Here is a 72,089-nt window from a genome sequence, read left to right on the forward strand (position 1 = left end):
TGCGTTGCAGTTGGTATGCTTATACTTGTCAGAGTTGCAGAGCCACAGTTGCAGTTGTTGTGCTTATACTTGTCCCTTATGATGAAGAACGCACGCACGTTTCACGAACCCGTGTGCGTGTGTGGAAGAGGCTCGTGACAGTTCTTGAACAAGGTGATCACCGTGATCAGTGAGCACCAACAGCTGGTAATGACTTTTTATCGGATTCGGTCGTGATAGCGGTGTCGAGGGGTCCATGTGTAGTGAAGTATGAGGTATAGTACAGCAGTTGGAAATTATGAATGTCTCGGTCAATTCGTCGACAAAATGTCTGTCGATATAGGCCGCCGAGGTTGGTAGCCCTGGATAGTGCTACGTAGAACATCAGTGGATGGCGGTTGTCGTCTTCGTAAACCACCTGGGCGTATGTGGCCTACGTTGCCTAGTCTAGAGCACTGCACGGGCCCGGGCCCGGCCCGGCCCACGGGCTGGGACATCCGAAGCGTTTTCCGGCAGGCCCGGGCTGGGCTCGGGCTTGAAAGTGCGGGCCCGGGCCGGGCCTGGGCTTGAAGCCGCGGGCCTGGGCCGGGCCAGAGCTTGAGGCTGCGGGCTGGGCCGGACTCGGACGCGCTCATTAAAAGCGTATGTCGGGCCTTCGCGCACACGCGAACGTTATGCATTGCACGGTCTAAGCTGTGCCAAGCTGAAGTGACACGTGCAAAGAGCTCGCTCTTAGCAAAGCTTAGCAATAGAAATAGAAAAACAGTTGACGTGCTATTTTTTTCACCAGTATAGATATAGATTGGCACTGTATATTTTCACTAACGTTTCGTCTGCTGGACCAGACTTTCTCAAAGTAACAAGTACATCGTGGTGGGTTTCCTTATAACACGCCAGATCACGTATATATATTAACAGCACTAACAATGGGCCAGATCACGGTTGTTCCCATGGAAGAATAAGGATTTCGGTCTTTTATTCGAGGGTGACACATACGGTACATTTCATTTATATTCCTTGGTATTACGTGTCAAAACCACGATATGATTACGAGGCACTCCGTAGTGGCGACGGATCAATTTCGGCCACCTCGAGTTCTCTAACGTGCACCTAAAGATAAGTATATACACGGATGTTCTTGCATTTCGCCCTCGTCAAAGTGCGGCTGCCGAGGCCGCGGGAATCGCACCCGCGTCCTAGGACTTAACAGCGAAACAGCTTAACCGCTGAGCTACCACCGCGGGCAAAGCAACATTTCTATGCATGTACACACTAGATTTTCCGTGTGATCACCCGCTACAAAGCGCAATCATCATCAACAACTAATATCCCCTAGTGGGCCCGGGTCGGGCCTGGTCATGAACAAGCGCGCCCTGGATTAGTTTAGTAATGAATGCCCAGGCCCGGGCCGGGCTCGGGTTGGGTACGGTCAAGTACGCCCGGACCCGGGCCAGGTTCGGGCTGGGTACGGTCATGTACGGCGGGGCCCGGGCCGGGCCCGCGCTTGGAACCACAGGCCCGGGCTGGGCTCGGGCTTCATAAAGCGGGCCCAGGCCGGGCGCGGGCCGTAAAATCCGGCCCGTGCAGTGCTCTAGCCTAGTTTACTAATTGGTTGTCAATCAATCTGGCATCATCGTCGGTCAGCATGAGGCCATCGCCCAGCCTCGTAAGAAATGAAGAGGACACTGCGTCGTTCTTGCGGAGTAAGTGCACTTTACGGTGCGATGATGCGAATATCATACGTAACTCTCGGTAATGTATTCATCCGGAGTCGAGCAATGTTTCAATATAGCTTGCTGAATCATAGGAATACAAATGCAATGTTTATTATACTGCTATAAAAGCGGAGCCAGCACTGGAACCATCGAAGGTAATCTGATATGACACCTGTATCGTAGGAGTACACATCGTAGGAGTATCATGTAGTGTTTACTGCTCTCTTGCAAAATTAGATAGCCAGCACCACAACCGCAATTGACGTTGCACCGCCATTACGACTGCATAGGCTGTTTTTCCAAACCAGTTTATAGAGCTCGCGTGGCTCTATGGTAGAACACCTGAATGCCACGCGGAATGCTTGGGTTCGATTCTTGCTGGGATCGTAATTTTGATTTTTTTTCCATTCGTCGGGCCAACGCTGCCGATGCCGCTTTTCTTAACGCTCTCGCATTTAGGTTACCATTGTCTGTTCTCGCCGTTCCTGGGTAGATATAAACTGGCAATCAACTGTGCCGCATAATACCCGTACACCGCGGCCCGTGGTAAACGGGTATGTACCACACGTGTCCGGAGGAAAGGCTTTGACGACGCTTTCGGCAGGGTTTTCACGTTATTGATGTCACGACCAGTCGCATTCGTCAAATCTTCTTACTCTCCAATGCCAATTTTGGTCTACACCAAGCTAAGGAGACGACCAGGAGAGCGCCCAGATGTAGGAGGCTAGATAGATAGATAGATAGATAGATAGATAGATAGATAGATAGATAGATAGATAGATAGATAGATAGATAGATAGATAGATAGATAGATAGATAGATAGATAGATAGATAGATAGATAGATAGATAGATAGATAGATAGATAGATAGATAGATAGATAGATATGCTCAAAGTCGCAGAATTTAGCTAAGAAATGCTTCGCATTCAATATCGTCAGATGGCTTCGGTTAACTGCGAAAAATTCACCCACGATTCAGATAGCGCCTAATGCGAATTCTGAGCGCAGCTTCGTGTTGGGGCAAGGCCGACTGTGTTTGAAGTTTTGGCTTTCTTCAAGGTATTCACTACGCCATAAATCATCATTTTTGTGCAGTAGGACGGCACCAACTACGGCATTATTCGCCTTTCTGCGGATATGCGAGGTGCCAGCTACACATCTCTAAGGTATAATGTGCACATTGTTGGGGCTGCATGTGGCTGATGATGAAATATTATTGCTGAGCACTGTGCAGTGGATGAGCAGCATTGAACTACACAATCGTTGCGCAATTAGCATTGTGCGATGACTCGTTGTTATTTTACTCTTCTGCCATGACATATCACATATGTTAACGAGATTCCTTGCCGGACATCACGTCTCTATAGGATCTTTTTGCAAATTACTTTCAAGTACCAGTGGGGCTCTGTGGTAGAATACTCGACTTGCACGCAGAGGATCCGCTTTCAAGGCCCATTCGATCTGGGGTATTTTTGTGATTTTATTTTCAAGTATATCGTATACTTGTTCATGTCTATCGGTTACGCCATCGACGGCGACGGCGACGCCGCTCAGCCCAGGAACGGGCGGCTAAGAGCTGCGCTCTCTAAAAAAAATCACAGCATATCCACGGGGTGAATGATGATGAGTGGGGCGAAGCTACGGAGGGAATCATCTGTAAACCGTGAAACTCTTCCGTGAAATGCGCCAGTACATAATATAAAGAGCGTGAAACATCGTGTATATATTAACATCAAACTTTTATTGTACTGCTGGTTTACGTGGTCCCTTCATTATCACTTGTGATCGGTGAAATGCAAGGAAGAAGTCCGCTCCCGAGCGAAAGAGCGCCAAGAGCGACCGCATTCCCCGCTCGCCCTGTGCGAATTAAAGGCAAGGCTAGAGGGAAGACAGGACGCGCGTTCCACGACGCGAGGTCGGTAGCATGCCCAACGAAAGCCAACGGAACGCGATCGTGCAAGTGCTCCGGCTTCGCATCGCCTCATGGTTCCATTTAGCGTCCCAAAACCAAACATATTGCTCAAGGTGTGCCTTGCGTTTTTCGTAGAAATAATTTCTTTATTATGTACATTAAGACGAAAAGTTGAAAGCTCACTAGAGTGTATCGCCCGCAAAGTATGTCTTTTAGTGTGATTTAACTCTCGTACGGCAGGGCCTTCGCGCCGTTGCCGGTCCACCTCGCCCGTTGACGATCGGGCGAGGTGGCTAATACAACTACTACTACTACACTTTAAGAAAAACATCTGGCGTTCTTTCGTTCTGCTTTTACAAACATCTGGCGTCTTTCGTTGGTTTATTTCATCAATCAACGGCGTTTTGAACAAAATTTTTATTGTTTAATCACGCACAGGAGAAATCTCACCAGGCACTACCTTGGAGGTAAACAATGGCTGCTAATGGCAATGAGAGACAGAAGAAGTCGGCTTTTAGCTAACACTTACACTTCTACTTCTACTAACGTTTCCTACTGGAACATGCCAATGGCTGCTAATGGGGAATGAGAGACAGAAGAATTCGGCTTTTAGTTAACGCGCACGCTGCGAATTTTTTATTGTTCAACAACGCACAGGAGAAATCTCCCACCGGCACCATCTTGGAGGTCAAAGCGTAAGACTTGTTACTCACAACTACGACCACGACGACTACGAGGGACGAACGGGTGCCGCCTTAAGGAGCTTCGCCCCTAAAAAAACTTGGACCATCTTCCCGAAGGGAACCCTGAAGGGATGCGAAGCAGCAGCGGTGCGCACGGCGTTGACCCGGTTGTAACGGATGTCGACGCGGGTGCTGGAAGAACGGTTTTGACCTAAGGACCAACTGAATAGGGGGGGAAAGTCGCCTTTTAAGAAAAGGCGACAACTCCGCCAGTTATTTTTATCTCAAATAAAAAAATCGCATTTTTACTTATCATAAAGGAGTCAAGACTGGAGAGATATAAGTCTCGGAAACACTCCTAGACATCACCAGCGCTATTGTCACAGTTTCTTCCTCCGGTTGATTGTCATCGATGGCAGGGCGATGGGAGGAGTGTGTGTGTGCATGTAGTGCAATAAGACCGGACATAAAGCTTAATAAAGGTTTCTCCATAGGCCGAAGCTACATCGGGATAAAAGCTACACCCACATGCACTCCGACGGCGTTGATATGGGTCCAGGTTGTTATCTTCACGGATGGTCCCGGGCCTCACTTGCTCGCTTAGTGCGGCCCAAGCGTCGTCTTTTAAATGCGAATGCATTTCTTAGTCGGGCTATGTCAGGCGTCCGGCGTTTTCCGCGCGCCTCTCCGCTCTCACTCCTTCTCCCATAGCAACAGCTGCGGGCGCGCGCGCTTATCCTTGCCCCTAGCAAAAGAGCAGGTGGTGCGGGCGGAGTAGCGGAGAGTGAGTGGAGAAGAAGAGCGCGCTCTGGCGTGTGAGGGCGCTCGCATCGCGGGAGCTCGGCGGAGCTCCCGCGTGTGTGGAGAGTGTAGGAGAGAGTAGGTGCAGTGCTTCGCCGCTCCTTCTCTCGCCGTTCGCTCTCTCTCCTCCCTGCGCCACCAACTGAATGCAGCGCGTTTGAAGCGCGTTTGTAGCGTTTGTGCTGCCTCGGCACAGCCTGAAAACAGCGCGTTCTAAACGCGTTTGTGCTGCATTGAAGGCGGTGGCAACATCCATGAGGTGATTACGAACGCACGTAGGAAGCGTTCGTTGAAAGAGGCGCCCGAAAGGGAGACACTTGAGCGCGTCGATGTGTCCAGCTTCGCGCCATTAAAATTACTATGCCGTGTACTCTCGGCGCAAGAAACGCATTCGCATTTCCTCACGATTCCCTTCGGGGAGGTGGGGGCATTTTTTTCATTGCCCATTGTCTTGGGCACTCTCGGAAGAGCTGAAACGTTCGCGTGCACTGTGCATTACGTTAGCATTAAGGACTGGCAGTTACACAAAATAAATTTGTTGTCAAATTGAACATGAATATGATTTAGCGGCTGAAATCTTCTCCGAAGGCAGCCAGAGAGAGACTCGGTAAACAATACGAATGTATAAAATGCTCTGTGTAGCAAAAGAAGGCCAGTGTACCTAAAATACTGTATCAATGGAAATCAGCGTTATCACAACTACGACACTTGCACGCGCAGCACATCTAGATCTCGGTGCAGCTAGATCTCGTATTAAGGAGGAAGTAATAAGCACTGTAGTATGCGTTACCAAAAAAAGTAAATAAGTACGTTACTCGTTACGTTAAAGAAAAAGGAACGCGTTACCGCCCTGCGTTACCCATAAAAAAGCTAACGTGTTACCATTACCGCTACCAAAAAAAGTAACGGATGTTACTTCTGCCGTTACCCCGTAGTGACAAATCTTATTCAGTGCGCCCTCGCCTCAATAACCTACAATAGCAGCTTTATAAAACTCATATTTATATGTCACGTTAAAGTTGTTGCCCAAGCGAAAACTTACTAGAAATACTGATCAAACGAGAACCATTTGCACAAATCTGCCATATCTTCGGAGTATTATAGCGGCCTAAAGTTGGCTGTATAGCTGTTACATGTGATGGCTTCTAACTCTGTGGCGCATGCGGAAGCTATTTTTCGGAATGGGTCATTGAACACGAAGTGATCGATTTTATCGTGAATGCTCTGCGCAATGAAAACATCTCTGAACAAACTTGCAGTAATTATGACGGCGTGCTTCTTCTACCAAAATAAATGCGCAAATTTTGTAGTAACAAAGGAGTGTTTAAATGACATATATCTGGGCAAAATTATTTGCCCACATAAACAAGTTTCTTTTTTCTCAATTTGACCTGTATAACTCCCGCAAATATGGCGACTGCGTATATGAAAGTGTTCAAGGTCAGCGTCGCTTGCTGAGGAGCTCAATAACCACAAACGTAGGTGCAGTTGCAAATAGCAAAAAGCAAAACTAATGTTGAATACGAAGTTTATAAACAGTGCTAGAGCAGTGCAAGAATAGTTACCTAATGTAACTACAAACCGCTGAATATAAGCAAGAGCTGCGTTTCAAAGCTTTAATCGGACAGCTTGATTCCTTGTAAGCGAATGCGCCCATACCTACGCTAAAAAAATCACAGCATATCCACGGAGTGAATGATGATGAGTGGGCGATACTGCGGAGGTTCATCGGTAAACCGTGAATCTTCCGTGAATTCTGCCCAGTACATCATCACCGACGTGAGATCGGGCGCGTTTATACTGAAGGTTCGATTGGAGTTATGGCGACTTGCAGCTCACTTTAATTTTTGCATGTACGCTGTGAATTTTCATTGTTTAGAAAACCATTGCTTTAGAAAACATGTGGCATCTTTCGTTAAGCAGCGGACGTCTTTTCGTTTTGCTTTAGAAACATCTGACGTCTTTTCGTTTAGCTTTTAGAAAACATCTGGCGTCTTTCATTGGTTTATTTCATCAATCAACGGCGTTTTGAACAAAATTTTATTGTTTAATCACGCACAGGAGAAATCTCACCATGCACTACCTTGGAGGTAAACAATGGCTGCTAATGGGAATGAGAGACAGAAGAAGTCGGCTTTTAGTTAACGCGCACGCTGCGAATTTTTTATTGTTCAACAACGCACAGGAGAAATCTCCCACCGGCACCACCTTGGAGGTCAAGATCTGGTACTAGCGTTAAGACTGGTTACGCACTACGACGGGGACGAACGGGTGCCGCTTTAAGGAGCTTCGCCCCTAAAAGGAGCTCGACGGACGCAGTATATGGTGCTCCTGTATCCACTTTAAGGAAGAGTTGGTAAACGTGCGGAAAGTATTCCTTGAGCCCGCCCATGGCGAAGCCATGTGTCATCAAAATGTACCGATACAGTCGCTCGTGTTCAGTTGGCGATTACGTCCAGAAGGCATCTCCGAAGAAGTTATCCTCCTTTGCGCTGGAGCTCACACCGAGTCTTGATGTGCACAGGCCGAGCTGACCTCGACAGCTCGCTTTTGACGGTTGCGAAGCCCGCAATACATTTTGCTATATCGACAACCAAAGACAACTTGAACCTAAATGCAAGATAGCCTTACCTGTAGCAGATAGACTATATAAATTTCGGAACTTTGCTCCCCATTGCAATTTCCCGCGCCCAAAAAAGAACCCCGTGCGTGGTCGCTTTGTCAATGCTTGGTGGACCGACAGTGGCCTGCCGCGGCGACAAAATAACGTCCGGGCAAGCTCTGAGAAAGGCGCTCCTACAAGACGGATGAGTTTTGTGTGAAACTGCGAGGATATTTGGAACAAAAATTAACGAGTAACGTGAGACCTCACGTTACCGAAAAATGGCAACGAAAGTACGTTACCCGTTCGAGTTCCGAAATAGTAACGAGTACGTTACTAAGTTACTGCAAAAAGTAACGCGTTACCGCCAACACTGGCAATAAGTAATACCTATGGAGCCTAACATCATCTTCTGTTTCCGCATATATAATAGTTATACAGAGAAAGCAAATACTGTCTTGAATGGACAGAAAAGATGCGCTCCCTGATGCGCTCCCTGCAGAGTCTTCTGCGTATGTTACGTCTGTTCTCTATAATAATGTTATCATATTTTGAGATAATCCATTGCCACAATGCTTGTATGAAGCAAAACTTACGGTGTTCCGAGAGTTCTGTTTTCGCAAAGCTGTCACAGGAAGGGTCCTTCAAGATAATCAGTGAACATTATATACGTGAAACACAGCTTGGGTATTTGTACAGCACGGCGACACCAAACGTTTCCCACGTGCGAGCGTAGCTGTTATTTTACTGCATGTGCCCGATCAGCAGGAGTGAATGGGCGACTGGCTATTGCCGCACTTGTGTAGTACCGTGCCAAACAGCTGGTGTTACAGGTTTGAGAGATAAAATAAGTTCCACCTCACTGCGATGCCACGCATACGATAGCAACAACTTGTAATGTTATATGAAATAAAGCTGGCAGCTAACTCCTTTAGATCCGGTCTCGCGTAACTCTACAAAAGCCTGGTGCAAGGGAATACGGGCGCTCCAGGCAGAGGAGCGGTTTTCGCACAATCTCTTCGCGTTGAGAGGGCAGCACGTAGAAGGGTATATAAGCTCTCCGTTGATGCGTTCAAAGATAGCGTGCTCGTCACTGAGCGCGACCGCGCCCTTAGAATCAAACTCCACAGTTGCTGCACGAAAGGCTCACTCAGACTCACAGTGATTAAATTTTTTTCTCAACCGGACTCACTCCGACTCACTCTCAACAGAATGTTACTCACACGGACTCACTCAAACGTAGACAGACTTCCCGATCTGAGTGAGTGAGTCTGAGTGAGTCGACTCATGAGTGAGTTGGCCGGCCTATGCTTCCAAGACGGGCGGAGCGTTTTCTCCCTGCTTGAGCAGCATCCGACGGCAGGCTTCGCACGCGCTGTGATGCTATCGCATGCGCCCTCCGAGCAACGGAGATGAGCCGGCTCGTTTGCTATCTGATTATGCCGCGTTCTTTGTCCGCTCTTACCCGCGGCTACAATATTCGATGCGTCAGGGGATGTTATCGATACGGAACATGGCGGCGACGGCAAGGGCAAAGGCAACGGCGACACCGATGGCAATAACCCGCTGAGAGTGCCCATATGTTAAGGCAGGTAGCGCAAAGAGACACGGACACAAGCGAAGAATAAATGCACAAGACAAGCGCCAACTTCAAACTCAACCGAGTTTGAAGTTGGCGCTTGTCCTGTGCACTATTCTTAACTTGTGTCCGTGTCTCTTTGCGCTACCTGCCTTAACACGATTTCCCACAAAGTGGCCCAGTTATCCGTTCTCGTAAGTGCTCATATATTTGCCACCGCAATAAGAAAGCTGGTCAAGCCCTGCCCTACCGGGAACGCGGAGCACGCGAAGCTTAAACCCTGTGAAGCCGTAGACCAATACCTTCTGAAATCCGTCAGTCCAAATGTCAAAGATTTGACCAACTACAACCAAACCTTTGAACCACCTCCACCCAACCCTTCACACGAGCTCATATGCCTCGCGCTTGTGTCTAGGGTCCGCTCCCGTTTTCGTTCTTTGAAGGCTGCCTCCTATTCAACGGAGCTGACCAAGCTCACCCTGCCTATAGCGCAGCTGGCATTTAAATGGCGAAAATGATTGGTTGGTATAGTTGCGTGATCCGACGAGGTGCTTGTCGAAGCGGGTGGTTTCCGGAGTGCCAGCTCTGGGTGGGGAGGTTTTTTTATTGCGATAGCAATTATATAGACAGCCTCGGCTGGTTTTTTTTCCGTCCCCGTCGCCGCCGTCATGCACCGTATATATATATATATATATATATATATATATATATATATATATATATATATATAAGCCCCAAAGAAAAGTAATTCAGTAAAAAATACAGTAATCGGAATAACACGAAAGTAGAGCATGCCCTTACGGAAGTAATTGTATGTTTACTGTACGTTGATATAGGAGAGTTTGCAAAATGTGTACTGATCGTGCATATTTTTGGACGCCATTTGCGTGACGGAAATACGTCACTGAAGATTTGGTGGACCCCGGCATAAAACACTTTCGTGTCAAAATGGTTCCGCACACATCGCACACCTTGAAACATGGTGTGCGATGCTATACCAAACAAGCCATCCGGTCACTTGCTACTTGTTTATCCATTCTCTCTTTTACACTTCCATTTCTAACTTATGCATTCCAGTGTGTGTCCTTCGAGCATTGTTTACATGTAACTCGCAGTGCTAATAACAATAAATGGACAACCTCAAGAGAGACATCTCCCATGTGTCCTGAGGTTCTTTGTGTTTTCAGAGCAGTCGAACACAGTACTCGTTTCTCTCGTCGCTGCAGACAGACAACAATTTAGGTATGGCGGAGTAAAATAAGAAAAATTTTTGAATAGAAAATATTCTTAAAAATAATTTGATACCATTAAAGGCAGAACGGAAACGCTCATTTCGGTGCAAGGAATGCGGCTTATATATAAGGTCACGTTTCCGACGTTCAAAAGCTTTATTTTTTATATATTTATTAAATATCGCAAATGTCTGAATTCTAATTAGGCTGCGCGGTAAACTAGGTAGTATAACAATAAATAAATCAGTTGTCGCAGGAGGAGTGTATAAAACTAAACCCCTTTTTAAAGAGATCGCAGTGCAAGCACGTGAGTGCCGAAAGAAAGGCGACGCATCGAAGTAAGAAACGCAAAGAGGGACGCACACAAGCACTGCCTAGAGTTTGCAGCGTTCGTGTAGTTGCGCTGCAAACTCTTTAAAATATGCATTAACCGACTTGCTCAGATCACCATTTTTTCTAAAGTCGCGCCTTAAGCACCAATGTTACCCCTGATGAACCAACCCTTTGCACCCCGTGCACAGAACTCAGAGCCTAGCGCTGTGGTGCTCCAACACGGCTCGCACAACAAGCCAGCCTTTCTGTATGCTCGATGCGATGCGTTTCTTGCTTAGCACGCAAAATTTCAGCGACAATTCAGCGAGCAGCGACAATTTCAGCGAGCAGGATACTTTTGCACGGGTCACGACAACCGCGCATTTCTTTCTGCGCGAGCACGCTCCAACACTCGTGACATTTGTTATCAAAATAAATGGAGAGATACCGACGTTTCCCCATCAAATGAAAAAAGTATTTTTAGTTTCAGATATTTTTCAGACAGTTTGCCCTGTGCATAATTTTGCACTGGCTTACCCTACAGCTAAGCTTGGAGCGAAGCGATCCCTCTTTTCCCAGGATCCTTAACTCGGTAGAGCTGTACAACCCTGCGTCGAACACCTGGGTTTCGTACCGCCATCTTCCACTGCCCCTCATGGCCTGTGGTGTGGGCTTCCTGGGCGGCATGGTGTATGTGGTAGGAGGGGTGACCACCAAGAACAGGTCTTCACCGGCATGGCGCCCGCCGAGGTGCTGTCCACCGTGCACGCCACGGACGCCAACGAGCGCACGTGAGTATACAAAGTACCTGTCTCGACCCGTGAAAGGATTCGTGGACACCTCACATAGCCAGACTGTGATTGCATAAAGGCAATATTTCAGCAGTGGAGGAGGAAATTGTGGCATGACAGCTGGGCGCTCGAAAAATAAGGTCCTTACAGCGAGCTCGGGCAGCTGAATGTTCTATATGAGGTGACAGAAGAAGAGTGCAGTGGAACAATCCTTTTGCATTCACATTGTTAACCTCAACTTATCCAGCCTTACCTAACCCAACCTAGCCTCTTTGTTTCATTACAAATGGAGTCAAATGGTTCTGAAGGACGGCACATATGGTCAAGGGTGGTAGAGCGCTAAATAGCCTTAAGCAAGGAAATCTTCATGCTATATAGAAGTGCGACAGGGTTGTTCAGCGGACGTACGGCAACACACGTGGGGAAGTTACTCAGTTGAGCAGTGACTTAGTGTTTTTCTTCGCATACGTCCAATGTTTCCTACAACTACTCAACGTCCAATACACGAGCACACATATACCAAAGGGTAGGGTCATTGTGCTGCAGTTTGGATAAAATCGGGTGGTAGTGATAACGTGCATGATCACTGTAATGATTATAAAATAACCTCTTTATCGCTACGTGCAGCTGGGTACGACGCCCGAGCCTCCCGGAGCCCCGCGCCTACTGCGCCGCTTTGACCATCCACCACGAACTGTGGCTGGCGGGTGGCCTCAAACCCTCCGGTCGCGACCCCACCACTTTCACCGACCACGTGGACGTCCTCGCGTTCGACTCTCTGCGGGGTCGATGGGAATTCCGCTTCAAACTGTCCCGTCCGCGTCACGCCGTCGCCGCTGCCAATGCCGACGACCGTGTCCACATCATCGGAGGAATGACTTGCCTGGAGGGCATGTCTGTGGAAGACGTAGATGTGTACCACAGACAGCGGCTCTGTTTCCTCAACTGCCAGTGCCTGCCTAGGAAACTCAAAGCTACAGGTTTGGCACTCAGCTAAATACACACGTGTGCAGTATCTAATCACAAAATTAAAACGTGAACACGCATGCAATCTGTATAACAAATGAGAAGGAACGCAACTTCCATTACCACAAAAAATTCATTCCAAAGTTATCCCAACATCCCAGCTTTTTTTATTGTCACTTTGAACATGTTATTTAAAAACTTCCAAAAAACGTTTTCGAAATTCGAAACTACGAAAAATCACGCTATCTCCCGCTAAAGGGGACCATGAGGTGATGCGAAGCAACGTTTCGGCATGCCAAGCCCGCGTTTCAGAGGGGGAAGTGGAGAGGGGGAAATAGGGACCGGGGAGTGGAGAGGGTGGGGGATGAGAAGGGGAGAGAGAAATGAGAGAGGGGCGCAGGGAGGGAGGGAAATCGGAGATGGGAGAGGGTGAGTGGGGAGGAGGTGTGTAGAGATGGATTGCGCATGCGCAGTAAGGGCGATCACGCCGCACACCACCACCACCACCGGATTGAACTCCGATATAAGATGCTTCACATCTAATACACTCCTCCGGGTCATCGTCGAAACATCTTGGCAATACTGCATCTCCAAATGGTTTTTGCTGGACCATGTAACTGGTGAGCCCGCGGCTATAAACTCTCTGCATGCACTTATATCATTACACCAGCCAGGTAAATGTTGGCCCGAAACTATTCAATTTTATCCGTATATTTCCGCGCGCATATCAGTATAGAGACTTCGGACCTTTTCCTCTTGAAATGATATCGTGCCTGCAGTCATGGAAGTGCTTTTACGCATGTCGGAAATTGATGCGGTGAATTGTATTACAGAAACGATAAATCTAAGGCGTTTGTCTTGGTCCAATAACCAAATCTCAATTGTCAAAATCTCCCATTCACTTCGCTAAATCAGCACGGCCGCCGCCAGATTTTCCGGTGTTGAGTGATCCCCGTACGATCCGTGAAAGATTAGTGGATGTTAATTATGCAAACTGCAACATCACAATATCGCGTCGTTATGTTTGTAGGCACGAAGGCAGTGAAGCTAAGTTGTACATGCTTCAGAAGTTATAGGAAATTCGTAGCTGACACTTGCCTCTTGTATAGCTGCTCTTAGCCAGTGACTCTACAGGAAGCGTCATCGGGGACAAGTGACTTTTTGTTTGCGTGAGCCAAAATCGTGAAAGGCATTTCTTTAGCGTTCCTTGTGTCATATTTGAGCCACATCAGTGCATAAGTGCGTAAGTGCATAAGCTCACCGCACCTTGAAAGAGCGTTAACGAACTTCGTGTCATCCAGGAAAGACGAGCGTATCAGAAGACCTAAGCCAGATGGTGGTGATCACAAGGACAGAGGGAGGTGATGACAACACAAAAGCTTGCTTCCAACATTATTTTATCATCTAAAGAAACAGTGTTTCTGAGCACGTTCACCTCATATGGGCAGCACAGTTTTGGGACGTCATGAAAGAAAGTGTTCATAGTGTGAAGTTTTGGCAGTTAAGGATTAGTTGGAAGTCAGCGCTCCTATGGTCATCATCTCCCTCTGTCCTCCTTTGCGCACGCTTAGGCGTTCTGCTATGCAAAACCAACTCGCCCAAAATAGGTGTTCTTAAGCATGCCAGGTTCTGCACGCTCTCCGCAACAATCTGCTCAAGTGCTTTAAAGAACGTTATGCAATATGTGAAGTTTATAAAGCCAACGTGCGTTTCTGTACAGGACTGGCTGCCGTAACAGTACCGCCGGACACAGCGGATGAATCTGGGCTGAAGGTAAGGCGCTGCTCATGTTTCTTTCTGTTTTCGTTCTTTCAACGCTGGAGTCGTGGTAGGGCGATGATTGAGATGTGCAACTGAGGCAGCAGCTAACGAAGGGCTGTTGCAATGTATTCCAATTACAAGCAATTGTTTTAATACAGCCTGAGAGTTGCACGACACCAAATATTTGTATATACTTTTCGTCCAACTGCACGCTTTGCTTCATTTGCTATCTCGTTATGTAGTGAAGTCTTTTACAAAGAATGGCGTCCAATGCTGGGTATTGTGTGATGGCGGTGTGTTGTTTTCTGGCTTACAGTATTTCACATTGCGCACATGTTACTGTAATAAATCCGAAGTATCATGCTAGCGAGCACCTCATATTATTATCAGTTATCGGCAACAATTATTGCTTGATCTGTATCGAGATTCTTTACCACTCTGAAGAACATGCACAAGTTATTACACAGAGCTGTCACCTATTGTCATGAGAATATTAATTAGAAGCGGGCTCTTTTCAAGGCCATTGGCATATAGTTTCGTTAAATACCTCACGGAGAACCTCACGCGCTATGCTATAAGTACAAGGGTAATAAAGCACCAAGACTGTGCTAAATTTCGTCGCTAAGAGAATAACGTGTCACTGGGCAAATCTGCAACCAAAATAAAATAAAATACAATTTCAGGTTTTATCGGTCGTTTCCTACACGTGTTTTAGAAGCAAGCCTATACATTTCCTTTACTTTACAATAGATCGAGACAGGAAGACACAATAATTCAATTTTGTCACTGAAGCTATTTCATTCCCAACGTATCAGAGTCCTAATAAAGCATGACTCTTCTTCTCATGAGAACGCGTTATCTTTCCTTGGGTTTCTTTGCCTCAACCAGAGCGGCGCGAGCTCAAGAGCCCCGTCATCGCTGAAACTGGACCAGGGCGACCAGGACAAGAGCAGGCGGCCGCACAAGCCTCCTAAAAATTTGGTCAGTAGACGTAGCAATGGTCGCTGCTGCAAGGTCTCCCGATGAGCATGGACTTTTTTCTGTCAGAAATTGGCAACTGATTTACTAAACTGTCACCGAAATCCAGCTACTATTACAGTTACATTCACGAGACATATTTTTTAGCAATTGCATGGGAGATATGAACCATTTAGAATCAATATGCCGTCCGAACTCGCCTGCCATAATTCTAAGGATGATACGTTTGCCACAAACTTATCCGTAAGAGCATAATTAGTGAAACACTGGTTATTACTCGATTATACGTTTAGATTTCTCGCCTCGGAATAGCGTCTTCGTCATCAAGTGATGCAGCTAAAGGAATGTACCGAAGAAGGGTACGCATTTGGGCTGGTTGGTTCATGATTACGGGTGAAAAACAGCACTAAAAAGACGGGACAAGAAAGGACACGAGACCACGGCGCTGACTAACAACCAAATGTGCTTTATTCCTTCAGTCAGCATAAATATACTTCACCACTAACGTAACGAAATTACAGAAAACTGAGCCTGCGCAGAGGCAGTAAGGCGATCAACGAGACATGAATTCTATCTCCTTCGGAAGGAGGGAAATCGAGGGGAGGCTTAACATGCCTCGCCGCTATTGTAGATGTGATAAGCTTCTGAAATGAGGCGCGCGCGCTCGTCATGGTATTTTGACAAGAAAGTGGTATCGTTAAAAGATGGATGGCAACCGCAACTGTTACAGTGAAGAGATAACTGACTATCTGTAGCTTGTTTCTGAACCTTGTTCGAATGCTCGCGCATGCGGTCATTAGCGCACCTCCCCGTTTGCCCGACATGCAACCGGTACATCACCGGTAAGACACCGTGTCACGTGATGTCAGTTGAAATATTGCAGGGTTTGTACAAGGAACAATATAAGACCAACTACTCAGTACGGTCGTAGCCAGAAATTTTTGTGAAGGTATCCGGGGGGGTTTAGCTATATTTTACTTATGTTCCTTCGTGCGTTTGTATATTTGCGTGTATGTATACAAATGCAAAACTAAAAAAAAACATCGGGCGGTGATCCCCCCCTTCCCCCACCTACCCCCGTGGCTACGCGACTCTACTGCGTTTATGCGCCAACATTCGAAAAAAGGTCTTCTGCCCATACGGTGCGTGTAGCAATGGAAATATTTTGATAATTGCAGATTCTTTCACTCGTATCCATATATCCAAGTAAAATGAGCTTTCGTGACACAAAAGCAATATTGTGTACCGAAGAAGTTTGTCCAAAATTTACATACCGCATTATGCATGAAGACCCAATGACAGTAGCTGTTCAGAGGCGCAAGTGTCGGGGAAAGGCGGAAATGTGGTGTGCCCCCCACCAGGCGTGCCTGTCCTCATGGGGGAGTGGGCCGCGTTCCCCGGCACGTACAGCCCCACATCAACGTCACCAAGCGCATTTGGCTTACAACATGTAGTAACGTGAACTTGATATGCAGTAACGATGTTCTCGTAAGTACACTTTGAAAATGTCAACTAAGAAATGAAAAAGATGATTTTTCTGTGCCTTTTTCAATGTACTAGGCTATGTCGGCTACAGCACCACCCCCTGTGCACGTTGCCTGGGTCAATACCCTTCTGTTTCTTTCCTGGGCCAATGAAAAACGTACACCTCTGTCCATTGTAATGGTATGTCATATCCCCAGCCATGCAAAAGAAGGAAGGCATGTGTGACAACCATGCACGTTTGGAGGAAACGCGTGCTGTTGGTTTTGGGACGTTAAACCCCAGATATTATTATTAGGAAACGCGTACTGAGTGTCCATAATATTACTGAAGTATGAGCCACTTATCGATTTGATCCGCAATGTCATCTTCAGTGCCGTCAGCTAAGCTTTTCGTAGAGATTAGATGAACCCTTTGGAAGGGTGTCTTGCTAGGCAACCTAAAAGACGGACACAGAAAAGGAGCACACTACAATCCTTTTCCGTGTCCGTGTTTATTCCGCTGCGTTTAATGATGTTAACCCTTCGAGAGTCTATGTACACAATTGTGGACACCATTTGTTCTTGCTATTTGTATCAAATGGGGGCTAAGAAAGAGCGAGATACATCGTGCTTTGAATGAATTTAACCTCCTGCATAAGAAATATATCTTCTGTAGCGAAGAAATGACAATAATTAATGGTTTGCGCTCTCCAGCGCTTTCAAGTGGGTCGTCCTCTTTGGCTTCTCCTCAGAGGACGCCGCTCGCGATGAGTCCGTGCTTTGCCGTGACTATCGCCGTTACGTATTGTCGTTGAGTGCCGGCAAATAAACACCTTAACAAATTGGTGGAGAGTGCTGTGCTCCCACTCGATGCACCTGGAGCTTCGAGCCCGTACCCTGCCATCTACCATGACTCAATACGCCGCCCAGCAAACGCCTCATCCCGCAACGACCAAATTTCCCGGTGTCCCTCGCCTACGCGATCCACCTATCTTCACTGGCGCCGATGGCACTGACGTGTATTACTGGCCCACAATTTACCAGCGCATCAGCTTACGCAATAAATGGGACGAAGCAGGCAAGTTGAGCAACTTGGCATTCTACCTCGCGGGAGCAGCGACCTTGTGGTACAGCAACCAAGCGTCCGATTTTGCTACTTGGTCCGATTTCAAAACCACCGTCATCAACGTTTCTGGCCTACCCTGCAGATCGTAAGCAGCAAGCAGAACAGCGCTAACGCGGATGAGCTCAGCAGGCAGGTGAATCTTTCGCAAGTTATATCAAAGATGTCCTCGAATTGTGTAAGAAAGCCCACGGAACCATGTCTCCAGAACGTATTGGAAGTCATTGACGACCATGCATTCACCATGCGGCTCGCCAAAAACCCTGGCACAGTGGACGAGGCCATAACGCTGTGACAAAGCAAAGAGGAGCTCTGCCGGCAGCGTTCGATGACCCGTCGCTCTCCATCACGCGACGCAGAGCTTCCTGCCTTGGCGGCAATATCTTACCAGGCCGCGCCGCTGCCAGAAGTGGTCATTCGTGCGCGAGGAATTTGCACGCCAGTTCTTTCTCCTGGCCTTTACCAAGCCGCCCCAGGTTCAACAGTCGTCGACCACCCTTCTTCCTCCCCTCCGCCGAGCGACTGAGTAGGAAATTGCGGAGGTCGTGCCTGAGTACCACCAGCAACCTCCGGCTCCTGCGCCCCAGTTACACTCAAGTTGTCGCCAGGACGTCCCAAGTAGTTCCTGTGGCTGCCCCATTGGGTTACGCCGAAACCGCCGCTAGACCTCCGTCCTTCGAAGTGGGTGTGCCGACTACATGTGCTGACGTTACCCCTCGGCCCTGACTGCAGCGCACTATGCAGTCATTTCAGCGGCCGCCCCGTCAATCGCGTCCTGCGACATGGGTGGGACCTGCCCGGCGAACCGATGGCGCACAACCGACAACTCCCACATCTGCTTTGCATGTGGTTACACCGGTCACGTGCCACGTTATTGCCATCGCGTGTAGCCGCATGGACTCGCGTCACCTGTCACTAGCCAGTCCATGCGTGCACCCAACTCCGCCTATGTCACCGACGTCACGCCCAGCTACATCTTCTCGCCGCTCTCCGTCTCCACGACGTCGCTCACTGTCACTCATGCGGCCACGTTCTGTCGCACCAGAGCAGGAAAATTATTCGAGGCAGTCCACGAGGCAAGGGCTGCGACGCTATCGAAGTGTGAAAGACCTGAGATGAGTCCATCGAATTTATTAGACGTGTTTGTGGATGGTGTTCGCGCATGTGCCCTTGTCGACACTGGAGCCGCCGTAGCTCTTATATACGCGAAACTTTGCCGGAGCCGCCGTAGCTCTTACATACGCGAAACTTTGCCGCTTACTCCTAAAAGTGACAACGCCACTTTCTGGGATGTCTCTCCGTACCGCGAGCTCCCAGAGTATTCATCCAACACCAGTATTCCCGGCTCGCGTCTTCATTCAGGACGTTGTGTGCGACCTAGTGTTCATCATAATTGCTGCATCATCATTTAACTTCATTCTGCAGCACACTGTTGATGCATATGCTCAATTTGCTGAGGGCACTATCATATTCTACGAGTCGTTCGACGATCCGCTTCCCGTCACCCACGTCAAAAGTATCATTTTTCTTTGCTCAACATGGACATTACCAAAAAAGTCACAGCTTCGCCGCAAGGGCGAAGCAATGAATGCGATAGCAAGAAACTAATGCTATACGAAGTGAGGCTCGCCAATGGATACACTCAGTTTGAGCAGCGCTCCTGTTGCAAAGGCGGCCAAAGCAGCGAAGGAAACTAGAGTGCTTCAAGTGTCGAGCTGTGACACTTGATAGTTCACGCTCATCTTCTGTTTGTTCGTTAAGCGGCGTCCCTTGAGCTCGAGTGACTTTCGTACGCTCCGTAACATAAGCGTGGACATCACGGTGAAAGCGTGAAGCATCCCTCTTCCCCTCAGCACGAGAAACCCGCGCGAACAGACAGCGGAAGGGCAAGGTTCTCCCTGCGCAAACATAACAAGAAGCGAGCGCGCTCGCCGACGACTTTTAAATCCACCCGTCGCGCTCCTAACGCCATCTCGCTGGTAATGAAGAAACGCTTATAAGCGCCTAGCGTCTCTTAGTACGTCCAGTGGTAAATGGTGTGTATATAACGCTCGCCGTTAGCTACGTGGAGGATCTGCGTTTCGTGGCGTAGTGGCTAGCGCCACTCGCTGCGGAGCAAGAGGTCCCTGGTTCCATTCCGCGCTTCTGAAGCATTTTCTGAATTATTTTTCTATATATATATATATATATATATATATATATATATATATATATATATATATATATATATATATATATTGTTAAGACGTTTATTGACGGCGAGATTGACGGCGACGATGCACAACGACAGAGCGCAGACTCGCAGACTCTCACGAGCACGAGCACGAGGGGCGTGCTCTCCGAGAATAGGCGAAGAGGGTGGCCCACTAGGAGGCGCTTGAGAGGACGACCCATTAGAGCTTTCCAATGTTTCTCTACAATTACCCCGGGTACGAAAAGGGAGCCGCCTGGCGACCTAACAGCTGGTCACTATGAGCGGGTCATGGTAGGGCTTGAGGCGCTCCACGTTGACAATGTCGCGCCCTCGACGGCGCATGTCCGAAGATGGTTCAATAGGTTCAATCAGGTAGTTGACCGGGGATGTGCGTTCGACGACACGGTAGGGGCCTTCGTATTTGGGTAGTAGTTTGGAAGAGAGGCCAGTTGCAGTGGTAGGAACCGAGAGCCATACGAGCGCTCCAGGGAGGAACGTGGCTGCAGAAGTGTTGGTGGCACTGCGAATGCTCTTCTGCCGCTCTTGGTCCTGCGTAGTAAAGGTCCTGGCAAGCTCGCGACACTCCTCAGCAAGTCTGGCTGTGGCAGAAATAGGCGCACACTCCGATCGATCCGGCGTGTATGGAAGGATTGTGTCGATTGTGTGCGACGGGTGCCTGCCGTACAATAAGAAAAAGGGTGAGAAACCAGTTGTGCTTTGAGGGGCGGTATTGTAGGCGTAGGTGACGAAAGGCAGAATCGAATCCCAATTTGTGTGATCGGCGGCGACGTACATCGATAGCATGTCGCCGAGCGTGCGGTTGAAGCGTTCGGTGAGGCCATTCGTCTGCGGGTGGTAAGCAGTAGTTTTGCGGTGAACAACGTTGCACTCTTTGAGGATGGCTTCGACGACTTCCGACAGGAAGACACGGCCTCGATCGCTGAGCAGCTCCTGGGGTGGACCGTGGTGCAGCATGAACCGGTGGAGCAGGAAGGAGGCTACATCGCGCGCTGTAGCCGCTGGGAGGGCGGCAGTTTCGGCGTATCGCGTAAGGTGGTCTACAGCGACGATGGCCCAGCGGTTACCAGCCGACGTCAGAGGAAGTGGCCCATACAAATCAATGCCAACGCGCCCAAACGGCCGGTCAGGGCAAGGTAAAGGCTGTAGACCTGCTGGTGACTGGTGTGTTGAAGCTTTGCGGCGCTGACAATCGATGCAGGAGCGAACGAACTTCTGCACGTAGCGGTACATCCCTCGCCAAAAGTACCGTTGGCGAATGCGGTGGTATGTTTTCGATACCCCAGAGTGCGCACACTGCGGATCAGCGTGGAAGGATTCGCATATGTCAGAACGGAGACTGCGGGGTATTACTGGTAGCCACTGGCGGCCGTCGGCGTTGTAATTGCGTCGGTGAAGAAGGTCGTCGCGAATGGCGAAATGATGGGCTTGACGATGCAACGCGCGAGTGGATGGTGTTGCCGATGGATCAGTGAGCAAGTCTATCAGTGAAGCGATCCACTGATCCTTGCGCTGTTCGGTAGCGATGGTGTGAATGTCGATGGAAGAAACGGAATTATGAGACATTGAGCTGTGGGTATTGTCGTCAGGCAAGGGGGAGCGCGAGAGTGCGTCGGCGTCAGCATGCTGGCGTCCGTTGCGGTACAGCACGCGGATGTCGTAGTCCTGTAGGCGAAGTGCCCAGCGGGCGAGGCGGCCTGATGGATCCTTCAATGATGATAGCCACCATAGTGCATGGTGGTCGGTGATGACATCAAATGGGCGACCATACAAATAAGGTCGGAACTTCGTAAGGGCCCAGATAATCGCCAGGCATTCCTTTTCGGTGACGGTGTAATTGGTCTCGGCTTTGGTAAGCGTGCGACTTGCATATGCCACGACATATTCAGGGAACCCTGGCTTGCGCTGCGCAAGGACAGCGCCAAGGCCCACACCGCTGGCGTCTGTGTGTACCTCTGTAGGAGCCGAAGGGTCGTAGTGGCGTAGTATAGGAGGCGACGTCAACAAACGACGGAGCTTCGCGAAAGCTTCGTCGCACTCTGACGACCACGAATTGAGCGGCCCATTACTTCCGAGGAGCTTCGTCAGCGGCGATATGATAGTCGCGAAGTTTCGAATGAAGCGCCGAAAGTAGGAACACAGTCCTACGAAACTGCGCAGTTCCTTGACGGACGTAGGTTTGGGGAACTCGGTCACGGCCCGAAGCTTGGCTGGATCGGGGAGAATACCGTCCTTGGACACGACGTAACCGAGTATTGTCAGCTGCCGTGCTGCAAATCGGCACTTCTTTAGATTCAGTTGCAGACCGGCCTCGCTCAAACGCGTCAAAACATGCCGCAGGCGTTGAAGGTGCGTGGAGAAGTCCGGAGCGAAAACAACGACGTCGTCGAGGTAGCATAAGCATGTGCGCCATTTCAGGTTGCGCAGAACGGTATCCATCATGCGCTCAAAGGTGGCGGGCGCATTACACAGCCCAAACGGCATGACGTTGAATTCGTACAAGCCGTCGGGCGTGACAAAGGCGGTCTTCGGTCGAGCGTCATCAGCCATAGGTACTTGCCAGTACCCTGAGCGCAAATCAAGAGATGAAAAGAATTCTGCGCCTTGCAGGCTGTCAATCGCGTCGTCTATTCGCGGTAGTGGATACACGTCCTTGCGAGCGATCTTGTTAAGTCGTCGGTAATCCACACAGAACCGTCCTTCTTCGCCACAAGAACGACAGGAGACGCCCAGGGGCTGTTAGAAGGTCGAATAACATCGCGGCGAAGCATCTCGTCGACTTTCTCGTTGATTACACGGCGTTCTGTGGGAGATACGCGATATGGACGTTGCCGCAGTGGCGGCTGGGTGCCAGTGTCGATGCGATGCGTAACGGCGGACGTGCGGCCGAGAGAAGTTTGAGCGACATCGAAAGAAGAGCGAAATTCTTCCAACAGGCCCAGAAGCTGGGAACGCTGGACTGGTGTAAGGTTGTCAGCAATGGAGGAACCAAAAACATCAGCGGTTGATGAACCAGACGTGGAAACAGCACCGAGCGTACTGGAACTGTGGCAGTGCATTTCATCTGGTTCGTCCATAACTTGTGCGTCTTCGAGGGGTTCCACGCTACCGAGACATTCCCCTTGCACCAACGTGACACTGTACGGGAATGGATTGATAACAAAAATAGAGGTGCTGCCCTGAGTGACTTGCACGGTCGCGAAAGGCACCAGCAAGCCTTTCCTCGTGCAAACACGGTCCGATGGCGAGAGGAGTGCAACAGTGTCGGAAAGACTTGCGCAGTAGACTGACACCGCCGTTGACGAGTTTGCAGGCACCTTGGTGTCGTCTTTGACATGTACCTTGCCCGCAGCCGATGGATTGTCTGCCGGCGTCCAATCAGGGAACGGTGAGAGCTCTATTTAGGCTGGTGCGCAATGAATGACGGCGTCGTAGAGGGAGAGAAAATCCCATCCTAGGATGACGTCGTGAGAGCAGGCAGGAATTATGATCAATTCGACGGCGTAGAGAGCATCCTGAATAATGACGCGGGCGGTGCACACCGCCGTAGGGTGAATACTTTGGGCGCTGGCTGTACGGAGGCAGAGACCAGAAAGTGGCGTCGTCACTTTCCGCAGTAATCGGCTAAGTTTGGCGTCCATGACGGATGCGGCGGCTCCAGTGTCGATAAGGGCAGATGCGCGAACACCGTCCACAAACACGTCTATCACGTTCGATGGGCTTCGCTGAGGGCTTTCGCAGTTCGATAGCGTCGCAGCCCTTGCCTCGTGGACTGCGACGACTAGTTTTCCTTGTCACGCGAGACCGGACGTGGCCGCATAGGCGACAGTGAGCGACGTCGTGGAGACGGTGACCGGCGGGTAGATGTTGCGGCGCGGGACGTCGGTGACATAGGCGGCTCTTGGTCATAATAAGGTTGGCTTGATTGGCTGGGCAGGGCTGATGCGACCCGAGGCGGCTCCATGCGATTGCAGTAGCGTGCGACGTGACCGGCGCAACCGCACGCGAAGCAGATGGGGCGGTTGTCGGAAGAGTGCCAGCGGTTCGCGGGTCGCATCCATGTCGCAGAACGGGACGGACGAGACGGCTGCTGATATGAGGGCATTGTGGGCAGGTGTCGGGGCCTGGGGACGACGTCGACGTACGTAGGCGGCACAGCCGCGTCGAAGGCCTGGGGTCCGACGACGGCTTCGGCGTAACTTCGCGGTGCAGCCACAGGAATCGCTGGGGGCGGCCTGGCTACAGCTTGCGCGTAGCTTAGTGGCGCATGCACTGGAGGCGGTTGGTGGTATTCAGGAATGACCTCTGCGATTTCCTGCTGAATCGCTCGGCGAAGAGGAGGCAGGAGGGTAGTGGGCGGCTGGTCAACACGCTGCGGTGGAGCGAAAGCCAGTAGAGAGATCTGGCGGGCAATTTCCTCACGCACGAACGACTTGATTTCGGCGAGCAAGGTGGAGTGGTCGGAAATGGCCGACAAGCCCGCGAGATCAGCATCGCGTGATGGCGGTCGACGGGTCATCAAGCGCTGCCGGCGCAGCTCCTCGTAGCTTTGGCACAGCGTGATGACCTCTGCCACTGTGCGAGGGTTTTTGGCCAGCAGCATGGTGAAGGCATCGTCGTCGATGCCTTTCATAACATTCCTGATTCTGTCAGACTCCGGCATGCTCGCGTCGGCTTTTTTGCACAAGTCAAGGATGTCTTCAATGTAGCTCGTGAACGATTCACCGGCCTGTTGTGCCCGTTCACGCAACCGCTGTTCGGCTTGCAGCTTACGGACGGCAGGGCGGCCAAACACGTCGACGATGGCGGTCTTGAAATCGGACCACGTCGGGAAGTCGGATCCATGGTTGTTGTACCACATGCCTGCCACACCCGCGAGGTAGAAAACTAAGTTGCTCAGCTTGCCCGCTTCGTCCCATTTATTGGGAACACTCGCCCGCTCGTAAATCGCGAGCCAGTCCTCCACGTCGGTGCCATCCGCGCCGGTGAAGATAGGAGGGTCACGGATGCGGGGGACACCGGGACAAGCGGTCGGAGCAGGAGGCGGCGTTTGCTGAGCGGCGTCTTGCGGCATGGTAGATGGCACGGTACGGGATCGAAGCTCCAGGGGCATCGAATGGAGACCGAAGTTGTGGTGACGGTACAGCACTCTCCACCACTTTGTTAAGACGTTTATTGACGGCGAGATTGACGGCGACGATGCACAACGACAGAGCGCAGACTCGCAGACTCTCACGAGCACGAGCACGAGGGGCGTGCTCTCCGAGAATAGGCGAAGAGGGTGACCCACTAGGAGGCGCTTGAGAGGACGACCCATTAGAGCTTTCCAATGCTTCTCTACAATATATATATATATATATATATATATATATATATATATATATATATATATATATATATATATATACATACTTCTACATATACGGTGCATGACGGGCGACGGCAAAATTCAGCCGAGACTGTCCATATGATTGCTATCGCAATAAAACGAATTTGCACTATAGCTCTAGCCTGAGATTTCGTTCTGTTTATGCAAAAATAGAGCATGAATGGCTTAAGAATAAATATATATTTGATTACAAAGTAATTAGAAATTAATAATATAACACATATTATTTAACGTATTACAACATTAGTTTTGCTGCAATATAACATTGAAGGCCTTGAAATGACAATGCGTCGATTCAACGCATTTGAGACAGTTCTCCATAGGTGGCGTCTCAAAGGGTTGAAGATGTGCTGACAGTGCGCACGTATCCCCTTCCCAGGTGGCTTTGATCCAGAGACTCGAAAGTGCGGAGAGCTGGTGGCCTGCAAGACGACGTTTGCCTACGACATCGACACAATGGAGTGGAGTCGCAAGGCCGACATGAAGACCGGACGAGCGGCACACGGTGCGGCAGCTTTCAAGGACAAGCTTTTTGTTTTTGGTGGCAGAGGACGCTTGGGACGGTGAGTCTTAGTAGATGGAATGGTGAAACACAGTTTCACATTAAGGAAAATTACAATAAATTGCTCAGCTTACTATGTCGTCATTCATAACACGCTAATACAATAGGCAAATAAAAATAGGTAGCGAGTCATGATTTAAGCACGCACTTAAAACAAGCAACGGAGTTTAAGGAAAACTATAATTAGTCGCTCTAGAGTTACATACCTAAATTGTTTGCTGAAGTGCGAGGTCACATGACACCACCCCTTACCAAAGAGGGCGGCGCTCATAGATTCACTTCTCCAAATCAAAGCCTGAGTAGTCACGCAACCAAAGCTCTGTCAATATGACCCACCGTGCTGTACCGCTTTTAACTTCAAATACTTACCATGACACATTGAGTATACACTGAAAACAAGGAAGGTCACTCAAGACCAGGGCTCGTATTTACAAAAACGTCTTGCTGTAAATATTTTCGCAAGAGAATATTTCAGCAAATGATGATGCGGGACATATCGTTAGCGAAGCCGGCTAACAAATGGAAAAACTCACTTAAAAACGTTTTGGGAATTCGGCCCCAGGACTTATAAGGGTTCACGGCAAACTGACTTGTTGAATAACCAGTGCCCTTACGACAGGGGCGGAGCCAGAAATTTTTGTCGGGGCGGTGGGGGGGGGGGTTCAACCATACTTTATGTATGTTAGTGCGTGCATTTGTATGTCTGCGTGTATGTGTACGCAAGCAAAACTGAAAAATTTCGGAGCTGGGGTGTGTTGAACCCCCCCCCCCCCCCGCCGCCCCTGGCTACGCCCCTGCCTTACAAGCAAAGCTTCGACCTGAAGCGGACTTTTCACACGGTGACTTGCATCTGCCTGCGTTAAGACAAGTTGCTCGCGAAGAGAACATAATCGGAAGCTTTATGTATTGCGTACTCTAACGGCTTTGGGTACGCAAAAAGACCTTTGAGCACCACAAGTGCCACACCCTGCTTATCTTCATTTGTATGACGGTTTGGGTTCTTTTCTGTGTTCTTCCGTTTCCAAGCTCGTAGGTTTCGGTGCACGAACCCAAAAAGTCGCTAATACAACGGAAAATTATAAAACGGGAAAACATGATAATTCAACAGAAAACACGAGAGTCCCGCTTAATATCTTGTCGCGTTTTTGTGCCGTTTGCTTAGCGGTGACGTTATTCTAGCAACCTCGGACAAAGAGTACCGCGAAGACAAGCGCCGTTTAAGAGCGATAGGTGCAAGCTGACAATATCAGAAGTACAACTACAGTGCAAACGCAAAGACGCACCACAAAGAAACGACACACACAAGCGAATCATGAACCAACTAGGCCCAAAAGAAGTTTTACTGACAATTTCACTTGTTCGCTTACAGGTGATCCCTTAAAATCGTTTCAGGCGTCAACCTCTATGTTCTTTAACTTGCCAAATGCAATTAGCAGTTACCTTATTCATTTACGTCGCTCCCCGACGGAGGTGCGCGGCGAGGATCAAAAATTACTATTACTAACAACCCACGATGCAATAAAAACAAAAACACCTGCACATGCGCTAACTCGGGCCTCCCGGCTTATCCTGAACCTTCCAATCGGAGCCCACATGGGTGACAGACACGCGTGCAGCCATATTTGTGAGAAGCACGAACAAATATACTCAGTGTTACTACACGTGGTGAAGCAATGAACCGAGCCGTACGGTTAGCTCCACACGTTACCCGACTCATATTAAAATGAACGCTAGACAAACAAAGAAACCTTCAAAGTGTAGCCAGCGTTTGTTCATTCGTTCGTTCGTTCGTTCGTTCTTTCGTTCATTCATTCATTCGTGACAAAAGCACTCCGCAGGGAACGCTGATAGGAAATATAAGCCAAATACTGGCATGACCGGAAATAACTGGACAGTTGCTATTTAGGACCTCTCCCACGCTTCGTGTGAACAAATTTTTGGTCGTGCAATTCATAACTTTGCATTGATTGATTGATAGATTGATTGATTGATTGATTGATTGATTCATTCATTCATTCATTCAATAATTGCATTTTTCACGTTCCACAAAACGGGTAGTCATCGTCCCTTTGTCGAGACGATGTCCCCACTGACATCCCTTTTTCAGCTATTTCGCACCAACAGCAGTTTTAGGTACTACTTTGAGCGCATACTTCTGCAACGTTCACATTCGTGCCCTAAATAAACAGCTCTTTTACCACGCAGAGCCGTGGAATCGACCGAAGAGCACGACCCGTCGTCCGACACGTGGAAAGAGTGCACGCCACTGGACGTGCCCCGCATGGCCGTAGGCTGCGCCACGGTAGCCGATGTCATCTACGTGGTCGGCGGCATCTGTACAGGGCCGTGGACAGGGTCAACATTTACGACCCAAAAACGCACACGTAAGTTTGCGCCACGGTTAACGGTGACTGATGGTATGTCCCAAACATGGTACGCTGAGCTGTAGGGTTACTGAACGCAATGTGTGCTGGTAAGAGACACCGTGTGCTGGATTACATCTCAACACTCTCCTTCACTTGATTTTTCAAAGCTCATGAGCATCTCGGTACGCGTGGATACCAAGTTACTAACTGCTACGAAGTACAATCATACTCCAGTCACACTGAACGTCTTAACGTCATTAGATTGGAATGAAATAAGGTGCCACAAATGGGATTCGATCCGTGCTGATGCTACACAGGAAGAAAGAATGTCATTCGGCCGACATGCCATTAGTAATATTCAGGCCAGGCTATCGAGCTCGGGTAAATCATATTATACAATATATCGAGCTATTTTCGAACACGACTATGCTTTCATGTGAATACATTAAAAAAATCGGCAGATCCCACGCTTTGTGGGAATCGGTTTCATGCGAAGCTGTCAGCGAGTACTTTTATGTTGTATTTTATGGATCTGAGCCAAGTGTTACGAGGTGGATACGAAGTGTAGTAGCTGTGTGCATATAGTGGGCTTACCAGGCACGTCGACAACACTCACGTGCAAAGGGTACTTATGATTCGACGCAATGTCACTTCTCACGTTAGAATACATACGGCAATATTATCGAAACTAACTGCAGGTATGGTGCAATCATTTGAATATTATACGTAGCTTTCGTTAACGTATACTCCCGACGTCGAGCAATGCTTTTCAATATAGCTTGCTGTATCATACTAATAAAATTAAATGTGTATTACACTGCTATAATAGCGGAGCCAACACTGGAACCACAGACTTTAATCTAATGTGACGCCTGCATCTTAGGAATACATATGTAGTGTTTATTGCTGTCTTATAAAATTAGATAGCAAGTATACCACAACCACAATTGACGTTGCACCGACATTACGTCTGCATCGGCTGTTTTTCCAAACCAGCTTATAGACCTGACGTGGCTCTGTGGTAGAATACGTGAGTGCAACACAGAATGCTTCGGTTAAATGCCTGCTGGGATCCTAATCCCTATTCTTTCCATTCTTCGGGTAAACGCTGCCGATGTCAGTCCTTAACGCTGTAGTAAAGTGACTTGTTCGGTGAGTTGGTTCATTCTTACGGTAGAATAGCGCAAAGACGAAGACGAGAGAAGATGGGAGACGAACAAGCGCAAACTATCAACTGATTTTATTCGAAGAAGCGCACACATATATAAACGAGCAAGGTCATAGTCACGAGTCACCTTAGCAAACACTAAACTCGATTAGTGCCAGGCGTTCAAGTAATCTACCTCTGTGGCATGCAACGTGATAGATGGCCTCGCTACGCATGCCTCACCCGATCGGTTAATGAAGAACGCCTCCTCAATTTCTCGCGCAACCTTCTCTTTTAATCTTGAGAGCACCTTAGCTTCTGATAGCAAGGGTGCGCAGCCCCACTGCCTGCAATGTAAAGACAGATTAGAACAAGGTGTTCCCCTCAATGAAGCTTTATGATCTAACAGTCTGTTGTTCACACATCGTTCCGTCTGGCCGACATAGCATTTACCACACGTTAACGGTATATGATATACTACCCCTCTGCCACATTCGACCAATCTATCACGGCGCTTGATGTCGCACCCGTGGTCCTGCTTGCTCTGCCCTAGCAACTTCTTACCAACGGCCGCGCATACACGCCCAAGCTTGTCTGCAGCAGAAAAAACCACACTGCGTCCGAACCTATTACCCACTTTTTTCAACCTATGGGATACACCGTGAACATACGGAATGCTTACAAAATGTTTACCTTCCTTCTGCTTCACTTGACTACATTGCAGGGAGTGCGGCTGCGCACCCTTGCTATCGGAAGCTAAAGTGCTCTCAAGATTAAAAGAGAAGGTTGCGCGAGAAATTGAGGAGTCGTTTTTCATTACCAGATCGGGTGAGGCATGCGTAGCGAGGCCATCTATCACGTTGCATGCCACAGAGGTAGATTACTTGAACGCCTGCCACTAATCGAGTTTATTGTTTGCTAAGGTGACTCGTGACTATGACCTTGCTCGTTTATATATGAGTGTGCTTTACGAATAAAATCAGTTGATAGTTTGCGCTTGTTCGTCTCCCATCTTCTCTCGTCTTGGTATTTGCGCTATTCTACCGTAAGAATTGTTAACGCTCTCGCGTTTAAATTATGAATGTCTGTTCTCGTCGTTCCTGGCTAGATATAAACTGTCAATCACCTGTGGCACATGCCCGTACACCACACGTCTCTGGAGGAAAGGTTTTGACGACGTAGGCGACAGTATTTTTACGTTATTCATGTCAAGGCCTGACGGTCACATTCGTCAAATACTTTTACCCCCCCATTCCAATTGTGGTCTACACCAAGTTAATGAGGCGATCATGAGAGCACCCAGACGTAGGCGGCTAGATAGATAGATAGATAGATAGATAGATAGATAGATAGATAGATAGATAGATAGATAGATAGATAGATAGATAGATAGATAGATAGATAGATAGATAGATAGATAGATAGATAGATAGATAGATAGATAGATAGATAGATAGATAGATAGATAGATAGATAGATAGATAGATAGATAGATAGATAGATAGATAGATAGATAGATAGATAGATAGATAGGCAGGCAGGCAGGCAGGTAGGTAGGTAGGTAGGTAGGTAGGTAGGTAGGTAGGTAGGTAGGTAGGTAGGTAGGTAGGTAGGTAGGTAGTAGGTAGGTAGGTAGGTAGATAGGTAGATAGATAGGTAGATAGACAGAAACGCTCAAAGTCCGAAAGGTTCGCTACGAAATACATGGCATTAAAAAAAAACAACGGCTACATATAAGAAGAATAGTCGCAACACTTCGTGCATCGAATATCGGGCAGTCGTTAAGACCCCAAGAACTTGCCTTTTCCTCACATGAAGATGGGGTTTGCTTATCGAAGAGAATTTCTTGCACGTATTTGAAGAGCGAGCGGTGTGATTAGGAGGGCGCTGTGCGGAGCTAGATGAACTACTGCATGCCATGACATTACTTCTGCCATGATTCCTCGTCGTCTCTCCCGTTGGCTCATCGCACGCGGTCGCCATTCTATTCCCCGCGTTTTACCACGCCATTTCTTAATGCGCTGGTCTACGTGAAACGGAATAGCCCGCTGTTCGCGACAATGTCGGCCATAATCAGCACAGTCGAATGCGGAGAAAAGAAGTCTAACGTTGCCGCTCCGTTCAGCATCCCAAGAAGCATGCTCAGTACGCTTGAGAACAAGGACTTCATTAGGGTGAAGGCAGCCTGGAGGCTTCCTGCGTCCTACGAGCACACACAGCTGCGTAGGAAAATGCTGAGGCGCTGTTAACATCGATGCCGCACTTTCTGGAACTATAACGCGCATGTGCTATATCCCGCACCCCCAACTAAAGACCGCGGAAAAGCAATTTAAAAAAGATCGCACGTATTGCCTTGACGCCGCCTTTCTTGCAGTATCGCGATGGTGTGGGAAATTTGTGCCAAAAGTAGGTAAGTTCTTTAAGATTTGAATGTCGAATTATGCAATATATCAAACTAATCCCCGTGTTTTTGCGTGTTCTATGTACGCAGGTTTTATTGTATTCCAAAAAAGAAATGACCCGAAAAGATGCAGAAGGTAATGGCAGATAGCCTGAAAGGCTTATCTAACTATAATAAAATAAATATGAGGCATCGCTTCACACAATGAACACGTACAGGACACTTCTATTTCGGATAAATGGCCACCATAAGCCAAGTCACTATCACAAGTGATAGAATTAACACAAACAATATGACTGAATGAAGACGCTCAATGCAACAGGTGCTGTTATCGTAGAATAAAGCTTCACCATCAAATAGACGCTGAAGCGGGACGCAGTAACGATACTGAGCAGCGTATTCGCTGTCGTGCTCGCTGTCGCGTCCGTGCGATGGCGAGCAGGCCGGTCCATGTGCCCCCGAGATGAACGGTAAAAAGATTTCTGGCAGAAGCTGCCGTACGGCTGGTTTCTTGTTAAAGTGGCAGATGCCTTAAAAACGCTGAAGTAATTACATATTTGCGTAAAGGCTTCTGTAATTAAATACGCGAAATCACTCATTTCACCTTGGCTGGGGGATAAAGAGTATATATTTGATTCCAATGCTTAAGCAAATCACATTGTAGATCTCACTAAATGGCAGAAGTAATTTGATTCTGATAATTAATATGGCTGTGCGGCAGCCGAGTAATCTAATTAGGTGCGAGTACCATACCCTTCGAGTGATGTTACAACGTGCAGTCTGACAAGGGTCTAACATACCCGAAAAATGTGTGCCTGCTGAGGGAAGCACAGCAAATATGCAAATGGTATGGTCAGAATTGGGAAGGGTATAGGTGTGATGCAGGTTCTTCTTATTGTTGCTAATAGCTCTCTGTGGCTGAGCCTCCGAGAGTTTTAATAAGGACAAGGCCGTTTGTTTAACAGAAACCACACAAAACATTTAATAAACAAATAAAGCGTAACAACTATCTATCTACATAAAATTAAACATTTTACAAAAAGAGTCAATGCACACAATCAAACACTCCTAACGACAAGCTAAATGAAAGTTCAGAGACTCAAACTAAGCTTTACAGTTCATCGCGGACGAGCGGCGGAGCAGCGGAATAACTGGTGGTCAGTCTCACCATGTCGTTTATGCTGGCTGCCGCTTGTGGAGTGGACGCGGGCTGGCTGGCTGTGACGTGGAAAAGGTGGCTACTGGGCGACCCCTTGAGATGCCCGGAGGAGCAGGCCCAGGCACTGGAGTGCACAGCTCGGGCCCGTAGCCCAACTGCTGCTGCTTGCCTGTCGGAACCGAACTCCGCAGGCCTTGAGGTAGTGTTCGAGTACCATGGTTAAGGTCTCGTCGCACAGGAGCGAGGCGGCAGGATGCTCCGGCCGGTTGAAGCCCTGGAGGCTCGGGTCCGCAACCCGACTGCCCGTCTTCAGCGCCCGGTCCGGTGACAACCTTCTCTTCGCCACGTATCCTCGAACTCCCCCGGAACCCTCTGAGGCCAGGCTTTTTCTGCCCTCGGGCACACTTGTCCACTCCTCATTGGAGATTGCTGGATCTCGGTGTTGGCAAGTGATTGGCCCCTGAAATGATCCGTGTTGTTTTCTCATTGGGCCACTTGCACGTCAAACGTTTGCGCCACGTGCTCTCGTGCTGGACGTTGTTTCGACGTCGTCGTCTTCGTTGGTCACCGTTTGCGCGCGCTAGTCTTCTTCTTTTCATGTTGCGCATTTTTTTAAAGGCGCACAATTCGAACGCGCACTTCACTCATCACAAAGGCCCCTTTTTCGAAAAGTTTTTCTCTTCGAAAAACTGCCGCTCAGTGCGCGGAACACATAAGTGATAGGGAGCACACAATATCACTCACACTGTAAGTCCGTCCATTACAGCACACCGGTCATTACACAGTTCCGCTATTCAGGCCAAAGAAACACCTGATGCAGCATGACCATTCCGAAAAATAGCTTCCTTTAGTTTAAACAAACGTTCACCATAAAGTCAGACCACTGCTCCAAAATCTCTGTACATCCCCTCACATCTGACATCAATATCTCTACATCACATCACATTCAAAGTTAGGAGAAAGTTCACAACAAACTCGGATATTTACAAAACATATCAATCCGTTATCCAAAGTCAGGAACCCGAAACAGCGACCGGTCATTGAACTCGACGCTCAAGTTATAGCGTCCCAAACCAGACGAGTGGAAGTTTTCACACGCCGACAAGACCAAAGAAAGAAAGACGCATTCAAGCGTGTTCGATAAGACGCGTGTCTAAAGCCCCACGTGAAAACAACTGGGCGCTCAATGGAATTCCTAGCCACAGCACAGCCAGAATTCAATCCCAACACGAGGCGTTGCCTCCAGGCGCACCGAGACAAGAGCGTCCAAACGACGTCTTTCCTCACGCGAACGCCTTCCTCTGGCCAGCGCCTCAGAAGGCGTTGCTCTGGCTCACGATCTCTTAGCCGACACAAATTCTGAGTGTTTTCTGAAACCAAAGACGCTCCAGCAAACGCAAAAAATTCATCGGTGCTCGAAGAGGACTGCGCTTGCAATCGGCTATCTTGTTCACCTTCAACCGACTTATCGCTGGGTTCCACGCTAGTGACCTTTACACATTGGCCATCCTGCTCGGCCGCATCAGCATGTACAAACAAACGCGCTTTCGACTCGATACTGTTTGTTTTGATGAGTGCTTCTGCCCTCTCATCCTGCTCTCTCAGAGAAGTAGCATCTGCGCTATTCCCAGAAGTCACACTCTTTCTCTTTAAGAGTGAGTTGTTCCCTTCATCTTCGACAATGCTTGTGGCGCCTGAAACCACATCCAGCGGTACACAAGAATATGCGGCCACCACCTTAAACCTTTCTTCACAGCACTCGCCGTAATCACCCAGGTGATCTTTTTGTGCTCCTTCAGTGGAGCTGTTGAGAGGCAATCCTACCTCTTCCTGATACCTGCTTGGCCTCTCAGAGGTACCAAAGCACGACTTACTATCAATGGAACTACCTTGTTCCATGCTTTCGAAGCTGTCCTTCGCTTCATCAAGCTCTGCAAGATTTCCGCTTTCTTGGCTGCCCACCTCTCTGCCATCCTCTATCTGAGCTCCTGGCTCTAACGAAAGGCTATGGCGAGGTTCAAGGCTAACCTCACAGAAATCCAATTCGCTCCCGCAAAAACCGCTATCGGAGCAAACATCGACTGCTTGTTCACGTCTCTGTATCTCAAGTTGTGTCCCTTTAGCCACCGCCACTTCGAGTCGGCTCTCAAGTGCGCGCCTCTCCACTTCGAGCTGTTCCATTTTAGCCCTAAGCTTCTCCTTCATTGCCTTTAGTTCTGCAGCCCGCTCCTCTCGCTCTCGCGCCATCCGCTCTTCATACCACGCTCTGAACTCCGCGCCCTTGAGACCCATGCGTTCTGCTAGTTCCAATATTTCCCAGGTGCTCTTCATGGCTTTAACTATTGCAACGTCAAGGTGAAAACAAACGGCTTTGTCCTGTCGCTGCGGACGCCAATTTGTGATGCAGGTTCTTCTTATTGTTGCTAATAGCTCTCTGTGGCTGAGCCTCCGAGAGTTTTAATAAGGACAAGGCCGTTTGTTTAACAGAAACCACACAAAACATTTAATAAACAAATAAAGCGTAACAACTATCTATCTACATAAATTTAAACATTTTACAAAAAGAGTCAATGCACACAATCAAACACTCCTAACGACAAGCTAAATGAAAGTTCAGAGACTCAAACTAAGCTTTACAGTTCATCGCGGACGAGCGGCGGAGCAGCGGAATAACTGGTGGTCAGTCTCACCATGTCGTTTATGCTGGCTGCCGCTTGTGGAGTGGACGCGGGCTGGCTGGCTGTGACGTGGAAAAGGTGGCTACTGGGCGACCCCTTGAGATGCCCGGAGGAGCAGGCCCAGGCACTGGAGTGCACAGCTCGGGCCCGTAGCCCAACTGCTGCTGCTTGCCAGTCGGAACCGAACTCCGCAGGTCTTGAGGTAGTGTTCGAGTACCATGGTTAAGGTTTCGTCGCACAGGAGCGAGGCGGCAGGTTGCTCCGGCCGGTTGAAGCCCTGGAGGCTCGGGTCCGCAACCCGACTGCCCGTCTTCAGCGCCCGGTCCGGTGACAACCTTCTCTTCGCCACGTATCCTCGAACTCCCCCGGAACCCTCTGAGGCCAGGCTTTTTCTGCCCTCGGGCACACTTGTCCACTCCTCATTGGAGATTGCTGGATCTCGGTGTTGGCAAGTGATTGGCCCCTGAAATGATCCGTGTTGTTTTCTCATTGGGCCACTTGCACGTCAAACGTTTGCGCCACGTGCTCTCGTGCTGGACGTTGTTTCGACGTCGTCGTCTTCGTTGGTCACCGTTTGCGCGAGCTAGTCTTCTTCTTTTCATGTTGCGCATTTTTCAAAGGCGCACAATTCGAACGCGCACTTCACTCATCACAATAGGCAACCCAAGCTCAAGTTTGCGGCGCGACGACAGCGCCGCGCCAGCCGCGCCGCGGCTCTGTCGGAGAGCTCTGGAACGTGGCGCGGCCGACTCAGCCCCTTTCACGGTAGCGGTAGCGCACGTGCGCACGCGTTCTTCTCTCGGTGCGGGTAACTGGGAGGCCGTCAGCTGGGTACGTTGAACCGAGAGGCTTGCTGTGCGAAGCTGCGCACTTCCACTCTTCCACGATGGCAGAAGCGACCCCGCGGAAGTGCAAGCGTGGTCCGAAGTATTGCGGTTTAGTGGCCAGCCACAACAGTGCAGACAAGGCACACGATTCACGTGTTAAACTGTATCGGCTCCCGGGCGTGTCGCACGAGAAATAAAGGCGGCAAGCGTGGATAGCTGACAGCGCTGTCTCGCCTTCTATTTTGGCTGTCTGAGTTCATCGCTTTCGTTCGTTCCGACTACCTGAATCGGTAAGTAACGGGGCGCATGCATGCAGCGACTACAGTAATGATTACTCGCTGTCTTCTCGCATTGTTAAAGTCCAGTTACGGTTGTATGTGAAGCGACTTTTTGTTTTGATTCCCCGTGCTCGTGAGACCTACCCGTCGTTGTTGAACGTTCACATTCGCGTTATACCGTTAGCGTTGCGCGGTTGGTTGAATTCAACTGAACTCCGCACATTGTCAGAAATTCGGCGCCTGCATTTCACGCGTCGGGAAGGCTGCTTTATCACGCCGGAACGGACGTCTGTGCATTTTCAGCAAGCTTTGACATCGTTCTGCAGGTTTGCTTTGTTTTTGTCACTTTATTGGGGTGATATATATTTAAGCCGCTAAATATAACTGGCACTTAATACATGCTTTGCAATTGCAACCTTGAAGTAACCACCTTCTGACTTTGAGCGATTTTCTAGCCGCGTTCACGCAACAGGTTTTATACGCCTGTCAAGTCGATATCATAAAAAGAGACTGCAAGCATGACGCGAGAGCCGAAAAAACGAGGCGAGCAGTTCATCTTGCTTCACAGTGGTTGAAGCTCAGCTAGCTGCCTCGCGTCTTAATCGGCGGGTGATTCTCCAGCGGCACGGAGGACTTGACTCAAACCTTCTCAGGAAGCAGTGCCATGGCCGTATAATCTTTTTTTCGCACGCCGCAAACGTTTGTTCACGAAAGTACACGGCTGCTACTGTAAGCATGCCATTAAAAAACAACAATCATATGATTCGTAGTCCACGCCGCAGAACATCGATAGCGTGTACGGCTTCATTTCGGAGTGTATGTGGACCATTATTCATCTTTAACATGGCAGAATGAGACTTACCTCGAGATATACGTCCTACACGTTGTAATCGCGACTTGGGAAATGCATTTCGCTTTGAGTCGGGCGTGGTTGTCGTCGATCGTCTGCTCTTCACCGTTAACGTGATAGCCTTTCTCATTTTATCAAGTTCGCTTTTCGGAAGCGCCAGTCAAGCTTGAAGATCCTTTTGAAGCCACACTGCACGCGGTACATTGCGAGACGCCGCAAGTGCACCGCGAGAGCTCTGCACGTGCACAGAAGCGAGCGGCAACGCGGTGGAGAGAAGGGAAAACGATCGCTGATCACGCCCCAGTTTCTCTTTTTCTGTCGGAGATGGCGCTGCCCGTCAAGAGCAGCAGCGCCGCTAAGCGTTGCTTGGGAAGCCTATAGAAGCTGCGAAACTATGCGGTGGAGGTGGGCGCTGTGCGAGACTCCCCGTAGACAAGTTCGGAAGAGGCGAGAGCGACGCAACTAACTCCTCTGCCTTATACGGGTGCTTATCTTGGAGACACCGTAGAAATTTCGAAGCAGTGATGCTCTATCTGCCTTTGTTCTTCTTTCAGGTGGTCTGAAGCTCCGCCGCTACCCAAACCGCGGGCGTTCACCGCGGCGGCTTCGCTCGGCGACAAGCTGTGGCTCATCGGCGGCTGCTACGACAACTCGGAACCGGGGCTAAACCTGCTCAGCCTGCGAGATGTGGACGTTCTCGAACCAAGCGGGTGGGTACACATGGGCTGCACCACCCACTCGAGGCACGCCGCGGCTGTCGTTGTAGCTGGTGAGTACTATGAATCTTTGATTGCGTGGTTCAGTATTTAACACTACTCACCCGTATATTTGTTCGAGGAGCAAAATTATGCGTGATTCATAAAGAGACTGAATGCTTGATCAGATGAAGACAAAGGTGGAATCGCATTGTTCTCCGTCTGACTCGCAGACACCACATTTACGTCCTCATGTATGAAGCCATACGAACGAAACCGGGTTGTTGTTTTGTTTATTCTCTTTAGCATACACCAGCATGAATGTCATCAAGTATGGGGGTACCATGAAAATGGGTGTCGTGTCCATTTCAATGACGTTGTAGTGACGTTAATCGAAGGACAGCCTTGCATTCATGCTTTTAAAAATAAGCCGCATGTCTACCTTATCAAAATCAAAAACAAACCTCACACCACAATAAATTCCTTCTCTTATTTTGTGCAACCTTTAGCGCGATTTTGTGATAATAACCGGGAGTGCGGCCATTACACGGAGAAGAAGACAACCTTTTTTTTTGCGTGCATGTTTTCAATGCTACTTGCCTTTGTTCATTTGCAGCACTCGCTTGAACGGGAAGAAAAAGAATTTTAATCACTGGGAAGTAGTTGGAAGAATGTTAGTCCGCAGCCTCATCCTCCTCCTTCTGTTTACTCGTGGCATCCTTAAACTCGCATCTGCCCCATACGTGGTCGTCATGCGTTTCATCGAATTTATTCGAGATTTCCATGAACATGAAGCTTTTCTACACCTTGTTGAAAGAAACCCCCCACCCCACGCTCCGAAAATCAGTCGAACGCGTCCACAAGGGACGTCCTCTTCAGCCATCCAGTCGGTGGTGTTTGGTGGTCGGCAACGTCTCCGAGGCTGTGCGTTTGTTACCTGGAGATGCCGAAAACGCGGCACGGCCGCCTGGTTTTGCCCCCGAAAATGATATCTTCGTAATTCTCGCACCATACAACGTTTAATACCGCTAACCTTCTCAACAATTAAAACACGGATCATTTTAAAATAAATAAATATATATATTTGTTTTTTTAGTGGGGGGGATCCTTTACCATCGTTCTGGGTGCGGCTATTACATGGATGCGGCCAGTACTCTAGTGTATACGGTATGCTAGACTTCTTTTCTGATGCTATAGCTTTGTATAATCTACCTTTGAAGTTTAGTTTTGCTGCGTAAATAGTACGAATGTACGTACATATTTTTTCTTCATCTCATTGCGTCAATTCTTCAAAAATCGCGACTTATTTCCAACCAACGTTCCATGTTCATGTGTGACTGGATGTGCATATGTGTGTATGCGGTTGATCGGCGCGCCCTCATGCTTCATGTGCTTTTACGCCAATCCCCTTGGCGACTGCGTATAGGCTTTTTACGGATGGGCACGGTGCCACCATATTGGGCTGTTAACTTTGCCGTTTTTTATCTTAAACAACTGAACGATCGGCGTCACGGTTGGCGTATACACATGAAAACGGCTGGGTTAGTGCATTCGTTGTTTCCTGACTTCATTAGTTCACGTCACGAGACACAAAAATTAGAAAACATTCGTTGAACAGCCCAAGGTTCCATCGCCCATACGTCTTACGTAAAATAGTCTGAAATGGACTTGTTTGATGTTTCCCGTTTCATTTTCCCTCGCAGACGCCAACATCTACGTCATCGGCAGCACGAGCAGCGTGCTCAACGGACCAATCAGACGGCCGGAAGTCTACCTGCAGCAAGACAACCGGTACAAGTTCCCAGCCGAGTACCCGGAAGCCATGACCGGCATTTCCGCCGTGTCTGTACCTCCGGTCACGCCTACGTTCAGGAGTCGGTCCCTGACGTGCATGATAACGGACGCACTGGCGGAATAGCGGCGCCGGTGCATTTCTATACCACGTCACGACGCGCGTTAGGAGGTTTTCCTAGCGCCATTTTATCGTAGAGAAAATTGATCGCACCGCTATAAAGGCCTTCGCAGTCTTGACGCGAAGGCGAATATGCATATGAACGTTATAATACGCGAAGATTTCTTGCTTTCTTTGTACTTCGAGAATACACATACGAATGCATACAAAATAGCATACTGTCGAAACGTCAGAACGTAGAACGCATCTCTCGCTCCGCTTGTGAAGTCAACTGATCAGAGCGTAGACGCACGGCCACAAAATAAAAGAAGAGGTGCGGCCTGCCGAACGCTCTTTCGCTCCAGTGAGAGCGCTCCTTCTCTCTCCCACCGCCGCAGCGCTGAACAACGCTAAAGAAATCCGCTCGCAGAGGCGGGAAGCCGCCTGCGCGTAATCGTTTTAGTTGTCAGTATTGTCGCCTGGCCTTGACCTGTGACTGCATTCCGACTATTTATGTGCAAGACTTGCTACATGACATAACAGTAGCTTGTCTTTGCGGTTAATTCTCAATTATATTGTATTATCAAAGAAAGAACGAGCCCTTAAAAGTCACCTTCTTTCCTCTCGTTATCTTTTAGTCCACTTTACTTTCCTCACATTTATATCCTAATTCTCGTTCTGGCAGGCTTTATGCCTTCATGTAGTGTGCGAGGGACTATTGGTCAGCTGCCGGCTCGTAAAAAGATCACGTGCTACGTGACTGCAACAGGCAGAAGAAGAGTGTTCCACATTCGCCGTGGCTGCGATCGGCGCTGATAACACTCCTAAGCTTAAAGGCACATATATACCCCATAATGTGGGCGAAGGGATGACCGCCGCCGTAGCTCAGTGGTAGATTATCGGACGCTTTATTCTAAGGTCGCAGGTTCGGTGCCTGTCGGCGGCAAGTTACCTTTTAGTCCACTTTACTTTCCTCACATTTATATCCTAATTGCTACAAATAATACCACCTATACATTCCTTGGCATTACTGTCTGTTAATTCTCAATTATATTGTGTTAAGAAATAAAAACGAGCCCTTAAAGATCACCTTCTTTCCTCGTGATTCGTAGAACTTTTTCATCCACTCACCGTTGTCACTTCTGCTGTTCAATTTGCAGCGCTATTTCTTTCAAGTAGTTGAAATGAAACATGAAGAAACACCTTCATTTTGCTGCTGAATTGCGTGCTCAAAATTGAAAGGAAAAGACCGTAGTACCGCAGTCTTCATGTGATAACCTGGTTTCTTTCGTACGACTGCACGTGGCACGCTAGTGCAAAGCAAATTCTTGAAGAAATTCGACACTTCCTTGACTGCCTGGATGAAACCAAAGTTTGCATACGCATCCATTGCGCGAGAACGCCTTTAAATTGTGACCTCATGCGGTATTTATGCCCTGCACATAAATACGACACCATCAAAAAATGCTCCTTTATTGACCAATGGCACATCTGCTTCATACAACTGCATATGTCTGTGGGGTGCCATGCTTCGTGGAATCCGCTACAGATAAGTCAGTGTAGGCTAGAGAGGGAGCGCAAGGGAACCAAGGGAGATCATCCAATGTATCCCGAAAATAACACATAGTATGTTTGGTTGTGATTTTTTATTCAGAGTACTGTTGGCCATACGGCCGTTACAGATTGGGTTGCAAGGCTTCGCACAACAAAGTGGGTGTTACGATACAAATTGGCGTCAGTGCAATATCAAACATGAAAATACAGGCATACTCATAATTTAAACAGTAGTTATCAAAACATGAACCAAATAATACGAAGGCAAGTCAGTCCGTCAGTCAAAAGAAATAACAAATAAGTACTTGAACAGCAACATGAATTGTTTATGATGCAGATAATTCATGCTGCGTGGCAGAAAAAAAGAGGAAAAAGAAAAGAAAGAAGAAAAAGCATGCACACTATGCAGAAAATTAAGAAATCATCAGCATTCAGGTTTGTAATGTCGCTATTATGCAATTTTCAAAGGCTTCTGATGAGGTGCAATGCACAATTGATAATGGCAGGGCATTCCAATCTTTTATAGTTCGCGGTACGAATGAGTTCGCATATGCATCGATATTTGTTGTGGCACAACGAACATGAAGTCATGCTTTTTCCTGAGGGTTCTTTTTAGCTGTCTCGTTAGGTAGGTTGGTGCTCGGAAATTGGCGCTAGGAAAGTAAAAATATGAATTTCAATCTTGATACTAGGCGCCGCTGTGATAACGGTGGTAGTTTAGACAGTTTCAACATAGCTGATACAGAGTCAGTGGATAATATTTAGACCTACTTGAAACGGATCCAATATAATGCTTGCATATTCCAGAGCTGGCCTAACATATGTTAGAAACGCCGTTAGCTTGATAGATTGGGGTGCAAGCTTTACCTTTCTGCGCAGAAACCACCGTTCCTTTTCGGCAGCGCTTGTGATATTTGCGATATGTGTTTTCCAGCTCAGGTTCGTGGCGATAGTTATTCCTAAGTATTTTAGCTTATCAAATGTAGCCAGTATTTGGGAGTTCACAAAGTGTTTATGGTCCAGCTAATTCTTTACTTGATTGGATACCCTGAAGACAACTCTTTTTTGTTCGTTTATTTTCATTTTCCACTTTTCACATCACGCTTCAATCGCAGCCGGGGCATCGCTCCGCGATTTTTGATTGCTCACGTCATCGATCTCACGGTATAATAAAGAGTCATCTGCGTACAAACACACAGTGACGTCGTCAGTGATATCAGAACTCATGTCAATAATGTATGCCAATAATAAGACAGAGCCTAAAACAGGCCGCTGCGGTGCACCAGAGCTAACTGATAAGGTGCTCAATTTTATGCCATATATTTACACATACTGAGTTCGACCGGACAGATATGCGTCGATCCATTCTATTAAATTGTGATTGATTCCCATTGATGTCATTTTGCTGATCAACAGAGAGTGAACAACTTTGTCGAATGCTTTAGAAAAGCCTAAACAAACCGCAACGAGTTGTTTTTTGCTGTTCAAATCGCTAGAGAAGTCGTTGATAGTTTCCAGTAGCTGCGTGGTGGTATAAAGGCGTTGCCTGTATCCGTGCTGGTTTTGAATAAAGATGCTGTTTTCTTCGAAATATGTGTATATGGACTTTCCTTTAATACGCATGAGTAGCATGCAGCAAACACAAGTCAAAGATATGGAACGGTAATTTCCATTTTGCTGCTTGTTACCTAGACAATCGTAAGACATGAACGAAATGTTTGGTTATGAGCCAACAATTACTTGTCGCCCGCTGAGGGACCCAGAGAAAATGCTTTAGAGCCTAAAGGGAAGCTTAAGTGGTTTTAGATTTCAGTAAAACTTCGTAGTTCACATGGACCGATAATATTGTCGATGATGACAAAATTTTTCACCAGCTAAAGAATACCCGGTAGGACACTTTGTCTTGCTCTGGCCGCGTGATCGCGCCGTAAGTGTGGGCGTGCAAACGAACAAATGAACTACGTCAGCTTCGGTTCCTTTGTCGGGAGAGTAACTAACTGCGAGAGAGCTGTACAGGATGATCAAGTAATTAAAGAGACACTGAAAGTTGTGCAACTGTATTACGGTGTCTCACACAACGAGAAACCGCATAGAGCAATGTGAACGACCACGGATCGTATTTTCAACCATGGCCTCCGTCACTAGTTCCGCATGCGCTTCATCGCCAGAGTTAATCGCAGAGGCTCTTGACATGTGCTGCTCTTGCAGACGATACGGCGTACCGAAGATGACGTCACCGTGTTCGCTCAGGGTCTCAAGTAGACCTGCGGCCACAGTGGCTGTTTTAAGGCGATAGCGTTAGAGAGCTCGTTTTCCAGAAATTCCGGTGTCGGTGTCGACGTCGTTGTTTGTGAACGAAAAATCATCATCTTGTCCGTGACCGAAAAATCGAGAAAGCTGCAAATAAAATAAACAGTAAAAGCGTGGGGTCCGAGTGAGAATCTAACCCAGGCCGTCTGCGTGGCAAGCAGGTGCCCTGCCACGTAGCCACGCGCTGCTTGAAACTGCACTGAAAGTAACTTTCATGCTTCAAAAACATACGCGTCCTGTATACATGTGTCACAGTACGAGATGTATATCGCTGTAACTATGCGTGGTACACGCGTACGTTGTCATCGGGCGTCACACCATGTAGATACAATAACGACTTGGTGGTTCAAAGCCAGCCACCCAATACAGAAGGCACACACATTACTGCGCGTATTCCCTTAAGACCACGCAGTGGGTGCATCGCAACTTCGAAAAAGTTTCTCGCACATAATTGCTTTAAAGCATGCTACCCTATACATAAGGTAGTCTCCTTAGTGCACGCAATGTATTACACACACGTAGCGGTCTAAGTACGCACTAGGGGCAAGATATCGCTCTCGCGGTCAACTCTTGAGGGCTAAGCTCAAGCGGCCCCTAATTTTTTGTAAAAAATGCTATTTGCGTGCACTATTTAGAACCTTCACATAGATTTTTTTTAATTCATCCCAAAACAAACTGGGGTTATACACTTCAAAGTCATCTTTTAGGTGCTTCAGCTTCTCTTTATTACGATAATCCACCCACTTCTTAATCAATGCATGGCGTTGGGTATAGCCACTGTTATTGATGTGGAGAAGGAAAAGAAGCAGTTTACAATTCTGAATTTTCAAATTAGCAATAACAATATATTCTAACCTTCTATAATTCATTTTCACATGAGACCACTTAATTACCTATAAATTATTCGTTTCTTGGCCAATCCCCCAGAGTGGGTGTGAGCCATTTATAAAGGTCATCATCATCATCATCATCATCAACATGCGCCAATCTCCTGTATTGGATATTCGCCATCAGCTGAGGATAAAAAGAAGAAGAAGATGGTCAGCGGTGAGCGTGCGGGGCAGGCCTCCGTAAATTGGAGGTGTACCTTACTAAACTTCGATGCCATATTCCTCCTCTAAATTTTTATTTACACAGGGCTGGTCTGGTTCGGTCCCCTCTTTGCTTTTTATGTCAAGAGCCTGAAAACATTGATCACTTTTTAATACATTGCCGTCTTTTCTCCAGTCACAGGAAATAAACATTTCGAATAGTTATTCAGAAATTTGAACATTCCTCTAGATTCTGCAAATATTCTTTCCATTGGGCGTCTTCTCTGGGCCCAGCAACAGGAACATTTGCATAGCTGTCTGCGAATTTCTTCGAGACACAAGAAGAGTTCCTTATTAAGTTATTTCCTATTGCAATTTGGTATTTTATAATTCTTTTCTCTAATTGATTATTTTCGATATTAAGGTTCTTTTCTCATTCTATTGGCACATAACCCAAAGATTCTTATTTTATTTTCAATACTCGCGTGTAGTCCTATTAATTCAATTACTTTAGTCTAAATTCTAAATTTCCATGTAATGTTTACCGCCGGTTTCATGGCCAATCCCCCTTTGTGAGTAAGAGCCAGTAGAAGAGGTTCAAGCAAGCAAGCAAGGCCTCCGTTCCTTCTGGTAGCCTGGTACAATAATGTTAGGCTGGGGCAAGAGGTCGACCCCGTCGGGCCTGGACGTGCGTGCCAGTGGGACGTCCTCGCCTTCAAAGAAAGACGGCGGGTGAGCATACGCGTTTATGCTTTTGCCGTATTAGGAGTTGCCCCTACCTCACCTTGTCTTCGTTTGGAAAGTGTAGCAGCGGCCATACTTGATTGTGGTGAAGAAATCGGACCCAGATCGACCGTCATCGCGATCAATGACCATGTGGGGCACCAGTATAACAACCTTTGAATAAGTTTAGTGTTGGCGCGTTTGGAAGAACGTACGTGCTAATGGGTGTTCGCGCCTCACTTTACTTTTGATCTGGCTACCAATGTTTGATAATTCGCCATCCCACCTGGCGTATACCATGTTAGGCTTACCGCTATAATCTAACGTTTCCAGATATTATTAATTACTCTTTTTCTGTGGTGTCCATTCGTAGCCGCAGCCTTAAGTGAAGTATGAATAAGTCCTATTTTATTTCAGGGCTTGACCATATGGCCACATAGGCAAGGTACAAGCACTGGCGAGCACACGATTAGCTCTAAAGTATGGGAATAAGAATGTTGAGCCAGCAGGGCGCGCGTTCTATATGTGTGCTGTCGACTTCGTTTTGCAGGAGGATACAGGGCTTCGTTTACAGGAGGTATGAAGGATATGGTGAAAGCCGTAAGAGTTCAGACAAATTCAGAAGAAGTTGTCGCCACCCTAAAAGGTTATTTTCAATTAATAGAAATGGTGCGGTCTGGTCAAGCGTATCCTCTCGTGTGTGATACTGCATATTTTGGGTGAAGTTCTGAAGTTTCCAGGTGATTCGTTGCCTCGACTGTCAGCTGGCATTTACTTCGAAATATGTTATTAAAACATGACAAAATACAATGAAAATAACTTTTCCACTCGCAGCGCTCCTATTGCCTGGCGCAAAACGGCTGATGACTGAAGGCCGGTTGGCAACGTGGGTGAAAATATAGTGAACTATAGAGCGGTAGAATTGGCAGTGCGCAGATAGAGAGAAAGTACCACTGTACTTTCGGTGTCAAGAACGTGTCGAACAAATCTCAAGGCAAAGATTGAACCACAACAAAAATATTACACCCTCCGTTCTGTATTCATCGCGCATCCTAGAGATTTTTCTTTCTGAAGATGTTGCGACAATATGGCAGAGTATCAATGCGGCTCAAGTGTGGTGTAACCGTTCTGCAGTGCACTACATTGCCCATTAGGTCTTCGCTGAGGACGCACATTTGCAGGAATGCTATGGACGAGGAGGCCCAGGAGGTATCGCTCGTGGGCAAAGTGCAGAACTCGGATTCGGCTGTCGTAGTCGTACTTGGCGGCACCGACCTCCAGGAACCAGACAACCCCTCGGCTGGTACAGCGCTAGTATAGATGTCAAGGCATGACGGCGTAATCCTTACGTACCTCTTTGATATGCACGCCTTCTTAAACTAAACAAACACGGAACCCGTAAGTGTGCAGTTTCATCTAATTTGAAGGATGTGTGATTGGTGTTGCGTCGCGTAAATTTAATTCCGTGACGCCTTGTTCCAGTTATTGTTATGAAACTCTGCTACCTAAGTGCGTAGATTCAAGGATCAGGTTTACAGCTAAGTTTCACTTACATTTGTCTCTTCAGACAGAAATAAATATACTGATGCCCGACGCATTGCGTTTGTTATTCTTATACAAGATACCAAAATCCTTGATTTTCTTTTAGAGCCGCTTTGGCCGACTGTTTAGGCATCACTCAAGGAAATGTGTCTTTAGCAGGCAGATTTCGTCAATTTGCGCTATTCTTTTTATGCTAAGTATACCGGTGTCCATAAAAAATTTGTTACAATGCGGGAACGTCGTCGTACGTGTTCAAGCCTCAGCTGAACCAATGGCTCGCTATTCCACCACTGCTCGAGCCACGAAACTACCACGCCGTTGTTTACTACGCAGGCTGCATCTACGTTCACGGTATATAAACACTCAACTAGCTCCTTCGGCAGTTCATTAGAAACTGGAACGCAAGATATTGATCATTTATATACGAGAGCACTTCATTTCCTACCTTTACTCGCATTAGCCTGTGTGCATTTTTATCTGACCCCAATACGGCTTATGACTGTCCGCAGCTAAACACCCCTTCCGACGCACATGTTGCTGGGTTTCCTGTCTAGACCATTATGCGTTCAATATAAGCAAAATGCGTCAGTATTCTCGGTGGAAATAGTGCCTATAGGAAGGAGCACACTTCCCTTACTAAATAAAACCGCTCCATGTCTTTTTTAGATGCGAGGTATCACTTGCTCGGGGGTATGTAAGGCGGCGTGGTAATCCGCACGCAGCTTTGATGTCCGCACTCACACTATGCATGCGCGACTCTCCCCCTTGTCTCCCTCTAACAGCTGCGCGTTACTCTCTCCCCTTCTCTACCAGCACCTGCTCGCGCTTCTCCTGCGTTCTCTCTTCTGCTCTCACGGCGCATACGCTACTCTCCTCCTCTAGTCTCCTCTCCTTCAGATAGTAGAGCGCTGCGCGCGTTCAGTCCAGCGGTTGCCTCGGTTGGCTCCTCTGAAATGCGGGCTCGACATGCCGAAATTCTCTCGTGCGCCGCGCCGCGATGAGGGCCAGCGCATGTGCGTCCTCTCCCCCTCTCTCTCCTCTCCCACGCTGCCTATCTCTCGCGCGCCTGTCGACGTTCTCCGCACGCCCTGTGAGAATTAACGGCCAGGCTAGAGGGAAGACACGACGCGCGTAGTGTTTCTCTTCGCGTTCCACGACGCGAGGTCAGTAGCATGGCGAGCGAACGCCAATGGAACGCGAGCGTGCAAGTGCTCCGGCTTCGCATCGCCTCATGGTCCACTTTAGCGGGAGATGGTGTAATTTTTGGTCAGGGGTTTGTCGTCTTGTGCGCGTTTGGTCAGTCTCGCACTAGCAAATTGCGGTTGAATCTTGCTGTAATCTCTATATTCGCAAATTTCTGTTCACTTTTGTACTAGTATCCACAATCGACCACGTCAAGCGGACACGGCGAATCTACGCAGTGTACGACAGCGAAACGGTTTGATCCCATATACCGTGTAGTATAGTGCCACCAAAAACTGGACAGGCCGGATAACATCTACAAAAAAATACGGCAGATCCCACGGATTGCGAGAATCGATCTAATACGAAGCAGCCAGCAATGAGCTGCATACATCGCCTTGTTTGTCTTTGATAAAATTGATATAATTCATGTCATGACATCTACCTCCCGGTATATCGCATGTTTATCGTGAAAACATGCATGTATAATCTGGTATATACCCCACTAATGAAACGTGTATTGGGGTACATACAATGAATGACTTGTCATTTATGTTCGTCACGAACTCATGCCATGCCATACAAAATTTAATATATACCCGGTTAACACAACGGCTGGATGCACACGAAGACAGTTTCATGTAAATTATGCGGCACATGGCATGCATGTCATTATTTGCATGTTAGGACAGGTCATTTATGCTCGTCACACAGTGGCGTCGCGCAATACCAATTTTGGCGTATATCAAGCCAGAGAACCGGCCGTAAGCGCACCATGAGCGCGGCATGTAAGTCATGTCTTACAGAAAAAGTATATCATGATTCATATGTGGCCAGCTCAATTTGATGTCCACCATGTACTCAAGCCACGCATTCCACTTTTGGTGTATACCACGCTATAGCGAAAGGGCCGCAAGCGCACCATCAGCGTGAGATGCCATACATGACACGAATGTCATTATTTCCATGTTACCCCACGTCACTTATATCCGCCATGCAGTCGTGTCACGCAAAACCAATTCTGGTGTATATCGAGCTAGCGAAATGGCCGTAAGCGCACGATGAGCGTGGCATGTAAAGCATGTAAAGTAGGCTTTACATGATATGCCTGTCATGATTTTCATGAGACCACCTGTAATTAATACCAATTTTGATGTATATCACAGTAGCAAAACAGCCGCGAGCGTACCATGAGTGTGGCATGCAAGCGTTGTCGAACATGACATGGATGTCATCATTTCGATGTTACCACCTGAACATCTAAATAGCGCGAACTTCAGGGACGAAAGACAGGAGGATGCGACACACACATACACCTGCCATGTATGTTCGTCATAGAGAAATGCCTCGTCAAAGTAACTTCGCTATATATCCATTCATTTGAAAGTATCGAACCCCCCGAGACCACGTCATGTAAACCATGCTGTACATGACATGCGTGTCATGATTAGCCTGTTAGGACCTGTCAGTGCGTCATGTACTCATGTCACGCTATACCAATTATATTATGTATCAAATGAACGTAACGGCCGCAAGAGCACTAAGACCCTTACATGCACTTTATGCCATTCATGACATGCATGCCATTCATGTTATGTCCTGTCATTTATGTTCCTGTATGCCATACAAATTTTGGTATGCCATACCAACGGCCAGGAGAGCACGAAATCTACTAATGATATCTGGTGTTTAACGTCCCGAAACCACGATATGATTATAAGAGACGCCGTACAGGAGGGCTCCGGAAATTTCGACAAGTTTGGGTTATTCAACTTGCTTCTAAATCTAAGCACATGGGCCTGAAACATTTTCGCCTCTATCGAAAATGAAGCCGCCGCGGCCGCCTTTCCATCCCGCGACCGTCGGGTCAGTAGTCGAGCGCCATAACAACTCGACCACCATGGCGGGGCGAGGGCACAAAGTCGTAGGCGGATAGATAGATAGATAGATAGATAGATAGATAGATAGATAGATAGATAGATAGATAGATAGATAGATAGATAGATAGATAGATAGATAGATAGATAGATAGATAGATAGATAGATAGATAGATAGATAGATAGATAGATAGATATGCTCAAAGTCGCAGAATCGCTAAGATATGCTTCGCATTTAAAATTGTCAGATGCGTTCGGTCAACTGCGAAAAATTTACCCATAATTACGATAGCGCCTAATGCGAATTCAGAGCGCAGCTTCGTGTTGGGCAATGCCGACTGTGTTTGAAGTTTTGGCTTTCCGCTACCTATTGACTACGCCATAAATCATCAATTTTGTGAAGTAGGACGGCACTCACTACGGCAATATTTCCCTTTCTACGGATAAGCGAGGCACCCGCTACACATCTCTAAGGTATAATGTGACATTCTTGAGGCTGCATGTGGCTGATGATGAATTATGGCTGAACACTGCGCAGTTGACTAAAACGCGTTTTTGGGCTAGTTGGTGCATGGTCTGACAAAAATTTGGAGGTACAAAGGAACAAGGACAAGAAATGACAGGACTGGTGCCAAACTAACAACTGTTGTATTAGAAAGAATATTGCATTCCAGGTAGCTTCACGCGCATGCGCGAGTCACATTGACAATCACGGTAACAGAATGACAACCTACTTTGAGTTATCAAAACTTGTCTAAAAAGTGCAATTCGTTGCGATATAAATTCAAGGAAGGCACACTAACACATTGGGCGCCCTTCTTATTTATGCAAAAAGCCTCCAACAATTCTCTGGCCACCTGGTTTCGACTTTTCCCAAGCACCCTTGTTCCGTCCTCAGTCATAAGTAGTGTTTCGGAGAGCTTGCTCAAGAAATTGAAAGGCATGCGAAAAAGGGCGGAACCTAATCAGCATAACAAAAGGCTGGAAATTATACCCTATATTCATAAGGTCGCCCACCACCTGAAGAAGGTTGTGGGCAGACACGATGTTCCCGTGGTGTTTTCCGCCCCTAACAAGCTCTCGCGGCTATGTGCCCGTGTGTCTGAGAAAAACAATAAAGCCGCCTGTGACATACAGCATGTAAAACCGTATTGCCCATGCGTAGTTGGGGTGGTTTACGAAATACACCTCAGCTGTGGAAGGACATACATCGGTCAGACTGGTCGATGTTTAAATATTCGATTAAAGGAACATGAAGCCTCCCTTAACAGTGTATCTGGTTTACAGTTGCCTTCGCACTGGAAGTTCTGCGCTTGCGCGCCCGGTTTTTCGAAACGAGGGTGCTTGGGAAAAGTCGAAACCAGGTGGCCAGAGAATTGTTGGAGGCTTTTTGCATAAATAAGAAGGGTGCCCAATGTGTTAGTGTGCCTTCCTTGAATTTATATCGCAACGAACTGCACTTTTTGGACAAGTTTTGATAACTCAAAGTAGGTTGTCATTCTGTTACTGTGATTGTCAATGTGACTCGCGCATGCGCGTGAAGCTACCTAGAATGCAATGTTCTTTCCAATAAAACAGTTGTTAGTTTGGCACCAGTCCTGTCAATTCTTGTCCTTGTTCCTTTGTGCCTCCAAATTTTTGTCAGACTGTGCAGTTGATGGGCAGCATTAGACTACACACTCGTTGCGCAATTAGCAATGTGTGATGACTGGTTGTTATTGTACTCTTCAGCCATGTCATATTACATATGTTAACGAGGTACCTTGCCGGACATGACGTCTGTATAGGGTCTTTTTGCAAATTACTTTCGAGCGCCAGCCTGGCTCTGTGGTAGGATGCTCCACTTGCACGCAGTGGGTCCGCGTTTAAGGCCCATTTGATCCGGGGTATTTTTTGTGATTATATTTTTCATGTATATCGTTTACTTGTTCAAGTCTCTCGGTTACGCCACCGACGGCGACGCCGCTCAGCCCAGGACGGCCGGCTAAGAGCTGCGCTCTATAAAAGGAGCTCCTTCATCTTACGGGCTATCACCACGTGCTTTGTGGAACAATGATTCCTAGCCTCACGCACGAATAGCTCTATCTACAGGCGGGCGTGGGCCCGTGGCCGCGAGCAAGGGAGGACTAGGCCGAGCGCAGCGCTCGGTGTTCAAATTCCACGTCCGTGAGAAACGATGGGACCGTGCGGCCGATATGCTGCACGCCAGGGCCAATCACGGAGCCACTGTTGTCTACGAGATGATCATGGTCATCGGCGGCAAGGACGACAAGGAAGAGTAAGCGGGCCACCACTGCAGGCGCATTGTTATCAAGAACGGCTTGCCTGCGACATAGGTTATTGAAATATAGCTAACGACTCTTGTCTGCTTTTTATTAGATCCAAGCTAACGATGACATTCTACAGATAGAAGAAGAACGGCGATTGGGCTAGTTGGTTACAGTCCATTGTTAAAAGTTATTGCAGCGCAAGCACGTAAGTGCTAAAGGAAAGGCAACACTGTGAAGAACGGAAGGTAAAGAGAGACGCATACGAGAGCTCGTGTGCATCCCTCTTTGCCTTACGCGCTTACGCGCTTGCGCTGCAAACTCTTTTAAAAAAGTGTACGGATAGGGGTATAGCAGGTATCCGATAGGTAATCCTATGTTCTTCAAAGGCGCCTTTGCTTGACGTGTTTGTTTTAAAGGTTTACTCGTTGAGTTCGCGCCAAGCGGTATCGTAGGTGCACCTACCGAAACGTCGGCCTTTCTGATGTATCTATGTTCTTGCAGCATTTAATGCGCATTATCTCGCTTGACTGCGACGGTTTATGCAGAATGTACTCGGATGTGAAAGGGACGCACAGACTAGCGCTACTGAAGCAGCATATTCTTGTAGCCACGTTAGAGTTAGGAGTAACCGTCGGCATAGGCAATAACCGAGGCTCTATCGAGGCGCAGTATAAGCAAGACATGAAGTGCTGAAGATTCTACCAAAGCTAAGAAAATCATTCTCGGACTTGTATCAATAAAGATATTTTGCTGTTATGATGGCATGCTTACCCAAGCAAATCATCAGTTGCTGCTGTCAGTTGAGCCTCCCTAATATTTCCAGTAAGCTGATTACTGCTTCACCCAATGGTGCTGTAAACGACGCAAGCAAAGGTCGGTTGCCAGGTGTTTTGTGGCGTATTGAAAAAAACGTGTTACTCAAGGTTGTTTTATCAAGGTTCTTCGAACTTTTGCGGTGTGATTGGTCATCTACACTCATTGACCTCTAGGTCTCCTTTAAAAGAAGTAAACATCTCCTTTTGAACTGCCTTTCTGGTCGCCCATTTCCTTAGTCACTCTCAGAAGAACTACAAAGTGCTCGTGCACTGTGCGTTACGTTAGCATTAAAATGATACTAAAGAGAAAAACGATTTTTTTTTTCATATTAGTAAAGTACTCTTTCACGATACCAAAAACACCAGGAGCGAGAAAATGCGCAAAAACAATATGTGGGTGTCGACGCCGCCTTGAAGTTTCCGCACCATTCGCCATGACGTCACATGTTTTGACGGCGCCTACTAGAGACTGCATATTTCGCAGTCGGTAGAAATGAAGTACATTGGCCTCTGAGGGGGCCGTAGACTTAACATACCAAGTTTCTGGTAATTTTGTCAAGCGAATGGCACCAAAATACGATAAATACACGTTTGAATCCTTGACGTCACGCGGGGAGATTGCGGCGCGAAATTTAAGCATGAATCTGTCAACTTCATTTTCTCTTCTGTTAATAAACTTTTGATGACGAAATTCACGACATTAAAGTTCTCAGAACGCAATTTATTGATCTATAGCGATTCATTGTTTTTCTTTAGTGTTCCTTTAAGGATCCGCAGTTAGACAAAATGAATCCCTTGGGTCAAATTCAATCAGATCATGGTTCAGCGGCTACATAAAAGCCCGCATTTATTTCAACCTTCTTATAAAGCGAAAGTTTATACGACCCAGTTAAATAGAGACCCGGCAAACACTACGAATGTATAAAATGCTCTGTATAGCAAAGGAAGGCCAGTAATCGAGCCTAACATCGTATTTTCTTTGCGCATTCATACTATATGCGTTATACAAAAAATGACCGTACTGCATTGAATGCACAGAAAAGAAGCGCTGATGCGATCCCTAGAGAGTTTTCCGCGTGTATCACGTCTGTTCTTTAGGATAAAGTTATCGTTTTTGCAGATGATGGACCGCCACAATGCTTGTTTGGAGCAGAACTTACGGCGATCGGAGAGTTCTGTTTTGGCATAGCTGTCACGGTAACGTCCATCAATAATATCAGTGAAAGTTATATATCTGAACAACAGCTTCAGAACTTCTCCAGCACGGCGACACCACACGTATCCCATGTGCGTGCGTTGAAGTTATTTTGCTGCATGTGCCCGATCAGCTGGAGGGAATGGGCGGCTGGCTGTTACCGCACGTGTCTAGTACCGTGTCAAAGAGCTGGTATCCTAGGTTTGAGGAAAAAAAAACACAGTTTCACCGCAAGGGCGAAACAATGAATGATATAGAAACGAATTGTAATGTTATATCAAATAAGGCTAGTAGCTCACTCTTTTAGATCCGGTCTCGCGTAACTCTACAAAACGCTGGTGGAAGAGAATACGGCCGCTTCAGGAAGAGGAGCGTTTCGCAGTCTCTTCGCGTTGAGGGCGCAGCACGTAGAACTTTGAGCTTTCCGCTGATGCGTGCCGAGACCGCGCCCTTAGAATCAAAGTTCACAGTGGCACGAGCGACCTCAATCCCCCTTTCCCCTTTCCCTCCGCCCAGCGCGTCCCTTCATGCTCTTTCAAGACGGGCGGGGCGTTTTCGCCCTGTTTAGCAGCATTCCACGGCCGGCTTCGCATGTGGGGTGATGTTATCGCATGCGCCCTACGAGCATTGGAGATGGGCCGGATCGTTTGCCGTCTGATTCAGCCGCGTTCATCGCCCAGTTTTACCCGCGGATAGAACATTCGATGCGAGAGGGGATGTTATTGAATGATACTTTATATAGAACAGGGCGGCGAGAGCAACGGCGACGCCGAAGGCAAAAACCCGCCGAAAGTGCCCATATATTTGCTATCGCAATAGAGAAGCTGACCAAGCCCTACCCTAACGGGAACACGGTGCACGCGAAGCTTCTCAAACCGTTTGAAGGTGCAACCTAGTCCTTTCTGAAATCGGTCAGTCTAAACTCTTGATCGAGTACAACCCAACCTTTAACCAACCGCCACCCAACCCTTGACCCGAGCGCATATGCCCCGCATTTGTGTCAATGGCCCGCTCCCGTTTTCGTTCTTGAAAGGCTGCCTCCTCTTCGACGGAGTGGACCAAGCGCACTCTACCCAGAGCGCAGCTGGCTTTGAACTAGAGAAATGGTGCGAACGGATTGAGCGAACCTTCCTTTGTCTTTTCCGGAGGGAGGGAGCGTTTGTGATTGGTTGGGAAAGTGGCGTGATCCGGCTAGCCCTCCACTATGGCGTCCCTCATAATCATGTCATGGTTTTGGGATGTTAAAACCCCAGATATTAACACCCCGAAAGTTTTATGCACTCAACCTGGTTTTGTGCTGTCTTAGTGATCGCCCCACCTTTGAAGAAGTTACGATGCCATGTGATGACGTCATCACATGATGTGACATTATGTGACGTTATACTGAAGTCACAGTGAGATCACAAATTTGCCGACCTTTGACATGGTGATGACGTCATATGGTGACGTTATCACCGGATGATAACATTGTGCATCACTCGTGTTGACGCCATCGAGGCGGCACGCTGACACCGACGGTCAATTGTCGCGTCTTATGAGGCATCTAATGCTTTCCCCTTCAGCGACACAGAGTATGATTCGCGAATACGAATAAAGCTGAAGAATCTGATTCCCACCGTGACTCCGACAACTGCTGGGCCTGCACAGATGCCCGGCGCTTTGGCTTTGCAGTAGACCATGCAATTTTACGTGAGTCTTCCCCTTCGTGATCGATTTTGTTTGTTTTCAACAGTACAAACAAAGTGGAAAAAACGAGACAGAGAGAGAAACTATTCATTCTATATCATTCATTCTATCAGACACTGCAGCAAATATTACTAACGAATGATTGCGCGATGGAATTTACATCTGAAGAGGACAAAGAAAACTTGAAAATCGAATGTACGACAGTTTTCGCAGGCCAGAGCTGAACACACCCTCCTTGAAACATGCATGCGATGGTATACCGACCAAGCCATTCGGTCACTTTTGCTTTTTGTTTATCTATTGTCTTTCTTACACTTACTTTTTAACTCGTACTTTCCAATGTGTGTGTTTCGTGCAGATCGCTACAGCTAATAGTAATAATTGCTGTCGCTTTTTTCACGTACTAAAACCGCGATATGATTATGAGGTAAACACTAGTGGATTGTACCGGAAATGTCCGCCACCAAGGGTTCTTTAACGTGTACTTAAGACTAGGAACATGTCCATCTAGTTTTCCTCCGCCATCGAAATGCGACCGCTGCGGCAGGGATCGAACCCACGTCTTTAAGGGCAGCAACCGAGCACCGTACCACCGCGGCAGCTGACGCAATGATAGAGTCACAGTGAACTCGGCAAGCATTACCTGCAATGCTGCCTGCTAAATTAATAGTGCCGATTCTTGCGCGAGTTGATAAATCGTGCGCATAGGGAGACACGCGACTTCGCTGAGCTCCCGTGCCTGTCTTCATTTCGTCTTCGTCTCTTCAGAGCAGCCTAGCACAGTACTGCTCTCTATCATACCTGCAGACAGACAGCAATTTAAGATTGGGCGTGGTGAAATAAAAAAAAATATAATAAATCATATTTTCAAAATTTTCATTTCACATCCTAAAACAACAGAACCGACACATGCTTTTGGTTCAAGGGATGACGCATATATATAGGGTCACGTTCCCGTCGTGCAAAAGCTTTCTATTTTAGATAACAAATATCGCAAATATCTGATTTCTTCCTAAGCTGCGGGAAAAAACTACGTAGCATAAGAAAATAAAATAGATCAGTTGTCGCTGAAGTAGCACATAAAACTTACACATTTTTAAAGAGTTTGCAGCACTCGGACGTGAGTGCTGAAAGAAAGGCGACTCATTGAAATAAGGAAGACAAAGAGGGAGGCACACGAACGCTGCCATGAGTTTGCATTGCTCGTGTGCGTCCCTCTTTGCCTTCCTTACATCCATGCGTCGCCTTCTTTCAGCATTTACGTGCTTGCGCTGCAAATCTTTACAATGAACATTAAACAAGTCACCCACATCGCTTTTCTTCAAACCTCGCACCATAACCACCAATGCTATTCTGATTAGCCTACGCTATACACCCCGTGCACGGATTTCAAGCGTAGCGCTGTGGTGCTCCACAACTGCTTGCAGATGAAGCCAGACTTTCAGTATGCTCGATGAGATGCGCTCCTTGTTTTTGAGACAACATTGGTCTTCTTCGTGTCATCACGGGTTTGTGAAGCGCTTACAATTGAAATTCTTTCTATTTTCACACGCGTGTCTAGAGAACGCCCTTGGTGACACCGAGCAACCTTGCACAAACTCGAATGGACTGATGATGATACGCTAAGGTATTTGGCCAGCTCACCCACACAAGTGAGCTGGCCAAAAATATCGGGGAATATATATTTTTACAATCTAAATTTATTCTAGATCTGGTGACGTTAATCAGAGTGACTTGTTCGCAGCCAATTAAATATTACAGCCTTGCCCTAAATGACTCCAGCGTACCTTCCATGTAGTTGTTATCCCGAGAAGACCTAGATGATTTTGTCTTGTTCGTCCGCACCCGTTGAGGCGCCGTAATTTCAAGAAATTGCGCATTTAGTCCACGACACTTACCCAGCTAACCTTTTGGCAGCTGTCGGTCAAGGCACAAGCCAACATAAGTATTTAAGCAATTTAACTGGCACAAAGTACCTTCATTTCATGCATGGCTCCGACAATTTCAGCGAGCAGGACACTTTTGGCACGGGTCACGACAACAGCGCGTTTTAACGCGACAGCGTTAAAGAGCTCGTTCCGCAGAAATACCGGTGCCGCCGTCGCTAGCTGTGAGCGAAAAATCATCATCTTGTCTGTGACTGAATAATTAAATAATAAAGAATCGTAGGTTCGAGTGAGAATTCAACCAATGCCGTCTGCGTGGCAAGTCCGTGTTCTACCACAGAGCCACTCCATTGCTTGGAGCTGCACTGAAGTTCACTTTATTGCTTCAAAAACATACGCGTCCTGTGTACAGGTGTCACGGTGCGATATGTAATATCGCGTTAAAACGGGGTACAAGCGTATATTGCCATCGGGCGGCACGCCATGTGAATTGCATTACGAGTTGGTGGTTTAAAGCCGGCCACTCATTACAAAAGGCACGCACAATACTGCACTATTCGCTTACGAACACGTAGTGGGTGCATCGCAACTTCGAAAAGGTATCACGCACGTAATTGCTGCTAGTTTAGAGCATACCACCTATTACAAAGGGCATACACATTAGTGCGCGAATTATTTTACACACACGTAGTGGGCACACTGTTGTCATAAAAGTGATGCTGAATGGGGCTGAAATCTTTACATTTACTATAGGTATGTCCAGTGTGTGTGTGTGTGTGTGTGCGTGTGTGAGACCGGGCGACTGAACATAATAAGGGAAATAGAGCAGGATGAGGATGGAGCCAGATATTGCTAACACGTTCAACTCTTTAAGGCGAAGCCTAGGCGTCCCCCAATTTTCTTTTTTTTTTTGCGCGAGCTCTCTCCAGCACTCGCGACATACCTTATCGAAATAAATGAACACCTACCGCATTTATCCATGAAATGAAAACAAAAAGTACTTCTTAGTTTTAGACATAAAAGCAGCAAGGTCAGATGTCGCAGTTTATCCCCTTCATCTTGTTGCACCGCCTTACCCTACAGTTATCCTACAGCTCACCCTACAACACGACGATCGCTATCTACCCAGGATCCTCAACTCGGTGGAGTTTTACAGCCCTGCGTCGAACACCTGGGTTTCGTACCGCCATCTTCCTCTGCCCCTCATGGCCTGCGGCGTGGGCTTCCTGGGCGGTATGGTGTACGTGGTAGGAGGTGTGACAACCAAGAAGCAGGTCTTCACCGGCATGGCGCCCGCCGAGGTGTTGTCCACTGTGCACGCCACGGATCTCAACGAGCGCACGTGAGTATACAAAGTACCAGTCTCCACCCGTGAAAAGATTCGTGGACACCTCACATAGCCAGACTGAGATTGCATAACGGCAATATTTCAGCAGTGGAGGAGGAAATCGTAGGCATTACAGCTGGGCGACAGAAAAATAAGGTCCTTACAGCGACTTCGGTCAGCTGATGTTATAGATGAGGCGAAAATAACAAGAGTGCAGCGGGGCGCTGCTTTTGCATTCACTTTGTTAACCTCAACTTATCGAGCCTTGCCTAAACCAACCTAGCCTTTTGTTTAATTACAAATACAGGCAAATGGTTAGGACATACGCCAAACATGGACAAGAGTGGTAGAGCAATAATTAGGCTTCTTAGGCAAGAACACCTTGATCCTATAAATAACTGCGATAAGGTTGTTCAGCGGATGCAAGGCAGCAGATGTCGGCAGGTTACCAGATAGAGCAGTAACCTAGTGTTTGTTTCGTTGAATGCGTCTAATGTTTCCTGCAACTACTCAACATACAAGACACGAGCACATATAAACCAAAGGGAAGCCTCTTTGTGCCGCAGTTGGGATACAATCGGGTGATTGTGATGCCGTGTATGATCATTGCAATGATGATAACTTCTCTACCGGCACGTGCAGCAGGGTACGACGCCCGAGCCTCCCTGAGCCCCGCGCCTACTGCACCGCTCTGACCATCCACCACGAACCGTGGCTCGCGGGTGGCCTCAAACCCTCCGGTCGGGACCCCACCACATTCACCAACCACGTCGATGTCCTCGCGTTCAACTCCTTGCGGGGTCGATGGGAATTCCGCTTCAAACTGTCCCGTCCGCGTCACGCCGTCGCCGCCGCCAATGCTGACGACCGTGTCTACGTCATCGGAGCAATGACCTGCCTGGAGGGCCCGTCTGTGGAAGACGTGGACGTGTACCACAGACAGCGGCTCTGTTTCCTCGACTGCCAGTGCCTGCCTAGGAAGCTCACAGGTATAGGTTTGGCACTGAACTAAATACACACATGTGGAGTCTCTAATCACGAGATGAAAACGTCAACACGCAATCTTATAGCGGAAATGAGGGGGAACATCCATTACCAGATGAAATTATTTACAACTTTATCCCACCGTCCCAGCTTTTTTTATTGTCACTGTCAACATGTTAATATAAACCTTCGAAAAGACGTTTTAGAAGAGCTATAAGGTGGGCTAGTTGGTGTTGTGCTGTTTGTGTTCACTAAGCGCACCTTTGAAGATGAACGTTTTAGAACTTCGAAAGAACATCGAAAAAAGCTTCTCGGGGTCATGGTCGAAACACCTTGGCAAAACTACATCTGCAAAAGGTTTTTTGGCTCGACCATGCAACTGATGATCCCGCGACTGTAGACTCTTCCTGCACTTATATCATTACACCAGCCAGACAAAGGTTGGCCCCAAACTTTTCTGTTTTATGTGCATATTTGCACGCGCAAATCAGTATTGAGAAGGCGCCCCTTTTCTCCTTAAAATATATCATGGGTGCACTCATTAAAGTGCTTTTACGCACATCGGAATATTGATGCGTTGAAATATCTTGCAGAAACACCAACTTCAAGGCATTGGTCTTGGCTGAAAAATCAGACCTGAGTTCTGAAAATCTCCCATTCAGTTCAGTCAATTTGCACGGCCGCCGCCAGATTTTCCGGTATACAGCGATCTCCATAGGATCCCCAAAAGCTTAGTGGATGCTTATTATGGAAAATATAAGATCACAATATCGCATTCTTATGTTAGTGGGCACGAAGGCAATGAAGGCAAGCTGAACATACTTCAGAAGTTGTAATGAATTCGTAGCTGACATTTGCGTCTTGCGTAGCTGATGTCATGCAGTTATACTATAGAAAACGACATGCGGGATAACTGCCTTTTTGTTTGCGTGAGCGAAAAATCGCGAAAGGCGTTTCTTTAGCGTTCCTTGTGTGATGTTTGAGCCACATTAGTTTGGATTGCTTGTTGCGAATATGTCTCGTTCCATGCCGCTGCGAAAGTGCATACGCTCAACGCACAATGAAAGACACTTAACCATTTTTGTGTCATCCAGGAAAGGCGAACATGCCAGAACACGCAAGCAAGCGCAAACAAGGAGAGAGGGAGATGATGACAACAGAAGCGCTTACTCCCAACATTACTTCATCAACTGACGAAACAGAGTTTCTGAGCATGTTTTCCTGATGTCCACATTAATGTCTTGGGACGCCATGAAAGAAAGTGTTCATACTATCAAGTTTTGTGAATAAATGATTAGTTGGAAGCAAGCGCTTCTATTGCCATCCCCTCCCTCTGTCCTTGTTTGCGTGCGCTGAGGTTGTGTGTTATGCAAAACCAACACGCCTAGAATCGGTGCTCTAAAGCATATCAGGTTCTGCACGCTTTCAGTGACAATCTACCCAGGTGCCTTAAAGAACGTTATACAATATGTGAAGTTCATAATGCCACCGTGCGTTTCTGTACAGGACTGGCTGCCGTAACAGTACCGCCGGACACAGCGGATGAATCTGGGCTGAAGGTAAGGCGCTGCTCATGTTTCTTTGTTTTTGTTGTTGCAAGGCTTGAGGCTTGATTGCGCGACGATTGAGAAGATGTGCTTAAGACAGCAGTCAACGCAAGGCTGCTGCAATGTATTGTAATTAAAGGAACTTTTAATAAAGACTGAGAGTTCCACGACACCAAATATTTTATTGTACTTTTTGTCGAGCTGCACAGTGTGCTTCATTTGCGACCTCTTTAAGTAGTGGAGTAATTTACAAAGAATGACGTCTGATGCTGGGTATTGTTGTGTTATGGCGGTGTGTTGCTTTCTGGCTTAGAGTATTTCACAATGCGCACATGTTACCGTAGGAATTCCGAAGTATCATGTTAGTGAGCTCCTTTCATTATCATCAGTTATCGACAATAATTATTGCTAGATCTGTATACAGAGTTTATACCGCTCTAAAGAACGCGCACAAGTTATTACATAGAGCTGTCACCTCTCGTCATCAGTGTTAGCATTTAGTTTCGTGAAATACCTGAGGGAAAATCTCACACGTTATATTATAAGAAATGTAATGTAATAAAGCACCAATACCGGGCTCAATTTCAATGCTAAGAAGTTATACTATCGTTACTTACGTAACTGGGCAACTATGCAGCCAAAGAAATAACAACATGCCATTTCAGCTTTAATCGGTTCTTTTCTACACGTCTTCGAGAAGCAAGCCTATACATTTCCTTGAGGATCTAATAGATCCAGACACAATAATTCAGTTTTATCACTGAAGCTATTCCATTCCTGACGTATCAGAGTCTTGATAAAGCATGACTCTTGTTCTCATGAGAATGCGTTATCTTTCTTCGGCTTTCTGTGCCTCAACCAGAGCGCCGTGAGCTCAAGAGCCCCGTCATCAGTGAAACTGGACCAGGGCGACCAGGACAAGAGCAGGCGGCCGCAGAAGCCTCCTAAATATTTGGTCAGTAGACGTAGCAATGGTCGCAGCTCCAAGCTGCTGATGACATAATGCACTCCCGCTTCTTGTGTTATTTTGGTGTATTCAGGTTCGACCCGCAAGTTCGGTTAGCAACGCTCGACGCAGACCGCGCGCAGTGTTTGAGAAGCTTCGCGATCGTAGTAAATCACATTGTTAAGATTGCGAGCAAGACGCGAATAGTCAAGATTATTCAAGAACTGTAGACAAGAACTGTCTCCGTGCTGCCGTGAAACCTTGTTATGGGGGCGGCGGGCTCGTCAAGCTGCCGAAAGACAGCTTTTATTCGCTGCTCCTCTGTCTATTTTTAAATTGACGAAAATAAAGTTGCTTGATTGATTGATATTCAAGAGCTTGCGCGACCACCAGTGATAAGGCTGGAAAGTTCGATGCGTGATGTATAAAACACGGCGCGTCCCAATATCAGTTTTTTCGACGGCCCATGCTCTGTCCGCCAATATCGGTGTACAGTGTGTATTGCTGTAGCCCGACTTTCCGTTTCCCAGCCACTGGTTTGGCGAAATAGTTTATTCTAACACGCTGACTGCTGCCTTCGTCGATGTCACGACCCCGTAACAAGATATCAAGCTGCCTGCTCATGCATTGACATTGCTGCGGTAGAAATTGGCCGCGGGTTACTAAACTGTCACCGACATCTAGCTGCTATTACAGTCGCATTCACTGGACAGAATTTTTAGGAATTCAGTGTGAGATATGAAACAGCTATTCTATATACGTCGTCCCAACTCGCCTGCCAGAATTTGAAGTTTGAAAAGTGGGTCACAAGCTTATCAGGAAGAGAATAATTAGTGAAAAACTGGTCATTACTCGATCATACGTTTAGATTTCTCGCGTCAGCACTATGTCTCCGTCTTCAAGTAATGCAGTTAAAGGAATGTAAGGGTGTAGCATGCGGAAGATATATCTTTTAAAATTGTTGTTTAAAATATCTCAAATATTTGGACTGCTAGAGTGTCTATGCCAACTAATTTTGCATTTACACGTGCTTTTCCGACTCGCTTAGGCGGAGCAGCCTACTGCGGCATGCTCACTAATCAGATCGCTTTTTTTGGGAGGAAACATAACACTCCGGCGTACAATTTCACTTTTAGGGGCGAAGCTCCTTAAGGCGGTACCCGTTCGTCCCTCGTCGTGCTCGTAGTAGTGAGTAACAAGTCTTACCCTTTGACCTCCAAGGTGGTGCCGGTGGGAGATTTCTCCTGTGCGTTGTTGAACAATAAAAAATTCGCAGCGTGCGCGTTAACTAAAAGCCGAATTCTTCTGTCTCTGTAGAAGTGTAAGTGTTAGCTAAAAGCCGACTTCTTCTGTCTCTCATTCCCATTAGCAGCCATTGTTTACCTCCAAGGTAGTGCCTGGTGAGATTTCTCCTGTGCGTGATTAAACAATAAAAATTTTGTTCAAAACGCCGTTGATTGATGAAATAAACCAACGAAAGACGCCAGATGTTTTGTAAAAACAAAACGAAAGAACGCCAGATGTTTCTAAAGCAAAACGAAAAAGACGCCAGCTGCTTAACGAAAGACGCAAGGTGTTTTCTAAAGCAATGGTTTTCTAAACAATGAAAATTCACAGCGTGCATGTAAAATTAAAGTGAGCTGCAAGTCGTCATAACTCATCGAACCTTTAGTATAAACGCGCCCGATCTCACGTCGGTGATGATGTACTGGGCAGAATTCACGGAAGATTCACGGTTTACCGATGAACCTCCGCAGCTTCGCCCACTCATCATCATTCACTCCGTGGAGATGCTGTGATTTCTACTAGGCCTAGCCTACTGTGTTTTGAAAGCCCAAACTTTCTGTATTTAAGGATGGGATGACGCATTTTCTTCACGCAGTACGCGGACAAGGACCGTTCAATTGAGGAAATCGAAGTGCCCCCAGAAGTTCGCACCAAGTTGACGCCTCGTCCCCGGCGGCCTAGAACAGACGCTGGTGACGTCGAGGAGAGCACCGAGGGTGTGCGTATGAATTACATATAGTGTAGGAGGGAATACACAGTATTTAAAAATAGAATGCTGGCTCATCAATGTTTTAGTGCAAGAAATAACTGCTTGGTTCACTGTGATAGAGAAAAATTATGTTCGTGCATTCACAGATGCCTAAGCGGTAGTGTAATCACTAGGGATGTGCGTATAGTGAAATTTAGAACCGAATTGAATACCAATACTAATCGAGTACTATTCGAATAGTTTTTGAGTTGTAGGCAACCTTTTTCAAAGCAGCTGTAGAAAGATAATATAACCATTTTCAAAACAGCCCAATAATTCCACATTTTATTTGAAACAAATATTCATAAGGTTTAACAAAGGAACATGACGATTACATTTAACCGACAAAAAGTACAACAATAATGGTAACTGAGGCAAGCTTGCATACAGCAGCAACTAGAGCCTTGAAATATTTTGTAACTGCCGGTCGAAATACAGAAGCGATTACAGTATACAAGGTAACACTTTGTCAGCAGCTTGTAAATACAACTGATGTATAAACATTCAAGAGTATTCGTGAGTCAACACATCACGAATGTCATGATGAAGATATTGGGTTAATGACTTTGTCACTTCAGCGACGATGCAGTTTTAAGCAAAAGCGCTTTTATAGTGTGATCGCTATAGCGTCAGCAGTCCCGTAAAATATTTGCCTGCATGCGACCAGGGCTCTCTGTTCCAACGTTTCGTTCCCTTGAAGTTTTTTCATCAGCGTGTATTATTCAAATATTATACGAAAATTATTCAGTATTTTTCTTACACTCGATTCAATTCGAGTACCGAATAGAATAGAACGTTATTCAATTAGTTCTTCGAAATTTTTCAATATTCGCATAGCCCTAATAATCAATGAACGTGAAATGTTTTTTAATGAAGGAGGATTGTACAAGGTCCGTGGAAAGAAAGAGGAGATTACAAAGTACCTAAACACAGTAAAACTTGCAACGTCGTTTTTGCTGCGTTAACCTACGCCTGCACAGTATCTCATAAAAGGCATTTAACGCGTGCCCATCGATAACCAATGCGCGCCTTATGGGCCTGGTGCCTCAGTTCACTTATCGAGCACTCTTCACTGGATGATCACACAGAATAGCGGTCGTGCTTTGTGTTCTTCTGTTATCCTTGCGCATTTGCAGATTTGGTAATAATGAATCTTTACAATGCTTAATTCTGGCCAATTCTTCGTTCCCCTCGCTGACCATGCTTACATGAAGCGCGCTACATCACTTATGCATATGGGGACTAGCATCTGGAACGCCCTTCTTCTACTATAAAAAATAGGGCTCAAATTGTATGCTGAGCTTTAGATTAGCCATTTTGAATTTAGCGCAATAAAGTAAAACACTGGACATCAATAATTATGCCCAAGGATTCCCAATAAGGATTCCCATTCCCAAGATCAGGTCTTTGCATCACTCCGACAAAATGACGAACGTAGCAACGAAAGCCGAATTACCTATGTTAATTCTGGCGGTACATTTGCCAGTCGGCGTCATCAGTTGACTACCCGCGGTTTTGATGTTATGCCCCGTCCGTGAAGTTTTAACTTTTTTGATCCAGTCGGCGAGCTTCCGGGCTTATAATAGAGAAATCCGCACCAGTATCCACCAGCGCTGTCACTGAGCGTCCGTCTATGTAAACAGCTAGGTCGGCGCTTACGATTTCCTTGAGAGTCGGCAACGTCGCATCGTCCGTCGTATCGCCGTATCCTACGGTTGGGGGTGTTGGAGCATCTCGACGGGCACAAACCTTCCCCCCAATGGTCGCTGCTGTTAGTTTCCCCGACGAGGGCTGGGGGATCTGCCCGGGACAGCGTCGGCGTAACTACGACGGTGCGGCGAAGAGCTCGGCGCAGGTGACGGAGAGCGGGGTCGACGATACGGACCAAATGGCTCGGCTTGCGGGCGCATGTCGCTGTGGCGGCGGTTGTCAAAACGAGCACGTGGAAAGGTCGGCGCAAAAGTCTGAGATTGCTGTTCACGGTAAGGCCAAATGCGGTAAACATGAACGGCTTCTCCGCAGTGGAAACAAAGTGGACGGCGGTCGACGGTGCGCCACAAGTCTGCCTTACGAACAAATGGTCGACTGGTGGCCATCCTTTGCGACCATGTTGCAGACGTTGGCGGAGGGTAGAACGGCGATGTTTCCGGATGCGCATTAAGCTGTGGAGTCGGCGGCGGTGGCGGTGGAATGTACGCTGGAATCACCGGCTCACGCGGCGGTGGAAGGTACGCTGGGACCACCGGCTCGTTGCAGGTATGAGCCAGAGGAGACGAGTTGTGCGGCACTGGCGTTGGACGACGGACGGCCGACGCATAGTTAACAGATCGTTGGTCTGGTAGCGATTCGGGCAGAGAAAATGCTTGCCTGATTTCCTGTCGTGCAACTTCTGCAACGGAAGCCATTGCAGGTTCTTGCGGAGTCACAAGGAGGTTGCGAATCTCTTCACGAACAACCTCGCGAATGAGCTCACGTAGAGAACCCCAACTGCCGGCCATCAGAGCAGAGACGCTGATCGAGGCGTTGTTTGGTCGGTCGTAATAGCGGCACCGTTGCTGTAGTACTCGCTCGATAGTTGTAGCCTCTTGGACGAATTCCGCAACGGTTGTCGGCGGGTTGTGAAGAAGACCGGCAAACAGTTGTTCTTTGACGCCTCGCATCAAATGTCGTAGTTTCTTGGCTTCAGGCATCTCAGGGTCAGCTCGTCGAAATAGGGGGGTCATATCCTCCGCAAACATGGCGACACTCTCATTCGGTTTCGTTATACGCGACTCGATGAGTTGCTGAGCCAAATCGCGGCGGTCGCTGTTTGCGAGGGCGCTGCGAAGCTGCTGCCGAAATGCATCCCAAGAAGACAATGTGGCTTCGCGGTTCTCATACCACGTACGAGCGCTGCAGTTTTAAGACGATGCGACGACGCAGTTTTAAGCAAAAGCGCTTTTATCCTGTGATCGCTATAGCGTCAGCAGTCCCGTAAAATATTTGTCTGCATGCGACCAGGGCTCTCTGTTCCAACTGTCTCTTCCAACGTTTTGTTCCCTTGGGGTTTTTTCATCGGCGTGTATTATTCAAAAATTATACGAAAATTATTCAGTATTTCTAGTACGCTCGATTCAATTCGAGTACCGAATAGAATAGAACGTTATTCAATTAGTTATTCGAAAATATTCAGTATTCGCACAGCCCTAATAATCAATGAACGTGACACGTTTTTAATGAAGGAGGACTCTATTATAAGGTCCATGGAAAAGAAGAGGAGAATGCAAAGTACATAAAGGCAGTAAAACCTGCAATGTCGTTTTTGCTGCGTTATCCTACGCTTGCACATATTCTCATAAAATGCATATAACACGTGGTCATCGATAACCAATTCGCGCCTTATGGGCCTGGTGCCTCAATTCACTTATCGAGCTCTCTTCCCAGGACGAGCACGCAGGATAGCGGTCGTGTTCTGTCTTCTTGTGTCATCCTTGCTCATTTGCAGATTTCGTAATAGTGAATCTTTACAACAGGATGCTTAATTCCGGCTAATTCTTCGTTCCCCTCGCTGAGCGTACTCACATGAAGCGCGTTATATGACGTATGTATACGGGGACAAGCATCTGGAATGCCCTTCTTCCACTATAAAAATTAGGGCTCAAATTGTATGCTGAGCTTTACAGTAGCCATTTTGAATTTAGCGCACCAAAGTAAAACACTGGACATCTATAAGAAGGAGATACTCAAGACATTTTTGACATTTTTCTTTAACTCATTGCAGCTCTCACGACGGTTATAGTTGCAACACCGCAACAATAGTCAACCCGTTTTTCTTCATTTCTCACTTTGTGCGCAGGTTCATCCTAAACTGCTTGTTAACTATTAATGGCATTTTTATCTCTAATCCTGCATAATATATACAGTGAACTCTCAATTGAGTGAACTTCAAGGGACCCAAGAAAATAGTTCACTCAACTGAAAGTTCACTAAACTGAATATTCACTAGAATATGGAACAGCATTGGGCACTGCAGACATTAGAGTCAAAAGTGTGAAATGCAATTTATTTTGAAAAGAAATATGTGATTTTAATTTGAACTGGTGCCCTTAAAGCGCAAGAAGAGACAAAGCTTTCCAGAGAGTACGTTTCTGTGCACTGCCTCTAGCACATGAAGATGGCCGCACAATACCGATGATGCCGATGAGACAGACAAAAAAAGAAGGGGCGAACTGATGCGCACGTGTCTCGTTTTCGTCACCCGCACGGCCGCTTTTCCTCGGCGGCGCTGCATGCACAAGCGATGTCGCGGTGCCGCCCATGGATGGGTGATTTATCGACGGCTCGCATCGGCTGTGCCAGTGCTGCAGTGCACAAAACTTCGTTGAATTGATTTTAAAAATGAGCCTGGGTCCGCGGATCAAGTTCGTTCAACTGAAAAATTCACTATTCTGAAATTCGTTTAACTGAAAGATTTTTGCATAGAATGCATAAGAAAATCGCCGGGGATTTTCTAAAAGTTCGTTATTCTGAAATATTCGTTAAACCGACGTTCGTACAAGTGAGAGTTTACTGTAATTGTATTCTCTTGAAAAATCAATCTGCTTTGTTCATGGGTCAATTTAAAACGCTGCAGGCAGCATTGTATAGATAGCAGGGACTACGAACTACATCTGTCAACAAAGATGTGCAGCTGCTGTAACTCGCTTCGCTGTCGTTGATTTCCATTTCTCGTTTGTGGTGCAGGGTCATTGGCCGCCGAGTCGTATAACCCTTGACTTGAAGACCTTCCTGGGAGTGGAGACGTTGAAGGTTCGCACTCCGCTTAGTCGACCCAGCCTCCCGCGTTTCTACCATTAGGGCACCCGGGGAACCCACGAACGACCGGTACAACGGCATCACGGTTCGCGTCAACGACGACTTCAAGCCAAGGAGGTTGAAAAACAACTTCTAGAGTGGAGGCGGCGCGCCGCCGCTGAAGCCGACGACTGCCATAATGCTCCAGGCAGAAAACGGGTCGATCGTCGCTTGAGCCCGCGCGGAAGTTCCACAGATGGCGAATTTCTCCACTCGTTTGGTGACAAGCGAGTGTTGTGGATGTATGATTTTTTTTTACTGCGATCCACTCGATAACCACATTTACAATTTGTCGAAGATTGCCAGGCTGTACATAAGAACGCCGGGCCTGCGCGGAGCGCGCAGCACAGTCACAGCGAAAGCTGGAAGAGCGACCTTTCTAGAGCCCGTTCTAAATTCTCTTGAGGAAACTAATGCAAGTACACTTGCAAGCTACCCACTACGCCGCAAATCATAATTTTTATGAAGTAGGGAAGCAATCACTATGCCATTATTTGTCTTTCTGCGGATAAGTGAGGTACCCGCTACACATCTGTAAGAATTTATGTGAACTTTGTTGATGCTGCCTGTGCCTGATGACCATGAAGAATTATGGCTGAGCCTTATGTAATGGATGGGAAGCAATTAACGATCTGGTCACTCGTTGCGAAATTAGCATTGTGTGATGCCTGGTTGTTATTTTACTCTTGTGACACGCTATATTACACATTTAACGCGATTCCTTGCCCGAGATAACGCTGTAAAGATGTTTTACAGTGAAAGCTGTTATGAGATCATTTCACCGGCAGCTTTTGGCGCCGTAGTTGTCCGCCGCCGCCGGTATCCGTAACCAGTATCGCTCGAAATAAGAAAAAATCCCAGGATGGAACGAGGTTCGAACGTGGGCCCTCTGCGTGGGAGCCCAGTATTCAACCTCTGAGCCATGCCGGTGCTTGAATCTGCTCTGCTGAAAGGTCCTATACAGGCTTCATGTCGGGAAGGAACCACATTATCATATGCAATATAGCGTGGTAGAAGAGTAAAATCCCTTTTAATGCCTGAATTATGAAAGCGCCAAAGAAAAAAATTTGTTTTGAATTTTTTAGCTTTAAATAGCAAACTTAACTTAAATCGGCAGTTGTATTATCTAAAATGCAACATTAATGCTTACTTTTAGGTATGTCGCGAATTCGCGACAACCGGCACTTAAGCCAATAGTAGCTCAATATAGGGATATGTTCAATGCAACGCACATATGGCATCCCCGCATCAATGAAGCGGATCGTTTCAGGGCGACGTATCTTGGCGTCGTCATTGTTGTTAAATGCAAGTTTGACTTTATTGCCTCCTACCAATCACGTGACATCGTGTCGGCCACCGTGTGGACCCTATACTCCGCCATCTAGTATAGCCGATTTCTTGGGAGTCGACAGAATGACATGAAGGTGACGGCACCAAGAAAGAGATCTAGCTCGCCACGAGACAGAGCCAGTCCTTTGTTCGGTTTTTTTTTGCGTCGCAAGCAGATTGCTCTGCTGAACGATGTGATCCATGAAGGTGTCATAAAAATTCCTTGAAATATTCAATAAGAGCTCGGACAGTGTCACATTGAGGAAGAGTGGTTTTCCAGTGTGGCATTTCCCGCTCTTCTTGACAGTCTTTTTTTTTTCCACCGCACTGCATGTTTTAGAGAGGCATTAGCTAGGTTGGTCTACCACATCTTCGTCTTCATCCTCACTGCTCGATGAAGACACTCGCGCTTGTGCATGAGAATCGACATCGACATCGTCGTCTTCGCTGTCGCTGAGACAGCTGTCGTCACTTTTATCTTCAGGTGGCAAGCGCGTGCGAAACCTTTTTTTTCCATAAAATGAGCGGGAGTCCATCATGAACTTGTCACACCGGCAGTCATCGCTGACTGACTCAAACGCCGGATGTCGCGAATTCGCGACATACCACCGAAGCGAGGATTGTGCAGAAAATAACGTACTTCAAAACAACGTGACATGTCGT

At 47.4% G+C, this 72,089-nt stretch overlaps 1 pseudogene; it reads left to right on the forward strand.

Moving 5' to 3' along the window:
* Positions 1-11,551: 11,551 nt before the first annotated feature.
* LOC125757394 (beta-scruin-like) lies at positions 11,552-40,380 on the forward strand (annotated as a pseudogene).
* The last annotated feature ends 31,709 nt before the right edge of the window (positions 40,381-72,089 follow it).

The sequence above is a fragment of the Rhipicephalus sanguineus genome, chromosome 2 (genome assembly GCF_013339695.2).
Source record: "Rhipicephalus sanguineus isolate Rsan-2018 chromosome 2, BIME_Rsan_1.4, whole genome shotgun sequence".
Lineage (NCBI taxonomy): Eukaryota > Metazoa > Arthropoda > Arachnida > Ixodida > Ixodidae > Rhipicephalus > Rhipicephalus sanguineus.